This window comes from Papio anubis, chromosome 7 (assembly GCF_008728515.1).
Source record: "Papio anubis isolate 15944 chromosome 7, Panubis1.0, whole genome shotgun sequence".
Lineage (NCBI taxonomy): Eukaryota > Metazoa > Chordata > Mammalia > Primates > Cercopithecidae > Papio > Papio anubis.
The window spans coordinates 31,200,653-31,271,567 of record NC_044982.1 but is presented as its reverse complement, the minus strand read 5'-3'; the positions used below and the strand labels follow the sequence as shown (position 1 = coordinate 31,271,567).

The 70,915-nt window shown below is 48.0% G+C and overlaps 1 protein-coding gene across 5 annotated transcripts; it reads left to right on the top strand.

Moving 5' to 3' along the window:
* Nucleotides 1-23,530: 23,530 nt before the first annotated feature.
* JDP2 (Jun dimerization protein 2) lies at nt 23,531-65,554 on the top strand. 5 transcript variants are annotated; one of them, XM_031667970.1, is made up of 6 exons: nt 24,555-24,572; nt 27,955-28,175; nt 28,393-28,613; nt 34,142-34,365; nt 56,507-56,611; nt 64,389-65,547. In XM_031667970.1, exons 2-6 carry the CDS (start codon nt 28,156-28,158, stop codon nt 64,572-64,574), a joined length of 756 nt encoding a protein of 251 aa, XP_031523830.1. In that variant the 5' UTR covers nt 24,555-24,572; nt 27,955-28,155; the 3' UTR covers nt 64,575-65,547. The 5 variants fall into 5 exon arrangements, with proteins under 5 accessions (XP_003902122.2, XP_021797108.2, XP_003902124.2 ...); XM_021941416.2 differs by lacking the exon at nt 27,955-28,175 and having other exon boundaries at nt 24,321-24,572; nt 64,389-65,554; XM_003902073.5 differs by lacking the exons at nt 24,555-24,572; nt 27,955-28,175; nt 28,393-28,613 and adding an exon at nt 23,531-24,170 and having other exon boundaries at nt 64,389-65,554.
* Nucleotides 65,555-70,915: the final 5,361 nt, after the last annotated feature.

The window sequence follows — 70,915 nt, the reverse complement described above, 5'->3', positions numbered from 1 at the left end:
GATGCTCAGTGCCTGGCTCAAGGGATCCACCTTGGCCTCCCAGGGTGCTGGGATTACAGACGGAGTCACGCCATGCCTGGCCAAAAAATAAATTTCTATGTTGTTTAAGCTATAATTATTTTGAGTTTCTATCAAAATAGATAGAACTCAAGCCTGAATAATACTTTTGTCTTCTCCCACTGTCTTGTAGTCACAGCCGTGGCTCCATAAAGGGCAGGCTGTCTGGTCCAGGCAGCCTTGGCAGCAGGCTCGAGACCTGGGCAGCAGTGGCTGCACCTGGTGTTCAGTACCAGGGATGTGTGTGGAGGCAAGATGAGGTGCCCAGTGCTTGGTGGTGTGGTGGCTCCTTACCGAGCTAGTTCTGCCAGGTGATTTTGTGATTTTGGGTACTGATTTTGGCTGCATGGCCTCAAACCCTGGTCCTCCAGTCCACCTGATGATTTTGTGAATTATCCAACATCCTGTTAATAAATTCCCATTCTGCTTACATCTGCCAGGAGTTGGTCAGTAACCTAGTCTTTAGCCCTTGTCAAAATACTTTTAACAATAAGATTTTACCAAGATAGTTGGTTTTGCCATTAGATTAGTCCATGGAATAATCTCAAGCTCAACATGAGGCATGAATTCGCTCTCTGACGATGCTGTTGATGGGGGGCAAAACTGTCTTTTGGAACATGCAGGTTCTGGCATAGGGCTATGTGCCATATACGAGCTGAATCCATGATATTTTGGGGAATACCAACAACCAAAATTAAATACAAATTTAATTAAATGAATAAAAAATTAAATTAGAAGTACATTCAAGGGTACAGCACTTCACTTGTTCAGAGGTGGTTTATACGGCAACCCCAGCTATTTGGAACACTGCCAGGAACTAGAAAATGAGCAAAATCAATACAACCTCCAAAACCAATGAACAGACAAACAACAATTCTCAAAGCAGAAACAAACAAAAAACACTATTCACAGCCAAAATAAATGCACAGGATTCTCTCCCCAGGATTTTATGTACTGATTCACAGGTGAGCCATCTTGATCCTCCTTCAGAGCCTGTTTACTCTTTGCATAGACAAAGTTCGAGGAACAGTTTGATGAGGAACGCCCCATTCCATAAAGCAGATTTGAATGTGGAGGGGAGAGGGGAAAGGCTGCCGACTGACAGTCTACCAGGAATTAGAAGAGATGGGTAAGTTAACTTGTTTTAAAACTCACAGAGACAAAGCAGCCAGGGAGAGCCTAAAGGCCAGAACCACTGGATGCACAACAGTATTGAGTTTGTGTTTCAGCCCAATACATGAATAGGAAAGGGTCATGAAAATCCCAAAGGCCATGAAAAGTGAGAAAAGTAAACTACAGGACATTATCCAGTGCTGGTGAGCATGTGGAGCAATGAACAGTTCCCAATCACCGGTAGAAGAATAATCACTTGAGAAACTGGTTTGGCAGCACCTTGAGAGCTGAGCATGTATGGAGTCCTTGGATCCGAGTTTCATTCCTAAATGTGCAGAGAAACTTGTGCAATGGTCACAGGAGACATGTACCAGAAAATTCATGGCAGCACCGTTTGTAAATAGCAATTAAAACCCTCAGCTATCCACCAAACAGGAGAACAAATGGATGCATTGTGGTATGCTCTACAATGGGATATAATACAGCAGGAAAATGAACACACCAAAGCGCAACACACACAGCAACATGGGTGAATCTAGGAAATACAACGCTCGCCGGGCATGGTGGCTCGCGCTCAGATCCCAGGATTTCAGGAGGTGAAGCAGGAGGATTGTCTGAGCCTGTGAGTTGAGATGAGCCTGAGCAACATGATAAGACCCTGCCCCTGGCTAAATAATTTGGGTTGTTAGCTGAGCATGGCGGTGTGAGCCTGTGGTTCCAGCTACTGGGAATCAGAGGCAGGAAGATCACCTGAACTCCAGGAGGCTCAGCTGCAGTGAGCTGTGATTGCCACTGCACTTCTAGCCTGGGTGATGAGTAAGATCCAGTCTCGAAAACAAATAAATAAAAGAAAATTAAAACACAATGTTCAGCAAAAAGGAACTAATCACAAGAAAATACAAAATAGCATTTGATTTACATAAAAATTCAAGAACAGGCAAACAAATTATATTGTTTGGGGCTACATTCATGTGTGGTAAAAGAGAAGCAAGGGACATAATGTATGGTTTGCTGGAGGTGGTTACTCTAATGAGAAGGAGAGCTCCATCGGTACTATTGTGATATTCTTTTTTCTTCACTGGAGCATGGGTCTAAGCGGGTATTTTATTTATATTATTTATACTGTACATCCATGTTTTTGTCTCATGTATGAGATATATTTCACCAACTTTTAAAAGAAGGAGAAAAACCAAGAGTCAAGTTCTGTTTAATGTACTCCATTTAAGAAAAGCAAAAATAGTGTTTAATAACATTAGGAAATCTTTTTTACCAAAACAATAATCAGAAAACCGGCCTTGGCACTTGGAGGGCTAAGTTTCAGTTTCTGAAAGTTTATTTAAATGTGACTGTGTCTCAGCTGCTTTCTTCATACAGTGGAGATACTAGAACCTGGAGTTCCCATCTCTTTTCAAACAAATTTCCCAAATTCTGAAAAAAGAGAGAGGAGCCCTTATGGAAGTCTTCGCGGGAAAGGACACGAGACCTTCACCAGCCAACTCCAAGTCTGCACTTTGGCCTCCCTCCCTCTATTGCTTCCCCATTGGAGTCACCTGAGAGTTGATTTGAAATGCAGATTCTCAGGCCCTACCCTGATCTGCTGCTGAATCAGAACGTAACACACTGAGATCCCTAGCTCCCACCCATTCTTTAATGTTGCTTATCACAGAATACCTGAAACTTGTTAATTTATGAAGAAAAAGACATTTGTTTTACAGGCATGAAGGCTGAGAAGTCTAAGGTCAAGGGGCTGCATCTGGTGAGGACCTTCTTGCTATTGGGGACTCTCTGCAGAGTCCTAAGGCAGCACAAGCGCATCACATGGCAGGCTGGAGTGTGCTACTTAGGCCTTTCTTCCCTTCTCTCTCTTTTTAAGACAGGATCTCATTTTGTTCCCCAGGGCTGGTCTTGAATTCTTGCCTGAAGTAGTCCTCCTCCCACCTCAGCCTCCCGGCAGCTAGGGTTTATGATGCTTGCCACTGTGCCTGGCTTTTTCCTTCTCTTATAAAGCCACCAGTCCCCATTCTCATGATAACCTACTAATCTGCTACAACCCATTATCCATCAAGTTATGAATAAATTAATACATTCATGTGAGGGCAGGTTCACTACCCACCCCACTCTTAAAAGGCCCCACCTTTCAATACTGCCACACGGGAGTTTTGAGGGACAAGCATTCAAACCTAGCATACTTCTGGAATGCACACTGAAGTGTGAGAAGTATTTGCTTAAGACTAGACTATGACTTAGGACCAGATATCGTGTTCTTTTTTTTTTAAAGTAGATTAGGAAGTACAAGTGCAGTTTTATTATATTGATATATATTGTATAGTGGTGAAATCTGGGCTTTTATGTAACCATCACCCAAACAGTGTCCATTGTACCCATTAGGTAATTTCTCATCTCTTTGCCCTCCTCTCACCCTCCCATCTCACAAGTCTCTGGTGTCTATTATTCTACTTTCTATATCAATTTGTTATTATTTAGCTCCCACTTTACACGCAGGAGAACATATGGTATTTGGCTTTGTTTCTGGGTTATTTCCCTAATTAAGATAATGGCCTCTAGTTTCATCCATGTTGCTGCAAAAGACATGATTTTATTTATTTTATGGTTGGGTAGTACTCCATGGAATACCATGTACAGATACATTTTCTTTATCCAATCCCTCCTCCACTGATGGACACTTAGAATGATTCCGTCTTGCTATTGTGAATAGTGCTGCATGAACATATGAGTACAGGTGTCTTTTTTCATATAATGCCTTTTAGTTTTTCCTTTGTATATATACCAGTGGTGGGATTGCTGGACTAAATGGTAGTTCTATTTTTTAGTTTTTTCAGAAATCTCCATACTTTTTCCGTGAGGTGGTAATTTAATTTACACTACCACCAACAGCATAAAAGCATCCCCCTTTCTCTGCACCTTGGCTAATATCTGCTATTTTTAAAATAAATTAATACCATTTTAATTGGTGTGGGATGTGTCTCATTGTGACTTTAATTTGCATTTCTGTGATGATTAGTGATAAGCATTTCTTCATATGTTGTTGGCTGCCTGGGTGGCATTTTCACTCAGTTCTTTTATAATTTTTTAGGCACCAGTTCTTTTGAACAGGCCCAAAGTGGACTCTCCTTGTACTGAGATCCGTGCCGCAGGGATGCCTGCGGCACCATGGAGTTTGAATGGTATTCATTCATTCACTAATGTTAGGATGAATCCTAAAGAAATGGCTATTTTATAGGTCAAAAACAGCTGAATATTGTCAGTTTGACATGGTCTAGCTCTTTTATTATTTTGTCAAGTCTCCATTATGTGTGAGGCACGTGCCAGTACTGGAGGCGGTGAGCAAACCAGCCTAGCCCTTGCCCATTTCACCGCTATATAGTCGCAATACTCTAAAAAATTTAGCTGGCGCTGCTGATGGTTTCACACCTGTAATCCCAGCACTTTTGGGAGGTCGAAGGGCAGAGCATGAGGTCAGGAGAACCGAAACCATCCGCCAACACGGTGAAACCCCATCTCTACTAAAAATACAAAAAATTAGCCAGGTGTGGGGTGGGCTTGCAGTCCTGCTACTCGGGAGGTTGAGGCAGGAGAATGGCGTGGAACCCGATGTGAGTTTGCAGGAGCTGAGATCACGCCACTGCACCCCAGCCTGGGTGACAGAGCGAGACTAACCAAAAAAAAAAAAAAAAAAAAAAAAAAAAAAAAATCTACACAAAGAATTCCAACTGTGGTAACAGCCACAGAGTGCAGATCCCTGGTGTACAGAGTGTCCATGAGTTGACGAATGTCCGGGTGGGTGGTAGTCAGAAAAGGTCTCCCTGAGGAAGTGCCTCCAGAACTGAAATCTGAAGGGTGAGGAGTTAGCCAGACTAAAGGGGATAGGGGTGAACAGTGAAGACTCAGAGGGAGAGAAATCTAGGCAGAGGGTGCAAAAGCCTCCCACAAGCAATTACGGAAGGCAGGGACCCCGTCTGGCTGCAGGGCCTGGCCTGTGGGGCCTGGGGTCTCTCCTCTCCCTGCTGGGAGGTAGCTGAGTTTGTCCATGACAGCGACCCCATAGTGCTCCAGGCCTTTCTGCTTCTCCTGCAACCTCTGTGTTAAAGAGGCTGCTGGTGCCTTGCTCCTCCCTGGGAAGGGATTAGCAGATCATGATTTAATGGCCCTACCAAGTGGTGGGGTCGGGGGGCCTAGGGGGCTGGTCTCAAATCTAGATCTCCCCCAAATTGACTGGGATTCTTCTTCCTAGCTCAGCATCCCCTGTGACTAGCAGCTACACTGGTTTTATAAGAGTCAATCCATTTTAGCTAGAGCAGCAGTCAATAGCTTTGTGGTATGGGTGGCCATACATCATTCATATTAAAACTGGCCACTGCCATGCCTGAGACATCCTGCTGAGACAGCAAGTCCTTTGTCAGCTGCCTTCTCTTTCCTTGACCCATTTTACTCGGCAATGCTTCTGTCTTGGGAGTCCCAGGCCAGGGAGTGACTGACTGGGCAGCTGTCCTCCCTCTTCCCTGTCTCTGCCCTCTTTGGCGCCTCCTCTCGTTCTTTCTACTCTGAGTGTTCAGTGCTCTCAAGTTTTCTCAGCCTCCTCCATTGGGAGAAAGAAACACCAACAACTTATAATTGCATCCCTGCATTGGCTATTCAATTTGCTCCTCTTTCAGGCCCCTCTCTCCACCATTGTCTACTCCTGTAGCGGAACATAGTTCTGATGAACACCCCAGCCTGGGCCCCAATTGTCAGAACCAACCCTGGTCCTTGGCTAGGGGTCCACAATAGCGTTCTTGGCTGGTCCTACCTTGAGGCCTTGAGATATTGTGTCAGACTTCGTACTAACAGCCATACGAGTTAAGTGTTATGGCCCCACTTTATAGACATGAGAACTGAGGTTCCTAGTCAAGGTCACATAGGAAAGACTCAGACCCAGACCCGTTGGACTTTAAACCTGAACTATAGTCTTCTGGGTAAAGGGGTTTCTCACCATGTCCCCAAATCATTCCCTATCTGCTTCCTACTCCCACCCCTGTCTACCACCATTTCCAAGGAGTCTGAAATTCCCCTATTAAGAGATTTCTTCCTTGAGGCTAAAAGTATTTTAATTTTCAAGAACCATTAGAATGCAAAAGCCCCTGGGATATAGAATCCCCTAAACTTTTATTTTCTAACACCAGAGTGGGGAGAGTTTAGTAGGCCAGTTCGACGGGAGGACATTGAGGGGACAGGACAGACAGGGGTAGAATGAAGGTGATTCACTGAGGACCCCTTCTCCCTGGTGCTTTGATGAGCCCAAGTTTAGCTTCCCACCTGATTCCCGGGGGCCCCACGGCTGATCATTTCCAGCGAGCTATTTTGAGAGAGCGATTATCCTGAGAGTGCCTTCAACTCCGTCAAGTACAGTTTAATAAGGCTCCTGGGGAGCTGTGAGCTTCAAGTGCTGTGCGGAGTGGAAGAATGGGCAGGGCCACGTGCTCTCTTCTACCCACAGGACCCCAGCTTCTGTGGCTCTGAAAGCCAGGCACTTGGCAAGATAGGCCTGAGTAGTGGGGGGTGTGTGTGTATGTGTGTGTGTGTGGCAGGGAAGGGAGGTTCAAATCCTACCAGCAGAACTGACCCCTGGTTGTCATGGCAACCCCTCCTTGAGCCAATCTCATGTTGATCTGAGTGTTTTTGAAGACAAGCTGTAACTTCCTGGCTGACAGTGTTGATTTAGACTGGGTTGAGAGACCCTCTAGATTGAGGGACCACCCCATTTCTGGCTTTGACACTGTAGGCTTCCAGGATTCAACCCCAGGAATCAACATTTTTATTTCTAACTCGACACAGAAGCCTCTTTGCTGACCTTCAGTAATAAATTTGTCCCTTTGATATTTCCCAAGCATCAGAGATACCTGACTCAGGGCCTGAAGGCAAGTGACAAACATCCTCTGTAGGTAGGAATTTATTCCATGAATTTCCCTTCACTGTCTCTCTTCCACCCTGCCTTGATGCTGAATCCACATGGACTACCCTATTTTCCTGCATATTTTCCATGATATAGGATGCAGGAATCATAACAACAACTACGGAGTAGTTCATCAACCTGCCAGGCATTGTAATAAACACTCGACATGCCTCATTTATCCTCACTACAATCACAGAAGGTACACACAAGGACTCATTTCACACATGAGGGCACTGATGCTCATGGAAATGAAGTGGCTTGCCCAGGGTCACTGAGCTGGGCTGTGGTGGAACCTGGACTTGAGCCCAGCTTGTCTGATTGTTGGGCCTGGGCTGGAACCATGAGCATTCTGCCTTTCTGGCTGTGCAAGCAGAGCCACTCATACATGGTGAGATGGACAAACTTAGACATAGGAAATTTAAACAAGGCTCCGGGTGGTGGGGTCTTCCCCTTCACTGCCACTTCTGCATTGAATGACCTGGGAAGAAAACCAATTTGTTTAAATGTGAAGAGGCACCCCTTCCATAATTTAAGTATTTGGAATATATTTTTAAATTTTAATTAATTAATTTGGAGGCAGGGTCTTGCTCTGTTGCTCAGGCTGGAGTGCAGTTGCATGATTGTGGTCCACTGCATCCTCAACCTCCCTGGCTCAAGTGATCCTCCTGACTCAGCCTCCCAACTATCTGGGACCAAGGCATGTGCTGCCACACCCGGCTAACTTTTAAAAAGTTATTTGTAGAGATGAAGTCTTCCTGTGTTGCTGGTCTTGATCTCCTGGGTTCAAGTGATTCTCCTGCCTTGGCCTCCCAAAGTGCTGGGATTTTAGGTGTGAGCCACGAAGCCTGGTCTAAGTATGGGAATGAATATCAACCTGACACCTAAAAAGTTCACTTTTTATTTAAAAGAGGAATGTAGTGATTTCCAGTCTTTTTAGACTTGCAATGCTCTGTTGCTTTTGTTGTTATTGCTGCTTGCTTTTTCTTTTGTTTTTGTAATATCCTTTCTGTAAAAGGACAGTCATCCATGATACGAATTCAATTTAAAAAGTGTTTGCTTTAAAGTCTTCAATGAAACCCCTTAAGATAGCTGGAGATGCCTCCCAATCACAGTGATAACATCGTACCAAAAATAAGTGGTGTGGGTTACCAGGTGCTAGAGACTGAATGTTCGTTTCCCCAAATTCACATGTTGAAATCCTAACCCCCAAAGTGATGGTATTAGGAAGTGGGGCCTTTGATAGGTGACTGGCTAATGAGGGCTCCGTCCTCATGAATAAGAATAATGCCCTTTTAAAAGAGACCCCAGCCGGGGCACGGTGGCTCACGCATATAATCCCAGCACTTTGGGAGGTCGAGGTGGGCAGATCACTTGAGGTCAGGAGTTTAAGACCAGCCTGGCCAATATGGCAGAGGTTGCAGTGAGACAAGATTGCACCACTGCACTCCAGCCTGGGCGACAGAGCGAGACTCTGTCTCAAAAAAAAAAAAAAAAAAAAAAGAAAGAGAGAGACCCTGGATGGAGAGCTCTCTCCTTCCTCCACCGTGTGAGGATACAGGGAGAAGATGGCCAACTACGAGCCAGGAAATGGGCTCTCACCAGACACCAAATCTATTGGCACCTTGATCTTGGACTTCCCAGCCTCCAGAATGATGAGAAATACATTTCTGTTGTTAATAAGCCACTGAGTCCATCATATTGTTATGGCAGCCCGAACCGACTAACATACCAGGTGTGTCCACTTTGTGAAAATTCATTGAGCTGTACATTTGAGATTTGTATGCTTTTTGGTTCATATATTATACTTCAATTTGAAAATTGACTTAAATATTTAAAAAAATAAAAGAATGAGGGCTTTCTCTCAATGGTTGCAAATTAGAATGCAGGGGCCGGTGTTCCTGATCTCTGCTTTTTGGTGGAGCAGATGGGCACTGATCCTGGCCCTCATGTCGAGTTCTCAGGGTCCCTGTAGAATGATCTGGTGCTCCCTGCCATTTGCCGCTCAGGGGTTCACAATGTAAGGTTTGCACAGGGTTGAGTGTAAAGACCTCAGTGTGTGTGCATGTGCAGGAGAGAGGCCAGCCAGCAACTCTAACAGTGGTTGGGTTGTTTTTATTTGTATCTTGGCTCCAACAGAAACTGGGTGTGTAACCCTGGATGAGTTCCTTAACCATTCTGAACTCCAGTTTCCTCATTTGCAGAGTGAGGTTGATAACAAGGTCATATCAAAGAATTGCAGGAGAAGGGATTAACTAGGATGACATGTGTAAAAGGCTTAGCTCAGGACCTGGGATGCAGCAAACATGAAAATGATGTATGGAATCAGAATGCCTAGAGACGGACTCTGGTATCCAGTTTTTAACAAGGTCCATAGGTGATGCTGGTGCACAGCAAGGTTAAGAATTACACTAGTCTGGGTGCAGTGGTGCACGCCTGTAATCCCAGCACTTTGGGAGGCCGAAGTGGGCAGATCACTTGAGGTCAGCCGTTCAAGACCAGCCTGGCCAATATGGTGAGACCCTCTCTCTACTAAAAACACATAAATTAGCCAGGTGTGGTGGTGGGTGCCTGTAATCCCAGCTACTCGGGAGGCTGAGGCATGAGAATCACTTGAACCGAGAAGGTGGAGGTTGCAGTGAGCCAAGATCATGCCACAACACTCCAGCCTGGGCGATAGAGTGAGATTCAGTCTCAAAAACAACAACAACAACAACAACAACAAAAACACAAAACCAAATTACACTGACCTGGCCTCTGCCCCCACCATCGCACCGTGGAACATCTAGAATGTTAATTCTCTTCTCTCCTCTCACTGGTTAGAGCAGAGGTCAGAAGGGCCAGATGTTTGGAAAGGGAACATAGATGGCAGAGGAAGGTCATTCCTTCCTTCCTTCCTCCCCCACACGCTCACTGAATGTGTGCCAGGCACTGTGTGGGGGAAGGACAGACAGATGGCCAGGTGTGACTTCTATATCCAGGCACTAACTGCTTGCCAAGGAAATGGCCCCATCACATGCACTGTGCTGAAAGGCCATAGAACTCCTGGGCGTTGGCATCAGCTTTACCTCTGTGTTTCTGAGGCTTATTTTTCACATATGTAAAATGAGGGAAATGGATTGGATTGTTCTGCAGTCCTCGCATCCATGATATTCTATGACTTCCATAAGCACGCCCCTAAAAACACTGTACTGTAAAACTCAATGATCAGAAAATAAACAACTCAGTTAAAAAATGGGCAAAAGGCCTGAAGCTCACCAAAGAAGGTATATAGATGGCAAATAAGCATATAAAAAGATGCCCAACATCATATGCCATCAGGGAAATGATAATTAAGATAACATTGAGATACTATTACACACCTATTAGAATGGTCAAAATACAGAACACTGACAGCATCAAATGCTGGTAAGGACATGGAGCAACACGAACTCACCATTCATTGCTGGTGGGAATGCGAGATGATATAGTCACTTACTTTGGAAGATGATTTGGCAAGTTTTTGCAAAATTAAACCTATGATACAGCAGTTGTGCTCCTTGGTATTTACCCAAAGGAACTGAAAACTTAGATCCACACAAAAACCTGCACACAGATGCTTATAGCAGCTTTCTTTACAATTACCAAAAACTCACAAGCAACCAAGATGTCCTTTAGTAGGTGAGTACATAAACAAACTGTGGTACATCCAGACAATGAACCACAGTTCTTTAGTGCTAAGAAATAGCATTCTTTAGTGCTAAGAAATAAATGAGGTATCAAGCCATGAAAAGACATAGAGGGGAGGCCAAGGCGGGGGGATCACGAGGTCAGGAGATCGAGACCATCTTGGCTAACATGGTGAAACTCCATCTCTACTAAAAAATACAAAAAATTAGCTGGGCATGGTGGTGGGCACCTGTAGTCCCAGTTACTTGGGAGGCTGAGGGAGGAGAATGGCATGAACCCGGGAGGCGGAGTTTGCAGTGAGCTGAGATCACGCCACTGCACTCCAGCCTGGGTGACAGAGCGAGACTCCATCTTAAAAAAAAAAAAAAAGACATAGAGGAGCTGTAAATGCATATTACTAAGTGACAAAAGCCAGTTTGTAAAGGCTACAAACTGTATAATTCCAACTGCGTGACATTCTAGAAAAGGCAGTAAAAGGAGAAGTAAAAAGATCAGTGGTTGCCACCATTAGGAGAAAGGAAGGGATGAACTGGCAGAGAACAGAGGATTGTTTTTTGGCAATGAAACTATTCTGTATGATGCTACAGTGGTGGATACATGTCATTATACATTTGCCCAAACCCATAATGAACCCTAATGAAACTGTGAGCTTTGAGTGATGATGTGTTCATGTGGGTTCATCTATTGTAACAAATGCACCACTGTGGTGGGGGATGTTGGTAATGGGAAGACAGGGGTATGTGGGAAATCTCTGTACCTTCCACTCAATTTTGACTTAAAATTGCTCTAAGAAACAATGTCAAATTAAAATACAACAAACAAGCAACAAAAAAATGCTGTATTACGTTCAATCAAGAGCACAGGCTTTGGGGCTACACTTTCTGGGTTTGAGTCCTGGTTCTGACTTCCATCTAGCTGTGACCATCAACAAGTTAGCTAAACATTCTGTGCCTCAGTTTCCTCATCTGTAAAATAGGGATAATAATATTGCCTGCATTGCAAGTTTCTATGAAGATTACGTGAATTAATAAATCTAAAGCATGTAGCATAGTGCTAAGTGGTCAACCAGTATTAGCTACTATTTAACAAGTGAACCTTTTTAAGAGCTGATTTCAATAGACTGTCACTACCTTTTGGACAGAGTAATCCCTTGCACTCAGGATGGACAGTCAGACACCAGACAGGACTAATTATCTCTGCTGTGTTGGGGTGGAAGACGTTTTTCAGAGTCAGAACTTTCAAATCTACCCATGTTCTGAGGCTTGGAGAAAATACCTCTTGATGGGCCTATGACAACAGACTAGGCAGGAAAAACAGTGATATACCCATGTCTTATTTGACTGAGTGCCTTGGTAGAGATCCCAATTCCTCTTCTTCTCTTAACCAGTCAAGCATTGTGCCACTTCTGATGTCACTCTGGGGAAGAAAGCTCAGTGCTAGATTAGGCCAAAATGGGTGTTCAGTCTTCAGGGGATCATATCATCAGGGAGTCACCTTCCCAGGGGCACCACTGCCTCTGAGAGATTAGTTGAGAACCCTTGATGAACTCTGATCTTCCGTTGCTTACTTTAAATGCATCTAATATTGATGGAACATTTTCCCAAATAGCTCTAATGCCATAATTGTGTTTGAGATTTATACATATGCATATCAATACAAGTAGTTTGCATGGTGATTTAGGATTTCTTTTTAAAGGACACATACTTTCTAGGCCTCAAGAACCTAAATTGAGATATGCTGTTTTCAGATAAAGAAAGAACCAGGTGTTAATGTAATTAAAGCAGGTATTACAGTCAACCTTGACCCAAAAGACCAAGAAGTCATCCTTGAATTAAGATTCATTTGGCCACAGCCTATAAAAACCCAAGGAGTGGCCGGGCACAGCAGCTCACACTTGTAATGCCAACACTTTGGGAGGCCGAGGTAGGTGGACCACCTGAGGTCAGGTGTTCAAGACCAGCTTGGCCAACATGGTGAAACCCATCTCTACCAAGAAGTACAAAACTTAGCTGGGCATGGTGGCATGTGACTGTGGTCCCAGCTACTCGGGAGGCTGAGGTGGGAGAACCCCTTGAACCTGGGAGGTGGAGGTTGCTGTGAGCCGAGATCGTGCTACTGCACTCCAGCCTGGGCAACAGAGTGAGATCCTGTCTCAAAACAAAACAAAACAACAAAACCCCAAGGAATGGATGTCCCCAAAAGGCAACTGCAAAGACGTCCTCTGATAGAAGGTCTAGTGGTATCATCTCACTTTCCACTGATAATAGTAACCCTTTCTTCTTGGAGAGGCCTAGTCCCAAAGGAGAAACCTCCAAGAACCAGAAACTAAGTTTTTACACGTGGACCTCAAAGAAGAAGTCTTTCTTCTTTGCTTTGCTTTATTCTTTTGGAAACCCTGTGAAAAAGGTAAGGAAGGGATTACCAACCAGTTAAGCAACACTGGGAAATGCCTTTATTCAGTCCCTACCCAACCACATGCAGCCCTGGGGTTAGGCGCATCCATGTTTGACTTCATTTAGTCCTGACAGTGACCCTACACAGTAGGAACCACTACCTTCCCTTTACCAAAGGGGGAGTCTCAGAGAAGAAGCAGTGGCCCTGGGATTTAAATCTAGCATTCTTTCCACCACCCCAGGCTGCCTATGTCATATGACTTTTATGGGTCTCATTTTCCTAGATGGAAAATTAAGGGTCCTGGTTAACACAGTGAAAAAAAAAAAAAAAAAAAGAAAATTAGGGTGTTGGAATATGGAATGTCTAAGGCCAATGTTCATTCAAACTCCATGATTCTACAAATATTATTCTCTGCCATTAAAAAAATGGAATTGAAGCATAGAAATGATCTTTGTTTATAGAGTCACAAAAGAAGTCAGGTGTAGGTGAGTCCTGCTTACCCTATTTATGCCTAGTGTTCCATTATTGGAACACTAAGCTTATGGGAGTTATTTCTATTCTACTGCTCAAGGTCATCGCCAAGGTCTAATTTTTCACACAAAAAATGGCAACTTCTGGCATAAATGGGTTAAAACCAGGTCTCTGGGCTCCCTTCTCATTGAGCAATGGACAGTTGGGGAGGCTCCTGGTATTAGAGACAACACATCCTTCAGTGTCTTTGTTTATTTAGCATCCAGGCAGTCTTACTGCCAGCAGCTTGTCCCTTGAAAAAAGTTTCAGCCTCTCCTCCTAGGCAAGCAGCAGCCTGAAACTCCGAGCCAAGCTGGGTTTTAGGAGCCACAGTTGGGCATCTTGCTGGGGGAGGGCCAAACCATAGCATCCAAGAGCTGCCTTCCTGAGCCCTTACTACGTGGTAAGCACTGTTCCAAGTGGGCAGGAACTCATTCAACCTTCATGACACGCCTATGGATTGGGTATTATCATGCACACTCCATTTTAATGATGATGAAATTGAGCATGGAGAGGTTAAGTAACTTGCCCAAGGCCACACAGCTAGTAAGCTTCGGAGACACGATGCACACAGAAGCAGTCTAGTCCCAGAGTCTATACTCCTTACCACTGCCTTGTACGATACATTAGTCTTGAAAGTCCAGACATGTGAAAACCGTGTAAATGGCCTGAGACACCAACAGGGCCAATGGGTCTGGAAGAACTATGGCTGGGCAGTGGAGTCTGAAGAGATCTCCTCTAGCTCTGAAACTCTGACCTGTGGGAAGAAAGAAAGGTAGAACAAACTTCTTTGCCCCAAAACAAGTTACTAACTTTTTAAAGTTTATTTTTTGTGGAGACAGAGTCTTGCTGTGTTGCCTAGGTCAGTCTCCAACTCCTGACCCCAAAAGATCCTCCCACCTTGACTTCCAAAAGTGCTGGAGTTACAGGTGTGAGCCACTGTGCCAGGCCATGTAGGAAGAGCTTTTAAAAGGGTACCTGCCCCTGTGCCAGTGGAGTGGGATAGTCCCAGGGCACCAAGCTGATTTGATTAAGAGTTTCTGACAAATGGAGGAAGGCTGGTTCCAATGGTTTTTATTTATTTATTTTTAACTATTATTTTTTAATTTATCCTTTCAAGTTTCCAATGATCTAATGGTTTTTCTACCTGTCTCTTAACACCCCTCAAAACTCCCTTTTATGTTCATAATTATTGAGTTAATTCACTAGTTATTCATCCACCTAAGGACTGGGCCAGTCTTCCTCATCATTTCATGATGCTGTGAGCCCTGCACATAGAAATAATCAAATATTTATTGAATGAATGAATGAATGATTGAAGGAAGGAATGAATAAAAATCCAACTCTGTGGTCTGAAATACACTCTCAGAGCTCTTGGGGAAGGATCGTACAGGGGAGGGCACAAACATAACAAGCTGGCATTTGAGGAAGTATTTGAAAGGAAAGGCAGGCTTTAAAAAGGAGGAAGGAGAGGATTAGGGAGGTGTATTTAAGAGATAGAGAAACGCCAGCGGGAGGAGGCGGGTGGGGGAATTGTGGGCACAAAACCTGAAAGGAAGCCTGTGAACCTGGCCAGGGCTACCAAAGAAGCCCTTGTCCCAAGGTCCCCCTCCAGAGGCCTTCTGACCTCCCTCAGCGCCCACCTCCCACCCCCAAACACCCCTGAGGCCAGCGCAGAGGTGTCTCCTCTTACAGGAGTGCATTCTAATTGCAAAATCGTATCCTCGTTTTTCAAGGAGAGCCGATTCCTCCAGTTCCAAGTGTGGGGGCCTTTTCTGGTCTATGGGGACCTATTCTGGTCTCTAGGGGTGAGTTTCCAGGAGCCCAGGTACTGAGCAGGCTGAGCTGCTCTCTAGAAGGTACACTTTGGCTGACTTAGGGCAGTGTGCTGAGACATGCAGGTGTCAAAACCTGGCCCGGATTGCCTGGAGCTGGAAGAGCCTTCCAAGAAGTGAAAATCCCACCCCTCCCCCGCCTAGGCCTACACAACAGCCCAGTCATAGGGGCCCCCTTGGCTCCTCCCCACACCGCTCTCTACCACACCACCAAATTGTTGAGTGTAAGAGGAAACGCTACCTCCCGCAGAAAACCTAAGGGGACTTTTTTTCCCCTTCAATAAACATTTGCTGAAATAACTTTTTATTGGTGGTTGTTTTAAAATGCATAGCAGAAAAAGAGTCCTGAGAATTATTTCCACCATAACTTTTGTTCAGTGAGATCTGTGTCATCAGTGGGGACCTCAATTTCCTCACCTGTAAAATACGGCCTCTTCCTCGCTTTAATATTCTACAAGTTTGTGCTGCATAAGGTGTAACTGTTAATTACATCTCTGCTCAACAAGCATCTGTTCAACAAGTATTCTTTAAGTGCCAAGAGCCCAGACCGCTTTCAACATTATCAGGGCTACAAAAGAAATTATTTCCTTACATTTTTATTTAAATAAATGTAATCACATATTTGGCATATCGAGTGTCAAACATAAGCTCAGCACATGGTAGGTGCTATAGGAGTTTAAAATTTTTTAAGATACTGTCCCTACTGATAACTTCAAGCATGTTGGAATGATAATGCATATGTGAAATAAGGAGAAAAATTTTAAATGGCATATGAGTAGATGTTAGAAGGGAAATGCTAGTTAAGGTCAGAAGAGGGAGAAATCACTGTGGGTATGACCCATCTGTGAAGGTGTCATAGTAGGGAGCTTGAGTTGACTGAACAATAATGTTGATGGTTATGATGGTGATGGTGGTGGTGGTGATGAACACAGCCAAATGTATTGCGCTTGTGGCAGATACTGATATGGTGTTTCATAAGATCATATTTAATCTTCATATAGACCCTCTAATGTAGGCACCATTATTGTCCTCATTTAACTGTTGAGGAAACTGAGGCCCAAACTTTTTTTTTTTTTTTGAGATGGAGTTTTGCTCTTATTGCCCAGGCTGGAGTGCAAAGGCGCGATCTTGTCCCACTGCAACCTTCGCCTCCTGGATTCAAGCTATTCTCCCGCCTCAGCCTCCCGAGTACCTGGGATTACAGGTGCCCACCACCATGTCTGGCTAATTTTTTTGGTATTTTTAATAGAGATGGGGTTTCAGCATGTTGGTCAGGCAGGTCTCAAATTCCTGACCTCAGGTAATCCACCCACCCTGGCCTCCAGAAGTTCTGGGATTACAGGTATGAGCCACCACACCCAGCCCCAAATATTTTATGGAAGAATCTAACCAACTATACACCTTCTGGGAGTGGGAGGCGGGGATGAAGAAGAAAGAAAAAAGTGGAGAAGGGTCTTTGGTTTTCCTAGAAGCAGCACTGTGTGAGTGCTAAGTGAAAATATCTTTGTAGTATAATATCTAATGCCTATATTTTCAGATTAAACCCTCTCTTAAAAAGAACTTGAGGCCTCTTTAGACTGTACATTTTTATAGCTATAATGTACTCTTTCAGATCTGAGCAAATACAACAAACTCATCTCAGATCTTATCTCTGACAACCTGGTTTGACTTTCATGATAGTTGGGAAGCCTGTGTTAAAGGACAGGGGATTTGAGGAGACTTGCAGATTTTGCGATTGTGCCTTTCTTTCTTGATCTTCTGGGACACCTTTTGTCTCCTAACTCCTTTACCTCCTAAGACTGAGTTCTAGACTAGCTTCTGTTTGTTTGTTTGTTTGTTTATTTATTTATTTACTTAAAGGACAAGGTCTTGCTTTGTAGCCCAGGCTGGAGTGCAGTGGTGCAATCATAGCTCACTGCAGCCTCAAACTCGTGGGCTCAGATGATCTTCCTGTCTCAGCTTCCCAAGTTGCTGCAACTACAGGTGTGTGCCACCACACTTGGCTTTTTTTTTTTTGAGACAGGGTCTCACTCTGTCATCCAGTCTGTAGTGCAGTGATACAATCTTGGTTCACTGTAACCTCTGCCTCCTGGGTTCAAGTGATTCACCCACCTCAGCCTCCCCAGAAGCTGGGACTACAGGTGTGCGGCATCATGCCCAGCTAATTTTTGTATTTTTTGGTAGAGCCAGGGTTTCACTATGTTGGCTAACCTAGTCTCAAACTCCTGACTTCAGGTGATGCACTTGCCTAGGCCTCCCAAAGTGCTGGAATTACAGGCGTGAGCCAGCGCTCCCAACCACGATGGGCTATTTTATTTTTATTTTTGTAGAAATGGAATCTCGCTATCTTGCCCAGGCATGCCTCGATTTCCTGGCCTCAAGTGATTCTCCCACTGTGGCCTCTCAAAGTGCTGGGGTTACAGGCGTGACCCACTGGCCTCACTCATTCATTCATTTATTAACTCAAGATTTCTATGTTAATCACCTATGATTTAAAATTTAATATGACTAAAACATCATCTTTCATCTAAAAAAGTTTGATCAGGATTTACGATCCTGGTGTCAACTTCAGGAACCCCCTATAGATGGATGACCTGCACAATGACATCCTCAACCTGGGTCTTTTATCCTCTCTCCATGTGTTTTCAGGACATATTTTAAAACATAATACTCTGGAAGCAGAATGCATATGCATCAGGTTTTCCCTAAATCACTCATGTCCTCATTTCCCCATTTTTTTAATGAATATTATTCATCTTCTTGGGCCTCTAGTCTGTCATCATTTATGGGCAGGGATGATCTCTTCGTTTCTGCTTGGCCTCCTCAAATAGGGTGGCACGTGGTGCATGGCTCATAGCAAACTTCAAGATTGTCTGACTAAGTCATTTAAATGACTAACTGAATTCTGAGCGGTGAGAAGGCATTCAGTACAGTTCTGTATTTAGTCTCGCAGAGGTTGGGTGGCATGTGATAGATGAGGCAAGAATAGCAAACCGATAAAATTCCACGGTGTCAGTTCAGCACTCCTTTATAAGCTTGACTTTGGGTCATTTTATTCATGTATTCTTCAGCATTCTTTTATTGAGCATTGTCAGAAAACTTGAGTCAAACTACCATAGCAAGAAAGAGAAAGGGGCTATATTAACTCCAATACTGTGAAGTTCAAAGACCAATTCAGCATGTTTTCATGGCGTATTAGAGATTCAGGAACTCAAATGATAATCTCATGCCTATTTCTCTTTTTCCATGTCTTGGCTCCTTTTTTTCTTTTTTTTTTTTTTGAGACAGATTCTTGCTCTGTCGTCCAGGCTGGAGTGCTGTAGTGCAGTGGCACGATCTCGGCTCATTGCAAGCTCCGTCTCCCAGGTTCACGCCATTCTCCTGCCTCAGCCTCCCGAGTAGCTGGGACTACAGGTGCCCACCACTACGCCCAGCTAATTTTTTGTATTTTTTAGTAGAGATGGGGTTTCACTGTCTTAGCCAGGATGGTCTCCATCTCCTGACCCCCTGACCCACCCGCCTCGGCCTCCCAGAGTGCTGGTAATATAGGCGTGAGCCACCGCGCCCGGCCAGGTTCTCTTTTACTCTCTGTGTTGGTTTCTTTCTCAGGCAGACTTTTGTCACATGACAGAAAAAATGGCCATCCACAGCCACAAACTACCTTCATACACTGGTGTTTTAAAGGAAAGGAACCCATCTCTTCTTTGGTATTTAGATGTCAAATCTCAAGAAACACTCTAATTGGCCCTGTTTGAGTCATGTGCTCATCCCTGAACCAATCACTATGGCTTTGGATGTGGACTGCTCTAATTGGCCAATTCAGGTCGCACCCCTCACATCTGGATGGGGGCAATGAGGCCCCTCCAGGGCCACAGGGAAGAGGGAGAGAAGTGGTTCTCCAAAGAAAGGAATGCTGAGAACAACATACATCCACTATACTCCTCCTCTCCCTAATCTACCTGCCCCAGCTTTTTTTTTTTTTTTAAATAGAGATGGGGGTCTCACTGTATTGCCTGGGTTGCTTTTGAACTCCTGAGCTCAAACAATCCTCCTGCCTCAGCCTCCCAAAGTGCTAGGGTTACAGGTATAAGCCACCATACCTGGCCTTTTTTTGTTTGTTTTTTGGAGACAGGGTGGTCTCACTGTCACCTAGGTTGGAGTGCTGTGGAGTGGTCACAGCTCACTGTAACTTCAGACCTTCAGACTCCTGGGCTCAAGCCATCCTCCTGCCTCAGCTTCCCAAATAACTGGACTATAGGCACATGTCACCATGCCCCGTTGTTGTTGTTGTTTTTTAAATTTTTTTTTTTTTTTTTTTTGTAGAGACAGGGTGTTGCTATGTTTCCTAGGGTGGCTTCCTACCTTGGCCAGCTAAAGTGCTAGACACAAGTATGAGCCACTACACTCAGCCTGCTCCAGCATTTTAACCAGAGAAGTTACCATTTCTTCATCCTCCCAAAACTGTATTGTGTTAGAAGATTAAAGAGAAGACACTAGGCTTTTCCAAGAGATGGTTGCATTTGTATGGATGCTGATTTATTCTTAAATCTTTAGACATATTTTATAACATTCTCATTGGTGGTCATTGGAAGAGAAGCCTTCCCATTCCTAGCTCACAAGTTTTCTTCTCAAATATTTTAGCCTTGAATATTTATATAGACACATCTCTATGTATGTATATTCATATATATGTAAATGTTTCAAAATGTTAAATTAGACATCCCCCCACCCCCCTTACCAAGTCACTACCACTCCAGGGAAGAGCTTGGGAGGCTTGTTTCTCCTGGTGGGTGTTTGATTGATTGAGGGAAGAGCAACAGGAAGAAATCACCATAAACAGGTTTATGTAATTTGCAGACTACAATAACAGCTAGTTTCAACTTCACGTTTGATTTCATGATACCATCCTGCTTTTCATTGTAAGAATTCTGCACGGCATAAGTTTTTGTTTCAAGCAGAGCAAAACATTTGCTTTTGAAAACTGTGTGATAACTCCATGGATCACCAGGGACATCTGAAAAACTGATATTGAGATTGACTTTATCCATACCAGGCTTGCAAAATCAAACGCTCCCAAGGGCTAGGCAGGTTGGGTGGAGACTGTGTCAAACTGGGTGTTTAAGTCCCATTTCAAGGGGCAGCTTCCAGTGGACTTCAGCCTATTGTTGCCATAAGGAAGTGCATGCCATGGAAGATATTAATTGTTTACTATTTTCTGGTTCCTTTCTCCTCCGTGGTCCATGGGAGGACTGAGCTTCCTTGCATCTTTGAAATTAAGAATGGCCATGTGACTTGCTTTGGCCAATGAAACATAAGCTAAAGTGATGTATGTCACTCCAGGAGGAAATATTTCACTGCTAGTGCTCGGCCCTCTCTACTTCTTTTTCTCTGCCCTGGTGGCCATGAATGCACTTGTTGATATGAAGGTATCAATACTGAGGCATCCCTGGAGAATCACTTCAATCCACAGTTGTCTTGTGTGAGTGGGAAGTAGCCTTTCTTTTGTTAAGCCAATGAGTTTGGGGGGATATTTGTTACTGCAGCAAAACCTAGCTTATCTTGACTATTACATATGCCCAATGTTGCCTGACTTTGATATTTTTAAAAGAGAAGTTTGAAATCTAGATTTTTTATATGAAATCTTTGCTATATTAAAACTTTTTTTCTACAATTATTTTTTTGAGATGGGGGTCTTACTATGTTGCCTAGGCTAGACTTGAACTCCTGGGCTCAAATGATCCTTCTGCTTCAGTCTCCTGAGTAGCTGGTACTACAGGTGAGCACCACCATGCCTGTCTTTTAAAAAAACAAATTTAAGGTTGAAGCCAGAAAAGCTAGATTTTCAGCCCTGCCAGCTACGGGTATGCAATTTTGGTCTATAGAATTTGAGTAGAGACTGGAGCAGCAATCCTGTCTGAACTCCTACAGTGCTTATAGCCTGTGTTGCATCATTAGCTCTTAGCTACTCTTGGTCTTGCTATTCATTAGCTTGTAAATCATTTTTCCTAATTAGACGGGACGTAGGAACAGGTGAGAAATCATGTCTTAAAGTTTGTGTACCTTGAGGGTGCACAGATTTTCAGTAAATACTAGGATAAAGACTAGTTGACTGGCTGATTACTCAGAACTATCACTTTCTGCTTTGATTTTGGAGGAGCAGGTCTGGGGAATTCATTATTTTACCTCACCATTTCAGTTTTCCCCTCTTTGCAAAGAGCTTGGGATTCATCAATGTCCATTAAACTTTAAAATGAAATAGTCCACATAAGTCAGAGATGCAAACCCACTGTATTAATTAGGACTTTTCTAATTGCAAGTAATAGGAAACCCAAATTCAAACTGCCTTGGATAAGACATAATTTACTGATTCCTATAGCTAAAACCTGCAGAGGTCAGGATAATGTCAGGCATGACTGAATTCAGGAACTCAGGCAATGTCATTGGAACTTGATCTGTCTTTCCCTCCGTGGCTTGGCTCTACTCTTCCTCCCATTAGCTTCACTCTCAGTAGATCACTTTCATGTGGTGGCTTCTGGCAGCTTCTCTTTCCAGCAGATCCACAAAATTCCCAGTCTTATGAGATTTACTTGGGATACATGAGGATCTCTCAATCAGCCCATTGGCTAGGGCTGGGTGTGTTAATCAGGACTTTTCTAGTTCTGATAGGAAATTTAAATTCAAACTGCCTTAGGCTGAGTCACTTGTCTGTCCCTAAGAGCCAGCGGTAGATCAGCTCCATCCAGCATCCAATGTCTGCATAAAGGACCCAGTTTATGCCTCTCCCTCTAGCCACTCCCAGAGGCAGTGACTATGTAGAGGGGCCTAGTAGGGAGTATGTGACCAGAAGGGAGGCCTTGAAGCTGTGTTCTTATAGCATCCTATATGAAATTGAAAAACTCCATATCAAATAACAGAGAAGACCTAATGGAGATTATAGGTAGGTAGAGGGGACTAAAGACCTCCCAAGTCACCCCTTGGTGCCACCCCTGTAACATATTTAATTTGTGGGGGAAGCAAAGGCCCAGTAGGACTGCTGGTGGCCCAGCCACAGTCCAAAACAGGCCCTAGAGAGGACGAGCTCTAACCACACACCCTAATTATTAGTCCCTGCATACAGATCAGTTTATTTTATCCAGAGCCCCAGCCGAAGACACATCAAGTAGTATTGCCTCTGTTCTATGTTTTGTTCCATATAAACATCCAGACACAGGTCTCATGGGAGAAACATCATAAGGCAGTTTCACAGTCCCTGGCTTTGATCTTTACGCTGTAGTAAAGGTGTCATTGGCCTTTCTAGGGCGGAGAGTCATGCTCTTCCACAAGAGTATCAAATTACTGCTCATTTTCCAATGTACAGTCTTTCAGGGTCTTGCTTTCCGCTTACCTGCCCACACCAATGCTGTGAGGGAGACGGCTAAGGGCGAAGGTGAAAATGGTCAGGCAATGTCATTGGGACTTGGTCTGTCTCTCCTTCTATTAGCCCAATTCTTTTATCCAGAAAGATTTCACTGCACTGGGGAAATAAGGAGAATAAAGTCTCATGCACTCACTCACATGGGAGAGACGTGCATGTTCGGGTTTGATCAATTGCACGCATCTGTCTCAAGTCTTGTTGTTTCTTTCACTCTGAGCATCTGCACTCCAAGAAGGCATGAACTTTTTTCTTTCACTTCCTTTCTTCTATGGGTGATGACCTGACATCACTCTCAGAAGGAGGCCGAAAGTCGCTGAGTATAAAACTCATCACTCCTATCTGGCTTAGGCAGAAGGTAGGGGGCTCGATGGGTACCCAGGAGCATTGGAGGTAGGAGATGCCACCTAGGGAATCCCGTTCTACCTGAGGGCTCTGTGTCTCTGCCTTTGTAGACTGCAGGGCACCATGGATGTCACCTTCCCTCTGGAGTCCCCTTCACCATTTTCTCTCTAGGAGGATGGAAGGTGGGAGTGGGGTTGGCTATTGAAGCTGTAACCGGGAAGAAGGCCACTTGGGGTCTGCTGAGGGCTGGCTCTGCTCACTGCTGTGTCCGGAGTGGAAAGGAGAAGCCCGCTGGAGCAGGGCACAAGCCCAAGGGTCAAACTGTGCCAGCAGCAGAGCAAGCCGCGGTCTCAGGCTGCAGCCCTAGCGGAGGGCAGGCTGGTGCAGCGAGCCGCCTCGGGGCCTAAGGGCGCTGGCGGGGGCCGGTGGGTAGGGGTAGGAGTCCCCAGATGCCTTCATCTCAGCCCATCCTTCTCCACCGAAAAATAAAGCAGGCTGGCGAGATCGCCTCCTCACCCGCTCAGTCCTGAAGTGTCCAAGGATGAAACTGTGCTGAAATTGTCCCTGTCTCTCTCAGTTTGGGGGGAAGCGCCGGGATTGAGGTACATGGTTAACACAGGCTGTGCGTGAAGGGGCTTTTGACTTGTCCCCCAGTCCCGGCCTCTCGCTTCTCTCTCCCAGCGCTGCGGCTGCCTGGCGGGCACAAGCCGAGCGGCGGTGCGCGGGGGGTGCGCTTACATAACCGCTCGCCGCGTCCTGCTTTCTCGCGCGCTCCTGCACCATGGGGTGGCGGAGCCGGGGGACTGGATGGAACCCGGGCCGCCCCCGCGGGGACAGGAGCGCAAGCGGCAGCGGGAGGAGGGCGCCCAAGGCGGCGGGGGAGGTTAAGGTCAGTGGGTGTGAAGCGCCGGCTCCACACCCCTCCTCCTCGGTCCCCTCCTTCCCTTCCTCTCCGTCCCCCTCTGACGTCTGGAGCTGGCAGCTCGGCCGGTTCCGCATTCCCGACCCCTCCCCGCCGCCCAGGGGCCGCTACATAGCCGGGGCTGATGCAACCCGTCCCGCCGCCCGCCACAGCCTGCGGGAGGGACGCTCGGCGGCCGCGACGGGGGGCGCTGGCGGCAGCGGACGCTGCAGCGGCGGCGGGGCTGGCGCCGCGGCGGCTCCCGGGCCGGGACAGGCCTGGGCACCGGGCGGAGCTCCGCGGCCGGGCGGCAGCGGCGCGGAGCGGGCACGGCGCCTGTAGCCGGGCCCCGGCCCTGGGGGCGCCGCCTCCGCCCGCAGCTTCTGCACGGTGGGTGCGAGGGCGCGCGCCGGGGGCGCTGGGCCGGGCCGGGCCGCGGGCGGGCGGGCGCGGCGCGGGCACTCTGGGCCCGGCCGCCCCGCGCGGGCGGAGCGCGAGGAGCCACAGCCCAGCCCCGCGGGGAGGCTCCCGCAGCCCAGGGACCCCGAGCTTTCCCTGCGCCGGGCGCTGCAGCCGGGCCCCTCCCGCGAGGCGCCCGGCAGCCCCAGGCTTCCTTTTGGTTCCCGCCCCGGGACGGGAGGCTCCGTCCGCTCCCTGGGCAGCCGGGGCGCTCCCTCCTTCTCCCTCCCGCGCTCTCCTCCCGTGTCCGTTTGCAGGGAGGTGCTCTCCTCGGGCGGCGGGGAAGGCGGGGTGAGTGGGGAGAAAACTGCCCGCGGGCTGTGCGGTTGGAGATGGAGGGTGAAGGGCCAGGGAGGTGCGGGGTTGGGGTGGGAGTTCGACTGTGGAGGGATGACAAGGACCTGCTGGCAGGGAGGAAGCGCGACTCCCGGAGGACCCGGACCTGGAGGAGAGTATTGAGAAGGGCTCTGGATTTCCATCCAATGAAGGCACCTTCTCTCATGGCCATTGCTTTGGAGCTCTGGGCTGGGAAAGGATCTAGGGGTGGCCGGGGTCCCCTTTGGGCTCTCCTGTCTCCCACGCCAGGTTATATAAGGAGGCAAGCAGGCTCCTGTAGGTAACCAGCCTCTCCCTTGCCCAGCCCAGCTTAGAAGGCTCTCCTCTGCTCCTCCCCTCAAAGGAGGTTGTCGAGGGGTAGGGGTGCAGTTGGGGGTGGGAGAGTGTGGGGGTGGAGTGGGCCTTCCACCTGGACCCCTGGACCTTGGGATGGCAGAGCCAGGCTTTGCCTGGGTCAGTGGGAGGAGCAGGGAAGATGAGGAGGCTGGGGAAGATGGGGAGGTCCTGGCTCTTTTGCAGGGATGGAAAGGCTGGTGGAAGGAGAAATCAACCGACCCCCTTGGGTCATCTCCAGTTGCAAGATGTCCTGGCCCTTGCCTAGGGTGCTGCCCTCCCTATTGGAATCCAGGGCATGGGGCTATGGCCCGACCACGTGTGCTTAGGGCAAATGTGCTCAGGTCTGTATCTCAGAAAGGGCTTGCAGCCTGCTTAGGCGTGTGTACCCAGGCTTAAATCTTGGTGGTCTCTCCCTAGGGTCTTAATTTGAGGAGCATCAGGAATTGGGAAGCTTTGAACCATGTTTGGGTGTACCCAAACGTCCTTTAAGCCCTTGATAGGAACTGCGTTCACATATCTCCCTTCCCCCCAACCTTCCTTCCCTGAGGGTTTTTAAAAAACACTTCCCATTGCTTTTACCTTTCCAGCAAATCTGGCTGCAGCTTGGATGGATGGCTTATCTTCCTTTGCAGGTTTCTAGGGGAGAGTTTAACCAGGTATCAGGTGTGAGCATGGCTCTGATTTTATATAAACCTGAGGATCCAGGCAGAGAAGCAAAATCTATTCTCATACCTCTGGGTGGTTAAGGTTTTGCCTTGTTTAGAGCAGGGAGGATGGATTTCTCAAAGACTCTTCTGTTCCCTTCTACTTTGGCTTTGGTTCAGAGCTGCAGGCAGCTCCAGAATCTTCCTGAAGAGCTGGGTGCTGTGCGATTTGAAGGGCTGCAGGGAGTCATGGGTGTGTAGACCTCCGCCTTTTCTCCTAGGTTGGCTGCAGTCACCTTCAAGGAGATGTGTTGCAAGGTGGTGATAATGCCCCATAGAAAGGGTTTGGATAAGGGTCTCCCCACTCACCTACTGCCTAACTTTTGCAGCTATTACCAGGGAATGCTCCTCCTGACTGCCTGGGTTTGTTGTCATCTCCCTACCTGTTTGCAGGATGTGTGGGCAGCTTTTCCAACCTGCAGAATCCCTGGCAGGAATAGGCTCTCTGGGCCTCGTTTGTAGTGGGGCTACTGGTGTTGCAATGGGTTGTCTCTCTCGAGTGTCTGTTTCCATCTCCCCTCTGGAAAGAAAGGGGCCAATGCCGACTCTAGGCCGGCCTGCTCTGTATTCATTCAGCCCCAGCTCAACTTGAGCAATCAGAGCCAGGGTTGAGGGCAAGCAACATTCTTTTCTGCCTTTCTGCTGCAGGATGCAGTTTGCTTTTTTTCCATGCGAATGAATTATGTTTGAAACCGAAATGGGAGGAAGAGAAAAATGGAGTGAGTGTGTATGGGTATGTGTGTGTGCATACCTATATAGGCAGGGGAGGGCAGCAGGCACATTATTTTTCCATTTTCCTTTAATTAAGGCTCTGTGGAGGTGTGTTTGAAAACAGAGGGTCTCCTATGCCTTTGAGGAGGGTGAGAACACTGTTTTGGCTGCATCCCGGGCCATATGCAGTGTATGGTGGCCAATGAAACCGGGCCTGGCTCGTTCTGTTGCTTGTCTTGGCAGTCGGTTCCGTGGCTTGTATTACCAACTCTGGAACTTAGGGACTGCCAAGCTCCATGTGCCTGTGTATGTGTGTGTGCGTGTGCATGTGTGTGCACACGCGTTCTTGTGTGTGTGTGTGTGTGTGGTTTGGCCTCTCGAAACTCAGCAGAGACAAATGCCTTAGTGACCCAGTCTTGGAATTTTCAGCCTGTGTTTCTTTGCATATTGCTGGCTGTGGGAGGCCTGGCCAGAGCCCACCATTCTTAGTTGTTGTTGTTTTTTAGTCTATTTTCTTGCTGCAGCCCACGGGATTTGGTTGCGGAGCTCCATTTGCAAAGCTTCAGCTGGCCAATGGCATTTTTAAAAAAGAGACCAGGGCGGTTATCACACCTTGTGTGTGTGTCTGTGTTAGGTGTGGTACTGTTAACCCCTGCCAGCCACCAAGGACCAGAACTGGCGTGAAGCCGAAGGGGGAATAGAAAGCTCATCCAGTAGCTGTACGCTCCCAGCTTCCTCTTGCTGCCTGGGTTAAAGATTCCTGGCAGAGATAACTTCATATGTATTTACTGAGCACCTACATTAGGCAGAGCACAAAGCTGTGTTATAGGCAAGGCCCTGGAAGCATTTCTCTGGTCTCCAGGGAAAACCAGGAGTTTCCTGGGGGTTGGTTCCAGGTTCTCCTATGGCTGGGATGGCTGTGCAGGGATCACGGCTGCCAGTGTTCAGTGGCTTCCCTTGAACCCAGCTACCCCTCCTTGTCTTCTTAGGAAGCAGTGCAGGGATGGAGTAGATTAAACGGCACAGGAGATGCTGGCTGTCTGCCTCGGGGCAGGAATGGAAACTAGTTCTTGATGGCACCTTGTTGCCAGTGTCTGTGCAGCCGTGTTCTGGCCTGCAGGGTGGAGGAGACCTTAGAGGAAACCGAGGCCAAGGGCAGGTGCTGGGCCCCATTTCTGCACCTTCTACCCAGCCCTGACCTGGCACCCTTTGTTTCTGTTCTTCAGTCAACTGCCAGGATGCAAGATGGTCCTGCCCCCTTGGGATTTAGAGCTGGAAAGTGGGAGAGCAGAGAATCCTCTGGGGAAAATCCTCTTCATGGCTGCAGGAAAGAGAGACTAGTCCAGAAGGGACCCTGAGGGGTCATCTGGCACTGGTGCCCCTCCAGGAAGGAAGGCCCTGGTGGCCACACTGACTTCACACTTACTATGTGCAGGCACTGTTCCAGGTACTTTCCAAGTATTAACTAATTTAATCCTCTTGACAGTTATACAGGGCAAATAACATTGTTATTCTTACTTTACAGCTGAGGAAAGAGAGGCACAGAGAGGTTAGGGAACTTGCCCAAGGGCACACAGCCAGTAAGGGACAGATCTAGGATTCACACTCAGGTGATCTGGCTCCCAAACCGCCACTCTTAACCCCACCTTCTTCTTGGCCTGCAGAGCTGGGGACAGCCATCTGAAGAGAGCCTTTTGCTGCTCGCCTGCACTCTCAGTCTTGGAGCCCTGCCCCCATCATCTTGCTTCTCACCTTCTGGATCTCCTTGACTTTTGGAAGCTGCGTGACCTACGTCATTCAGATTCCAAGAGAGAGGTCATCCTGGGTGACTCCTTAGCTCCAAGAAGAGGCTTTGTGGTTGATTCTCCAAGATTAATGGTAGCAGGTACTATGCGCCGTGACCACTGGCCTGGCACCTTTCTGACCTTCTCTGTGGACTCCTGCCCTCTGCATCCTGCTCTCTCCTGGGAATCTTCCCAGGCTTTAGCTCCCAAGATCTCCCACTTCTCTTGTTGAGTCTCAGTCGCCATTGCCCATGCCCTGCCCTCAACTGTAAACTCCCTCCCTCCTTGACTTGTCACTCTCACCTCCACGTTCTCTCAGCACCAAGCCTTGAGCCTTAGGCCATCTGCACCCATGTGCATACCCATTCTTATTCCTCATGGCAGCCCAAGCCAGCTGCTGGCCTGGAGGGGAGCTTACCTTCTCAAAGAGGCCCAGGAGTTTTATAGCCTCCTTGAAACCTTTGTTTCTATGGACAGAAAGTTCATGATGCAGATGCTAAGTTTCTCTTAACCTCTTTTTATTTACCTGTCTTTGCCATTCTGGATGAAAATGCTGATTTTAGGGCACTTTCTAACAAGAATGACCCTTATAAATTTGACTCATAAAACAAGACTGTTATTTATTTATAGACACTTCCATTAAAAAAGATGGTGGCTCACGCCTATAATCCCAGCACTTTGGGAGGCCGAGGCGGGCAGATCACCTGAGGTTGGGAGTTCAAGACCAGCCTGACCAACATGGAGAAACCCTGTCTCTACTAAAAAATTAGCCAGGCGTGGTGGTGCAAGCCTGTAATCCCAGCTACTTGAGGCTGAGGCAGGAGAATCACTTGAACCCGAGAGGTGGAGGTTGTGGTGAGCCGAGATCATGCCATTGCACTCCAGCCTGGGCAACAAGAATGAAACTCTGTCTCAAAAAAAAAAAAGAAAAAAAAAAAAAAGATTTAAGGCGTTAGGTTTGTGCAAAAGTAATCGCAATTTTTGCCATTATGCTCAATGGCAAAAACCGTGATTACTTTTGCACCAACCTAATATCTTACAGATTTACATACAAAAAAATGAGAGAAGAAAACCAGAGGAAAAAGCTTAATAAGTTACCTTTAACTTTTCTTTTGGCTGAAATGATACTTCATGTTAGTATCTCCCAGGAGGCTCTATTTTCTAGACTTGAAATGTTTTGTGGCTTTTCTTCTGCTTGTACAAGGCAGTGCCCTAACTGTGTGCCCACAGGCCACTGAGGAAGAGTAGAGAGTACAGCTATCAGACCTTTTTTTTTTTTTTCAAGTTCTTTCCTCTTAGATCCATCTGGTCCCCATTTTCTTCAAGCTGGCTTTCGGGGAGCTGCATCATAATCTTAGGATCAACAACAGCTTAGGGTTCACTGTGACCTTCTGAACCTCATCTATCTGATTCATGCCTTGCTAGTCAGTCGCCATCTTGGATGTGTGCTTCACCCAGCTTTCCTTCACTGGCTGACTTCCAACTTATTCCTGGTCAGTGTCCCGCATTGCCAAAGTCTTCTTGGATTCTAGGCCTCTATTTTGAGGCACAAGCCCCATTTTCCAGTGTTGGTGTTCTGCCAATGTATAGAGCTTGCTCCTTATTTATGCCCCCTAGTTACTCATGGAGACACCGAGGATGTTTATCTGCCTTTCAGACCTCCTGGGCCCTGAAGGGAAAAAACTCTGGGTTCTTCTCCTGAAGCTTTTAGTGCGTAGTTCTTCTTTTCCTACTAAATTGTTTCCGTATGGAACAACCAGTGTGGGAGATGATTTCACCTCTTGTCATCTTTCCTAAGTCTTCCTTGAAGTGGGTAAGTCCCTTCTGGATGTTATTGGTTCCTTGCCGCTGCCACCTCCACTGCCCCCTCCCCCTTTTTATAGATCCTTAAATCACATCAAATTGTTTTATTTTTCAAATCACTAAAGTTGCCTTTCTGCCTTAGATCGTCAGCCAGCTCTTTGCAGTTAATGAGGATCCAATTATGAAAGGCAGCTGCTCAGCTCCTCCATCTTCTGTGCCCCCCTACCAGAGATGTTTAGGATGACTTCCGGCTGGTGAATGTCAGCTGCTGTGGTTGTCTCCTAGGAATGGCATGGCTGAGGGCTTTGTGGTTTGTATCTGAGCAGTTAGGGGGCTCTTTTGTAGGGGGCGGAAAGATAGGGGACTTTTGCTTCTACAAAGGAAAGACTAGTGCCTTGTCTCCTGGGTGAGGCTTGTCACTGGGATGGATTCACAGGGGAACAGGAATGGCAAAATTTAGGGGCCCCCGCTCCCAGAGGGTGGCCGCCCCTTCAGGGGGTTCCACAGTAGCAGAAAATTCGTTATATTTGGGGATCATTCGTTAGTGTCTCATTTCTACCATCTGTGTGAGAATAAACAGAAGTTGCAAACAGCCTATCATTCCCGGAACAGAATGGGGTCTGGCTTCCATCTCCCAGAGATGGAAGGTTTAGGCACGGAAATACACAGAAGCCTCTGGAGTGTTTTTCTTGGGGTCTACTGTGGGAATGAATAACTTGGAGGTGAAATTACAGCCTGATAATGAGCATCTAAGCTTCCAGAGACGGATTCTTACCCCATTTGCTGAATTTTGCTCTGCTGTGAATTTGCTGTCATTTGTTCATTCATTTATTTACTTAGTTCTTACTTCAACAAGTATTATTGATGACCTTTTCTGCGCCAGAAATGATGCTAAGCACTGGGGTCACCTGGGCGACAACCAGCCGTGACTGCTGCTTACCACCTGGAATCACCGCGCTGCTGGCCACATGGCCACATGGTTTGTTCCTGGCACAGTTTTGCTACAAGGAATAGGTCTTCCTGCTGGCTCCTTCCCTGTTCTCCTTAGAGGAGGCCAGGGGAGACATGCAGCTCATCTACAGTGCCCCGGAGCAGCCTCCTACGTGGCAGGCTGCGGCCCTCTCTGCATTGCAGGTTCCATTCCAGAGGGCTGAGAGAAGGCTCTCTTACTGCACTAGGCTCCAGTCCAGTTCAGAGTTTGGGGGATCAGAGGACATTGAACACCCACATGCGAGAGGTCTCAGGGGCTATTTCTATGTCTGGGCTGCCACGCAGGCTACCATGGAGTTATTCAGGGAACTTCCTAAACCTGGATCTCCATGGGGGGTGGAGGGTCCTCTGTGCATGACAATGACCCTCTACTATGGGCTGGTGTCTGAAAGCCCATCATGAGAAAGTCATTCCTTCTGCTGAAGGCATCGTTACCTATTGGACCCCAGGAAGGGAAACAAAAAAGGCAGAGTGAGAAAGCTTTGGTCTAAAACCCTGGGACCAGGAGTCGAGCCGTGGCTCCAATCCTCTGCAGCTGTGTGACCTTGGGGAGGCCATTTAGCCTCTCTGAGCTTTAGTTTCCTCCTGTCAAAATGAGGATGTGGTTTAGATGAGCACAGGGCCTCCTTCAGCTCTAAGACTGTAATTCAATGTGATTGAGTCTCACACCTTTTTCCGATGGCCCAGGGACACTGGGTGAAGGAAGTAGAGAAAGGATGTGAGTGGGAAGGGGTGCTAAGAGGACCAGATGTGGGAGGTACAGTAGATAGAGCACAGATAGAGGAGCCTGAGGATACCAAAGAAAAACTCTGGGTCAAGCCAGGGAGCTATGGGCAGAGGCTTTATGACCGATGCGGCAGGTATACTGAGGATGAAACGGCAGGTCCACTTCCCGTTCCCAGGCACCTTGCTTTAGACACCTTGCTTTAGACAAAGGGATGGCCAGTGGAAACCTTTGTGCTTGAGGATACAAATTACTCACATACTTTTCCTCTTAGAGAAATAGAACTTATTGGGAAATAGACTCTGGACTTGGACAGGGAACCAAATTTCACCTTCGAAAGTGAAATGGAGATGGAGAATATGACTTGCACTTGTGGCCAAAACAGGTTCATGAATGCCCCTCTCTGGAATGATCTAGACCTGGGAAGTGGAATGGGGACAGGTGGTTATCAAGGGTCACCCTCCAAGGCCACTCCTGTAGGAGACAGAGAGCCCAAGAACGTGTGGCCATCTGAGTAGATTAACTGCCCACCAGAGCAGCCTTGTCCAATGGACATCAGATCTTCCCTCTTCTGCCAAATACATCTCTCTCCATGGGAAGAGACAGGTAAAGATGGAAGGATAGGCCAAAGATTTTCCCTCAGGAGTGCTAAGCCAGTGAGGATTTTGATTTTATGGCCCTAGGCAGAAAGGTGAGAAGAGGGAGAAATGATTTCCTTTCCAGGACTAGAATCTAAGAGCAGTTTCATACTAACATGCTACTTATAAGGCTGCTCCAAAGCTAAGACTGCACATCTGACCTCCATATTCCTAGGGCCTGCTGGCTCATAGTAGGTGGTCAGTAACTGGATGGATGGGTGGGTAGGAGGAGCCCTTCAAGGGACTGGCTTTATTGGCAGACCAGCTTTCTTCACTGCCATCTGTGCCTTGAAATGACCGTTTCTTCCCCATGAGCTTCCCCCAGTAAAGGGAAGAATTCCCTTGGTGTTGACCTGTCTAATTTACATCCTTCTTCCATGTCTGAATCTGTCTTCCCTCGTACACCTTTTTGGTCTGGTACAGCTGGAATATGTGTTTGCTCTGAGAATGAAGAGACCATGGAGGTAGCCAGGTGTGGTGGCTCACGCCTATGATCCCAGCACTTTGGGAGGCTGAGGTGGGTAGATCACTTGAGGCCAGGAGTTCAAGACCAGCCTGGCTAACATGAGGAAATCCTGTTTCTACTAAAAATACAAAAATTAGCTGGGTGTGGTGGCACGTGCCTATAATTTCAGCTACTCGGGAGGCTGAGGCAGGAGAATTGCTTGAACCTGGGAGGCAGAGGTTGCAGTGAGCCGAGATCGTGCCACTGCACTCCAGCCTGGGCAAAAAAAAAAAAAAAAAAAAAGGGGGGAGGGCATGAGGGCATGGAGGAGTTTTCTGGTACTGGGTTTCACACGGAAAGCACATGCTAATTAATTCCACCTGCTTTGCCTCAGTCCCTTCCTCATAGATATCACACATACTCACCTTTAACTTAGCTTTGCTTCATCTCCTATTCACGGTGTCTTAACAAGTATGCAGAATAGGATGTGTGATTGGAGGGGAGGCACCATGCCAGACCAAAAATAGCTTCCTCTGAAACAGGTGTGAAGGTGCTTGAGGTTCCGCCGTTATAATTCACTCTCTTCAGAGACTGTATGCTGCCATTGAAATCCCAGCTCCACCAGTTTTAACTGTGTACAACCTTGAGCAAATTATCGTTCTAAGCTTGGCTACTTCCTCTGTGTAATGACCTCTGATCCAGCCTAATGGGACTGACTACAGGATTACTGTGGGGCCTGGCACAGAGCAAAGGCTGAATACATGTTGCCTATGACTGGGTCAAGCATTGCCTTCAAAATAAAAAAGGCAGACACTCCTGGCAGTGCCAAGGGTGACCTTGGTGTGAGTTAATTGAGCAACTTTTCCTCTGTAACAGGAAGGACTTTACGGCAGGAAGAGCAGCTGGGTGGGAAAGGGATTCAGGGGAACAGTGGTGAAAGAAGCGACAGTCCTGGCAAGACGAGGGGCTTGAGCCCTCCTGGAGCCCCTGACCTGGCTGACTGTCCTGCTCTTTTCCTGCCCACTCCAGGCTGGCCTGCCGCTCCTCCTGCTATGATGCCTGGGCAGATCCCGGACCCTTCGGTGACCGCAGGCTCCCTGCCAGGGCTTGGCCCCCTGACCGGACTCCCCAGCTCGGCCCTGACTGTGGAGGAGCTGAAATACGCTGACATCCGCAACCTCGGGGCCATGATTGCACCCTTGCACTTCCTGGAGGTGAAACTGGGCAAGAGGCCCCAGCCCGTGAAAAGTGAGGTGAGCAAGTCTTTTACCCCTGGCAGATTCCAGGTCTGGCCCTAAACCCACCATGGGACCTTAACCTTGCTAGTCAAAGTGGAGTCTGAGGACCGGTAGCATCCACACCACCCTGGGGTTATCAGAAATGCGGAATCCCAGGCCTCGCTCCAGGCTTCTGAATCAGAATCTGCATCTTAACAAGATCCCCCAGGGATTCGTTGCCGTGTTAACACTGGAGAAGCACTGGGCCAGGGGAGGATATTTAACCTGTCTCTGGTTCTCCGAGGGGCAGGGGAAGAGTGATAATAATAACAGTAATGAACAGCAATATCTCGGCCATCTCTCTGGGGTGGTGGGTGGATCAGGGGAGATAATGGGAATGGGAATGTGTACATGTTTTGAAAAGTAGACAAGAGAATGCCAATATTAGGTTATCTTTTAAAATTATCATTAGTCACATCATGACCTCCACCCCTCTTGGCCCTTTCTGCAACTGAACCAGGGAACTTGGAGGAAGAGTAGTGCGGTCTCCCTTCCCAAGCAGCTGCCAGAGCTGGGCATGGCCTCAGTCAGCCAGCAGTGTCCGCCTTAGATGGCACTTGCCCAGGACCCACACGTGGAGCACCCACATGTGGCATTTGCAAGGGACCCCTCCTCAGGTCCGTTGTACCTGCAGCTCTCATGAGCCCTATTCTCAGGGCACTGGTGAGCAGCAGCAGTCCCCAGCATGGCCGAGGATCTATGCAGGGCATGCCCCCGGCCACTTGCCCAGGGCTGGCCGTTTGTCTGAAGGCCTCCCCCAGCAAGGTTCCCAGCAGTGCCGTTTCTTCAGAGGCCTGCCAGAGTAGCTGCCCCCTGGAAAGGAGGAGCCTGTGGTGGGAGGTGGGGAAGAGGCTGGGATGGGGAGGGCACAGGAAGCGGCTGAGCAGCTGGGAATAGCAGCTGTGCTTGGAGGGAGGGTTCACAGGCAAAGGTGAGCCTGGGGGGAGCTCGGGGGGCTGAAGTGCTGGAAGTGCTAGAGAGAGAGGGCTTTCTGCATGGAGAAGGGTGTCTGGGTAACCGCAGGGGAGAGCTGGGGATATTAGGCAACTATTTCTCAGCTCCCCTTCTCCTGACAGGTATCTAAAAACTGCAGAGGACTGTTGGGGGCTTGGCCGTGGTGGCAAACTGGCCATTTGCAGGCTGGACCTGGCTCTCAGATGTATTTTGTTTGGCCAGCTCAGTGTTTTAAAAGAAACGCGAACCCACATTTCACTTGAAAATTTTGATTAAAAAATTGGAAGATCTCGTCATACACTGCCCTGTTCTGGCATGGCAATGGTTCAGTGGGGGTGGACGGAGGTACTTTACTGTTTCCTCTTTCCAGTAGGCCACAGGCCCCTGCACCTCCCTGTTATTCTTGATCCTACTTATATTGTTGGTTTTGCTTTTGCTACTACCATCTGTCTTCATTTACCTCTACTGCCTGGACCCTGTTAGCCGTTTGTGCTCAAGACACGTGGATGAGGTCCATCATAGGTGCCAACTAAAGACTGTGGATTACAAGATGTGAGTTGACTGTGATTATATTCTTCTGAATTGATCTTGAAAGCCAATGTGTTGTTGGAGCACTTCCCAGCTTATTTAGTGTTCCGTCTTCACAATGCAGGGTCCTTGTCTTTTGGCCCTCTGCTCCTCACCTTCCCAGGTCTGTAACTTGAGAGCATCTGTTTCTGGGTCATTCCACAGTAAAATTGCCATTTGGAGCCAGTAGCTGAGCAGTTTCATGGGCACTAAGGCTGTGCATGGGGTTGATGAGGAGCCAGGTGTCTTGGGCAGAGGTGGCCAAGCTGAGATTCGCCTGGGGGGCTGAGTTACCACCTCTCTCCTCTGCAAAAGGCACTGGAGGAACTCTTCCCTTTTTTTTTTTTTTTTTGGAAAAGCCACTTTTATTTGGGTTGGGTATTTTTACATTTTACACCACCCCCAAATTGGTGGCATCTGCCCTGTACCCAACAGTGACATGCTGTCCTCACAGGCACCCACAGACGTGCACCATCCAGGCCGTGAAAATAACAAGCCGTTTTTAGGGCATATTTGCATGTCCTCTCCCTCGCTGTCAGACTGCAGTGTTGTGGGGGCGAAGAGGCAGATGGAGCTGCGAGATTGTACCGATGTAGAGGGATGCCAGCCCTGCACTGTGAACCCACCTCCAAATGCCTCCTAGGTCAGATCCCCAGGGGCTGGGAGAGCTAATTCTTAGAGTAACTAAAACCTAAAAGGGGGTGGGGAAAGAAACTTGCAACTGAAGAATCTATGGTCTAAAGATTTATTTGCATATGGCAAACTGCCTTGAGTGGATTTTCATATTGGCATTTTAGACTAGTAAAAATTTCTTGAATAATAATCAGATACTAGCTCATTAAGCATTTAATATGTCCCAGGACCTGCACAAAGTATTTAACATGCATGACTTCATTCATTCCTTATTCAGTCCTGGAGTCCAGGTTACCCCCATATTAGAGAAGAGTTTGAGGTCTAGGGAGGGGGTTCAGTCACTCAGGGTCACACTGCTGGGAAGTGATAGCACTGGGGCCCGGTGTGCCGCCATTACAGCCGGGTGTCACTTGTGCTGAGCTAAGTCCTAGGCATGGTACTAGGTCTCTTTGTAAAGTACCTCATTTACGCTGCACAAGTACCCTCTGAAGTAATTAGTGTTGTTATTGTTGTTGTTATATCCACATTACAGATGAGGTCAACAAGGCTGAGGCAGGTCCAAGGTCAGTAGCTGGGAAATGAGCTCAGGCAGTCTGTCTTGAGCCCACATGCTGTGCGGCCTCCCATGCCTCTATACCCCTCCCAGACTTCTAACCAGAGCTCTGTTGAGCTGGGGAGGTTGGATGAACCTGGCCCCGGAATGTTCGATCATTTTGATGACATTGCCCGGTGAGTGCTGAGCCCTGCAGTTCTGCAGCCTCATTGTCTCCTAGTCCCCAGAGAGAGAGAGAGAGAGAGAGAATGGGAGAGAGAGAGAGAGCCAGCTGAGCCGCCGTGCAGGCAGCTCTGTCAGAGTTGGTTCTTGGGCTGTTCGCCTTGCAGAGGCCAGCAGTCTCCTGGGCTGTATCCAAACAAACAGAGCAATTCAGTAAAAGAAAATGGGAGGAATTAAGTTCAACGACAGGTTTTGTGAATTATAAAATACTTTGTGCTCATGTCGTTATTATTACATAGTCAACACATGACGTTAAACTGTTTTGGTGCCAACTGCTTCCCTGCAGTCCGTTTGTTCAAGCCATATTTGTTAAGCATCTACTATGTGCTGAGCACTGCACCAGGCGCTGGGAACCGAACTGCAGATAAAAGAGTCAAAGCCTTGCATCTCTCGGCGCTATATATTGCAGTGAGGGCATCCAAAAGTAAGCAAATTAATACACAATATATAAGGTGAGTTCGTGGTCAGCACCATGAAGAAAAATTAAGCAGACCAAGGACGTGGCAGTGGCAAGACTGCTCATTTTGATGATTGGCCAGGGACTCTGGGAACGTCATTTCCTGGGTTGTGGAATTTTTAAAGCTGTTGCTTCTTTCTCCTTTCTTTTTTAGTATTCCCTTTCAGGACAGCTTTGCTCTCTGGCTTTCTCCAGAGCTTTCCTTCCTTGACTTTTCCTCTGTAGCCCCTCACAGCTGGACTCCTCCACCAACCAGTCCCTATTGGCCTGAAGATCTTGGCCCTTCCCAGGTCATCTCCCAGGGAGCTGTGGCTGTGGTGGTCACACCCTGCCTCTAGGTCTGGAATGCATTTTCAGTTGGGAGGGGAGGGAGGCCCGAAGCCCCACCCTTGCACACACACATACACACACCAGACACTTTCTAATCAACCTGCTAGACAGGACCCCTCACCCTCTGGCCACCTCTCCGTGCTCTAGAGGGAACTCAAGAGTTCAAGGGAGGCTAAACTGGATGACCTTTCAGGAAAGAGACTGCACACTGGCATTCCAGGGGCAGGCGTCGGCCTGCAGATGAATCTTGTTCACAGGGTGGTTTGCTTTTTCTTTCTTTTTTAACAAAATCACAGTGTGGTTTTCTTTTTTAAAAAATTGAATGAATTGCCATATTTAAAAGCCAGGAAATGTGGACTTTCTGGCTTCTTTTAAAAAACCAGAATATCTAGCCACTTGAAGCCACACCCTTAGACGCAACAAGAGGTTGGAGCTGAGGAGCAGATGCCTGCTGTATTTGTGTACAGCCTTGAGTTCACCGCAGTCCCCACTACTCACTGATGTCTTACCCCCAGCCCACTTCACACGGTCTGTGTTGCCAACCTGATTTTGAGTCTGTGTCTCATATTTATGTCCCACGGACCTTGCTTGTTGGTTTGAACATTATGAGCTGTGTCAACTTGGCAAGTCACTTAAACTTTCTATTCCTTCATCGCTTTACTTCCCAGTTCTTATCTTCAGCCATTGTTCATTAGATTTTGCTATTTCTGAATTTCATTGACTTCAGGCAGAAAAAAAGAAAATACAACAAAAATCAAACCAATCATTCCAAAATGTGACTGGTCATCAAAACACTTTGGGAAATTTCTTAAAAAATATAAATTTCCAGACCCCACCCCAGGCCCATGGAATCGGAATCTCCGAGGGTAGAGGCCTGGGAAGCTATATAGCTAGTAGGCTCAGAGATGACTCAGCTACTTTTGGAAATGTGACTCTAAGTGGTTTCTTCCTGTCCTCAGGCTCTTCTGATCCTTATTAGGGAGCTTTCTGAGGGTGTCACCCTGAGGAATCGGTGTGTATGTATCATCATGGACTGCCCTTTCCAACACAGGGCAGCTTCCTGTGTGTATTCCACACAGGGACTGGATCCGTGTCCTCATCATTTTCAGAGATGGAGAGGAGACTTAACTGTCTGTGACTTTCACATTGGTGACTTCCTGTCTTCTCCAGGGCCCCTGGAGAACATTGAGAGTGTTTTCCCCTTTGGATGAAGTGTGAATAGGAATCCATGGACCGTAGAGCGGCCTTGGAAGCCGTGTTCACTCAGCCCCAGGTGGTCTTCCCAGACTTTGTTCATAACAGAGACCAAGACGTGCATCCATGTTTAGCCTGAGCAGAAAAAGTTGCCCCAAACCAGCTGATGTGCTGGGTAAATGTTGGCCTAAGCACGCTTGTGTTTTTAGTGATTTGAAACGTAAAGGCAGCCCACTGACATTTTTTAGCAAGCTTTGCATAATTGGTTTTTAATTGTGGCTTTTGGAATAGCATTGGCCTTCTTCCCCCTGACTCAGATGCTTTTTTTGTCTCATACTTGTTTGGCAGAGAGGTCCAATCTGTCCTCTCTTGGAACAGAATCTCCCAACTCATCTTTGAAATCTGTAATTTCCACTTTAGTTCCGTTACTTTGTTAGCACATTTTCAAAAGCTGTTAGCTTAAAAAAAAATTTAAAGTTGAGGGAGAATGAGTGATAGTTAAAGGCAGCTATGAGTGTGTTTAACATTGGCCTCTGTGGTGTTGAGTCTTATTTGATACCATATCCAGAGCATTCACAAGGGTTCTGAGGCTTTTATTTAAAATCAGAAGTTGGTCACACCCACTGTTATCCTAGCACAGGGTCCCTTAGAGAGGTGGTGGTGAGGATGTGGCTGGATCTCTATGTCCTTAGCAGAAATCAGACACCTCTGAAAAGCTCAGGAAGCCTTACGGCTTCTTAGGTTTTCTATTAATATCTTAAAGTGAGGATGATAATAATACCTACCTCTTAGTGTTGTTATGATTTTTTTTTTTTTTTTTTTTTTGAGACAGGTTCTCACTCTGTTGCCCAGGCTGGAGTGCAGTGGCACGATCTTGACTCACTACAGCCTTGACCTCCTGAGCTCAAGCAATCCTCCCACCTCAGCCCCCCGAGTAGCTGGGACTGCAGGCACATGTCACCAGGCCTGGCTAATTTTTGTATTTTTTGTAGAGATGGGGGTTTCGCCATGTTGCCCAGGCTGTTTGTGGACTCCTGGGCTCAAGCGATCCTCCCATCTCGGCCTCCCAAAGTGCTGGGATTACAGGTGTGAGTCACCAAGCCCTGCTGTTGCTATGATAATGAAATGAACTAATGCTGCTAAAGGTTTCACATGATGCCTGGCACTTACTAAGACACACATGTCAGGTAGGCTTGTGACTCACTTTTCAAATGTGTTGATCATGCAAGGTAGTTTTTATAATTGAATCAAAAACCTGTTTCTTGGGCTTGTATTGACCTGAGGGTATTTTGCCCTCGGAAATGGTGGGTGGTCTGAGGTGTTGTGGGAGCAGGGCACATCCAGGCTTCCTAACCAGAGGGGCTGCTTCTGGGGCCTGGGAAGTGCTCTGGGCTTGGGTACAAGTTCTGGGTTCAAAGTCTGGCTCTCTCACTCATTCCTAGCATAACCTTGGAAAAGTTAGCTCGTTTCCTCATCTGTAACAGGAGGAAATCCAAACTGCCCTTTCCGAAGTAGTGCAGCTTCCTGCACATACTCCACATGGCGACTGGATCCACGTCCTCATGATAGAGCTTCACCATGAAGATTAAGTGAGGTGCTGTGTGAAAGATGACCTTGACTGTAGTGCAGTATGTCCGTAAATTACCTTTGTTAGAGACTGATTCCATGTGTAGTGAACTACCTATTCTGACAGCACTGGGCTTTCTAAAGTGTTAGCCTATGACCTGGGTTTCAGGGAAGCAAGCAGACTTTCCCGTTTCTGGTTGTTTATGCAGTTTAGATGCGGCTGGAGTTTTAGTTATCATCACAAACCATAAATGAGAAGGCTCTTCAAGCCTCTGTTTTCCCCTAAGCTGCCTTCTGTGACCCCTTATCTTGTTTCCTGTGGTGTTAATGTCATCGTTGGATTCCCATCAACCATCAGTTTTTTTAGCAGCCTTAAGATGGGCTGTCAACCCTTCTGTCAATCCTGCCATCTTACTTTGATGTTTCCAGGTCCACTGGCAACGTGGACTCAGAGTTGGGAAAGTGAGTCCTCTCCTGGGGGAGGCTCATCTGACTGAACAACTGTGAAGCCATTTAAATCTTTCTTCCTTCTACTGTGCCCAAAAGGCACAAGGCAACCTGGCCTGAGGTTGGAGCATGGAGATCTAGAGGAACTTACGGATGGATTCAGGCAGGATGTGAAAGTGCTGGGAGTGAGGGCCTGGGCCTTCTCTGGGTTTAGCCACCCCTCGAGGTTGTGTACAACCTGCCGTGTGCTGGGGCTCATTGACTGTGCTCTGCTCTGTGACTGCAGGGTCCCCTTGCACTGAGCATAGTGCATGTGTATGCTCTGACAAACTTCTCTGTGGTTTGCCTCTGTAGTCCTCCCTACACCCTACCAACTCCCCCAACCCCCGCAAATAAAAACCCTTGCCTTTTTGGAGGCAATGTAGCAAAGCAGGACCGCTGCACTGGAATGGTTTGGCTCTGGAGAGTTCACTAGATGTTTGAAATTCAATTTCATCCCTTGTAAAATTAGGGGGAACAGACCCCTACCTAGTACCTAGTACCATATACATAAATTATCTCAAAATGGATCAAAGAACTAAATTTAAGAGTGAAAACTAGAAAACTCTTAGAAGACAACAGCCATAAATCTTTGCGACCTTGGATTAGGTAGTGGTTTCTTAGATTTTACGCCAAAAATAAAAGCAACAAAATAAAAAATAAATTGGACATCATCAAAATTAAAAACTTTGGTACTTCAAAGGACACAAAGTAAAAAGACAATCCACAGAATGAGAGAAAATTTTTGCAAATCATAGATCTAATAAGGGACTTGTATCTAGAATATATAAATAATGATTATATGTCAATAATAAGACAAATACCCAGTAGAAAAATGGGCAAAGGATCTCAATATTCATTTCTCCAAAGAAAATATATAAATGGTGAATAAGCACATGAAAAAATGCTCAACATCATAGCCATCAAGGAAATACAAGTCAAAACCATGATGAGATACTATTTTGCACCCACTGGGATGACTATAATGGAAAAAGAGAGATAATAACAGATATCAGTGAGAATGTGGAGAAGCTGTCGTCATGAATTGATTGTGGGAATGTAAAATGATGCAGCCACTTTGGAAAACAGTCTGGCAGTTCCTCAAAGGGCTAAACAGAGTTCCCATGCGATCCAGCAATTTCACTCCTACATATATACCCAACAGGAAGGAAAACATGTCCACACAAAAACATACCTGAGCGTTTATAGTGGCATTATTCGCAATAGCTCCAAAGTGGAAGCAGTTTGAATGTCCATCAATTGGTACATGAATAAATAAAACATGGTCTATCTATACAATGGATTATTATTTGCGTAAAAGAAGCCAGCCACAAGAGACCACATACTGTGTGGTTCCATTTAGATGAAATGTCCAGAACAGGCAAATTCATAGAGACAGGAAGTAGAGCCAGTTGCCTAGGGGTGGGGAGATGGGAGGAGTGGGGAGTGATGCCCAAGGGATATGAGGTTTCTTTTGGGGGTGGCGAAAATGTTATCAAATTGATTTTTGTGATGGTTGCACAACTCTGGATATAATACAAGTTGGTGAATTGTGCACTTTAATGGACAAATTGTATGTGTGAGTTTGATCCCAATAAAGCTCTTTTAAAAATGGAGAAGAAGAATATCTGCCTTACAGGGTTGTGGGGAGGCTGAAAAGGAATAATGTATGCAAATCCTCCAGTGTGTAGCAATGTTCCAGAATTAGTTGCTAGGGTTATTAAAATCCCCTTTTAGACCAGTGGCAGTGAAGAAGCCTTTTTTCCTTTTTATTGCTAGTATCTATCCAGGAGCAAGGAGAACAATCTGATAGGATTTAATATAGAACTAGGGAAGATATATGGTATAGAACAGCAGTTTCTAACTCTGACTACTGATTAGAATTCCCCGGAAAGTCTTTCAAAAATATTGATCCTGATTCAGTTGGTCTGAGTGGGGCTGGCAGGTGTTCTAACCTGTAGCCATTAGCTGAAAACTCTGGTAATTCAGGTAAGAAACCAGCCCAGGTCTTTGAAGGAGCGAGGACATCTGTGTTCAGGTCAGAAGTCATACACAAGCAATGCACTTTATAGTTGCAAACTTCTTTTGTAGACATCATCTCTGATCTGTTCCAATAACCCTATGAGGTAGTGTTATTGGTAGCATGAGTTGTTAGGGAGCTGAGTCTCAGAAGATTAAATCACTTGCCAGGGTCTTATTTTTAAAGCATAATTTTATCTATTATTTTAAAAAGACAAGATCCACACACATGCTCATACCTATTAGTTATCAGATCTAACACCTTAGAGAGCACTGCCAAGGTGACAGCTGGTGCCAGGTTAATCTATTTTACATAGACTTCCGAACAAAGCTCTTCCTGCTACTTCGCATTAACTGATGAGCATCTTGAGAGTGGAAAGCAAGCTGATGAGGCATTATCTATTATCTATCTATCTTTTCTTTTTTTTTTTTTGAGATAGAGTCTCACTGTCACCCAGGCTGGAGTGCAGTGGTGTGATCTCGGCTCACTGCACTCCAGCCTGGGGTTCAAGTGATTCTCCTGCCTCAGCCTCCTGAATAGCTGGGATTACAGGTGTGCGCCATCATGCCTCACTACTTTTTGTATTTTTAGTAGAGACGGGGTTTTGCCATGTTGCCCAGGCTGGTCTCGAACACCTGAGCTCAAAGTGATCCGCCCGCCTTGGCCTCCCAAAGTGCTGAGATTACAGGCGTGAGCCACTGCGCCCAGCCTATCTATCTATCTAGCTAGCTAGCTAGCTATTACCTACCTACCATCTGTAACTAACTACTAATCTGAATGTGCAAGAAAAACAAAAGACAGGAATAATTTGGATACAAGATGATCAGAAACCTGCAAATATCCCAGATAACCTCTGAGTTAAAGGTTTTGCACCAGCCAAAACACATCTTTTTGTTCTCATTGAATGACTATAATAAGGATATGATGCAATTGTAAGCCCTTAAGTAAGCCCATAAGTAAAATATATACTGCCTTAACCTGTTGAGTATTTTGTGGTATCATTTGAACAAGATGTTTCTGTTACTGAAACCAATGGATGCTACTTAAAGTGGGGTCAGCATCTGGGAGCCTGTTAGAAGTGCAGATTCTTGGGTCTTAACCTAAACATACTGAAGCACACTCTCTAAAGGGTGGGGCCCAGAAATTCGTGATGCAATAAGCCCCCCAGGGCATTCTGATGCTCTCTGCACATGCAGAGCATGTCTACATGGTCGCCCCGTCCAGCTCTGACTGGCAGAGATTCTGAGAATAAAGGATCTAAAACCACATTTTTCTCAACACCTATCTCAAGCTTCCTAGATGGATCCACTTGCCATTGAATACTCATTAATGCTTATGGTCCCCTGAATCTGTGTAAGGCAGGGGTTGCCTTCTGAGTCAGCAAACACCTTAGCGTTTCCAAACCAGTTATTTCCATGTCTTGAGATGCTCAACATCGCCGTGTCCGTGCCCTAAGGGACTTCCCAATTAATTAAGCTGCCAAGCTTCTCAATAGGCTGGTTCCTTCATTGTTTTAGAAGAGAGAATCAGAGAAGCTGTTCTCATGCCAAAGGAGCCCTCATTTGCTGCCGCTGACCCAGAGTTCTTAGCAGTTCTGGTCTGATAACTGAGTATCCACTCCGTAGCCCTGGCAATGGGGAGCTCTGTGTCCCACTCCATCTGCCTCAGTGTGGCAAAGCCCTTCCATACCTCCTCTCTGCACCTAAATTGCATCCATCTCCTTAAATAAATCACTCTTGGTAAAACCCCTCTTCCATCCTCCGGGCCAGATATTCCTGGTTGTGAACTGTGTGGCCCTCTCACCTCGGTGGGGTTTATATTAGCTGGTGTTCAGCATTCTTGATGGAGAGTTTGCCTTTGCTGGGAGATTTGTCTGTTATCTGTACCTTGTGCTTGAAAAGATTGGCTGAAATGCACGTTTTAGCCACACACCCTGCATACAGATTAAATGGGACTGCCTTGGTAGAGAATAATTAAGCCAAGGACCTTGTTTTTCACCTTCATGATGAAAGACAAATGACTTTCAAAGGCTTTAATAAGATGGCACTTGAAATGTTCTCCTACTTTGGCCAGCTCGGGACTTTCAGAACAGCCTTGTTCATAAATATTCTGTGCAACGACTGCATTTTCATTTAATTGTAGATAGAGTCATTTTGCAGGAGCTCTTGTCTCCATTTTTGACCCAGTGTAATCAAGGCATATTACACCATTTGTTGTTGTTAAAGAGTCGGTTTCAGCTGTATTATTAACTCTTTGAGAAGAAGACAGATTTTTCCCTACCAGATGCATTCTGCTTCTCACCAGTCTTTTGGGGGTGGTGAGGGTCTTGTGGGGGCCACCATTTCTTTCCTTTTCTTATCTTTTGAAGTGACTGTCAATTGGACAAGAAAACAGATTGATTGCCTAGTGGGAAACGAGACCCCACTAAATCATAAATATGAAATGGGCCTGAAATAGACATATTTCAGCAAAAGACATCCTTCCCCAAATAGCTCTTCTCCAGCAAAAGGATTTCCTAGCAATCATCATCTCTTTTCCTCTTCAGTGTTAGGTTTTCTGTCTGTGCCAAGGTGATTTTTCCTGCGTCTCCTGGACTCGTTCTCACTTTTGTAGTAACAGTGTTTGCTCTTTCCTTAGCAAAACCGGCTGTAAATGGGTGTCACCCTGCCTAGCTGGCTTTCTCAGGCTTTGTTCCAAACACAATGCTGTCTTTTCTTAGCTGTGGAAATGGGACTGTTCTCCACTGGTTTTTGAGAGAATGGCCTTTTCCTATTCTGTTCATATAAACCAGCCTCACACCTCGGCGGCCTATTGTTTTTGGGGATCTGTTAATGCAGAAGAAGGTTTTTACTATGGACAAGGGAAGTTGGGAGGGCCGTGATCAGAGACATGCTGCATCTTGCTGAGATGTGAGGAGACCGAGGAGTCAGTTTGGAAGGATCCACCCATGGGCTCTGATGCCCCACAAAGATTGTAGGGTGTCAGGCTTTCAGTTCATACAGAGGGTGTCCCCTGCCTCTTCCCAGAAAGCAGCAGCCTTCCAGTTGGTCCTGTCACTGTCTGACCCAGGACCTGGGCACACTCATTTCCCTTCTCTGGCCTTGAGTTCCTGACCTGAGGTTGCAGCCAGGATCCAGGGTCTCTGGGTCTTCTCAGTTGCAGAATCTAAGGCTGGAGCTTAGTTTGCAGCCCTGCTCCCCACCGTTTCCTGTAGATGCTGTGCACACGGAGCAATGGCTTATCCACCCGCGCCCCCAGCCATGGGAGCCGAGTGACTCATGTTGGCAGGTGGAGCCATTGCCTCTGCCAGCTCTTGTTCAGAGCCTTCACCTGGTGGTTGGCTGAGCTGATTTGAGTGAGCACAGCGTCCAGTGTGTGGGTTTGTTCACAGGTGAATGTGCTTGATTACATCCTGGTGTTGGGGGCAGCTGAAGTGAAGTGGAAAGAGCCCTGGGCTTGGAGTCAGGAGTTCTGGGTTCTTGCCCAGGTCACCAGCTCTGTGGATCAGGCCTCCCTTCCTCCCTAACCATGCAAGGTGCTGAGCACACAAAAAGTCAGTAAGATGCAGACTTTGCCCTTGTGGAACTCCCAGTTTAATGGAGGAGTCAGAAACAGAGAATAGAATATAATACAGTAGGGGCCAGGATACGCTCAGAGCAGAGGGACACTTCCTCAGCCTACAGGGCATGAAAATCAGGGAGGGCTTCCTGTGGGAGGTGATGCTCCAGCTGCATGTACAGGAGACATGAGAAGTAAGCTAAGGGGACAGAAGGGCAAAGGCATGCAGGCCAGGGAAGCGTACGGTATGTAGCACCTCAGTGTTTCAGGAGCATAGAGCGGAACCCTGGGATCGACAGGTGGTAAGAACACAGCAGGTGGGGCCAAGTCTCAGCAACCTCATTTGACATAGGAGCTTGGGCCTCATCCCGAGGGTAAGGTGGACAGTAACTGGGTCAGATTTGCATTTTAGAAAGATTCCTTCCGATGGCTGGGGTGGAGGATGGTTGTGCAGGATCTGGAGGCCTCCTGGGGGCCTGGGGCAGTGGTCCAGGAGACAGAGTGGGCCTGGAAAGTGACAGTAGGGGCGGATGGGGGGAGCAAATCTGAGGAAGATTTAAAATCTAGAATTGGATGGCTGGTGTGATCAAAATTGGAGATAACAAGAGGGATGGGGTTATGGCGAAGCTGGTAGTGAACCCTCAGGGACATCCACATTGAGCGTCTGGTCCAGCAGGCACTTGGATATTTGGGTCTGCAAATCCAGATTTGGTTGGCATTAGTGTATGGGTGGTGGCTGAAACCATTGGGCAAATGAAAACGGAGACCCACAGGCCATGCATATCGAGTGAGGAGAGTAGCAGGCCAAGGATGGGACCTGGAAAACAGCCCCGAAGGGATGGGAAGAAGCAGGAGACTGGAAAGGCAAGGTCAGAGGATGGGCAGGTGTCGGGGAGCGGGTCCAGGGCATGGAAAATTCAGGAAAGAGGGATGATGCACAGTCAGGCAGAGCCTCCCAGGAGGATGGACTGAGCAGTGTCCTGTGGGCTGGTCTGTGAAGATCCAATCCCTGTCTTCAACAGCAAGCCATTTCCTTCTCTGGGACTCAGTTTCCTCATCTGTAAAATCTAGGGATTAGCCTTGGTGCTTCCAAGAGCCCCTGGCACTAAGAGTCTGTAAAAGCAGAAACTTCTCTTTTCTTTTTCTTGAGACAGAGTCTCGCTCTGTTGCCCGGGCTGGAGTGCAGTGGCACAATCATGGCTCACTGCGGTCTCAACATCCTGGGCTCAAGCAATCCTCCAGCCTCAGCCTCCTGAGTGGCTGGGACTACCGGTGTACACCACTGTGCCCAGCTAAGAAACTTCTTATAAGAAGTTAGGGGGCACCCTTCCTACATCCCACCCCTTCTCCCCTCAAGCAGGCCTACGCTGCCCTTGAAGGCTGGATGAATAAAAACCCAGAGAAGTCAGAGCTGGAAAGGACTTTGCAGAGATTTTAGTCCAGCCCCCCGTGTGGAAGGTAGCCTGATGGAATGGAGTCAATCCCTGTCTTTTCCCAGCTCGGCAGCCTCGGGCAGACACTCCACCTCGCTGAGCCTCAGTTTTCTCACTTGTAAAATAAGGCCTCTGAGACCCACCTTGCAGGTGTGTTTGAAGGTTAGTGAGAACTGGGAGCTACTTGTGCTTATTAAAGATGAGCCCCAGGACCTGAGAGCTGACCTGATTGACTCGAGGTCACAGAGTAGGGCACTGTGGTGACCAGAGCCCAGGCTCCTGAGGACAAGTGCGCTAGGGTCAGCCGCCTGCCAGAGGTCATGAACCCGCAGCCGTGGGCCAGTGCAGCCCGCAGATGTGTTTTGTTTGGCTCATGCGGTGTTCCTTTCAAAATGGAATTTGTTGCTGACATTCCAAATTGGGAGATTTTACTTTAAAAATTTATATATTTTTGAAAACTTGGAAGAATTAGCAGCACTGAGCCTGCATCCCACTGGGGTAGTGTCCCCTCCCATGGCAGGAGGGGTGGGCACCGCCCCATCCAGCCCTCCTCCCTCACTAATGGTGAGTTGCTTGCTTGACCCCTGAGGTGATGTGAGTTTGCAACCCCAGCCTTAGACTGACCATTTGTCTTGAATTTTCTCCTAAAGCCCTGCCCGCTGTTCACTGAAACAGCTCAGTATTTCACAGCTGAGGTCCAGACCTTGGCCACTGAGTAAGAAGGCCTGGCAAGAGATGATGGGAGAGACAGGAGGGCAGAGAGTTTCCAACAGCTCAGCCCCATGGGGGATGCTGGGAGGGCCTGGCCCCTGCAGGCTGCTGGGGGTCAGCAAGGGAGTTGGCTGAGAGCCCCTGGGGTTTCCTCATTCCTCCCTCCTGGGGTGGGAGGAGGCTGTGGGCCTAGCTGGCTGGGCAGGCCACGGTCTTGGGTCTTGTCCCTGAACTGCCCTACTTTGTTGATGGGGGGTGGGGGAGTGGGGAAGGACCGCAGCCCCTGGCTCAGTGCAGCCCTGTTTATGTGGGGGAATGTCTGGTATGTTTGGTATTTGGGTGTTTACTTCCCAGGGTGCTCATGGGTCCCTGGTGTTGAAATGTGGCTCCTCCATACAGGGGGGCCCTGGCGGGCCCGGCTGGCTGTGCGTGGCTCAAGGCTAGATTTGGAGGCTGCGGGGCTGTTACTCCAGGCCTGCTCACTGACAGCTCAGCACGCCCAGAACCCCCCACCCTGCTCCTCCCTCTCCGCAGGTCTCCTTTCTGTGCCGCATTCTGCCCGGAGGCAGGCCAGTGTGCCGCTGCTGCAATAGCACCGCCTCCGCCTTGCCTGGGAAGGCAGGCAGGGAAGCTGGCATCACGGAACTCTTCCTGTGCTCCTGGCTCTGGGCTGGAACCCAGTCCCCATCACTACCATGTGTGGCAGGGCTCAGTACCTTCCTGTACCAGTGAGGAATGGAGGCTCAGAGAGGCCAAGTAACTTGCCCAGGAGCACACAGCTGGTCTACAGCAGAGCTTGTGGAGGAACTCAGGTCTTAAAGACCACCCCCCAGCCCCACCAACCAAAGCTCACACTGTCAACTCTGACGCCTCAAGTCTCAGATTAGCCTGGTTCTCTCTGCCCAGGCAACAATTCTTAGTATGAGACGGAGCCCTTCGGACCTGTGCTACTCTGGTTAGTGCTAGGGTTTTTTGGTTTTTCTTTTTTCTCTATTTTCACTTATTACTTCCTTTCTTTGTCCATGTGAGAGTTTATTTTCAGTGCCTTGGGTTGAGAATGTCATTTCTCTTTCTCATTCTGTCTCTTTGTGGGTCCTGCAAGCTATATTTTTGAAAACGCTTATGAAAAGTCAGAATTCAGAATCACATCTGGGCTGCTGTTTGTCACTGCGGAAATGCCACGCCACCTGCAGACCGGGCGTGAGAAACACAGAAATGGGTGAAGGTTAGGCCAGAGAGGAGCTGGTGACGTCCCTTCCTTTAAACCGTGGAGCTTGAATGTTACACCTTCATGTAAACTGTGCAATAACGTTTTTTAAAACATGTTAAAAGCTTCTAACTCTAAGGGCAGTGACCACGCTTAGACCACCCACCCCTTGAAGAGCGGGATGTGCTCGGGCCCTGGGGCCCAAAGACCTGGATTCGAATCCTGAGCTGTCACTGAGCATCTGCGCAGCTTTGAAATTCGTAGTTTCCTCATCTGCAAAAGCAGGGAAGCTGATAGAGCCGTGCTGGGTGACTTACTGGGACGGCAAATTAAATGTAGTTAATTTAGTTAATAAACACCCATTCTGTGCCATGCTCAGCTCTGGTGGCTGAGTGATAGTGGTGAAGGTGATGATAGACTGAGATATTTATATAGATTAACTATGAATAGATTAACTAAGGTTTTCATGGGAAACTGACAGTGGGCAGGCAAACATGCATGTGAAAAAGGTAAGTGCTATTAGTGAATGCACCTTGAAGGAAATACACAGGGAGATGGTAACAGGACAGGGCTTTCAGTTTAGGGTGGTCAGTAAAGAAGTCAAGAAGTGGCAGCAGAAGGAGCAGCAAGTGCAAACCCAGGGGACAGGGAAGAACTTGTCGTTTTGAGGGAGAGGAAGGAGGCCTGTTGTTGGAGTTGAGGGGTAGAGGAGGGCGATGTAGTGGAAGGTTAGAGAGGCAGGAGGGGCCAGTTTTCTCGGTTCTGTGGGTCACATGTGATGGAAGCTGTTGGAGGGTTGTAAGCAGAGGAGCTGACTTGTGTTTTAGCCAGGAATAGCCCTTAGGAGCCATTGCAGTCTTACAGGGCAGAGGCGACGAGGGCTTGGACCAGGCTGGAGGCAGCAGGGATGGAGAATGTGGTGGACACCTTAGAGATGTATTTTGCAGGTGGAATCATTACAACCTGCTAAATGGCCTGTTTGAGTCCTTAACTGGCTCCAGGGCAAACTTGTCTGGGCACACAAATCTGCGTGCGCACGTACTGCATGCAGACCCTGATTCAGTAGGTCCCGGTGGCCTTCAAGACTGCATTTCTAACAAGTGCTCAGGTGAGGCTGATGGTGCTGTCGGTCAGCCACATTCCACAGTGCCTGACTCCTGGCAAACGTCCAGGAAGTGCTCGCTGTGGGGATGACCACGGGCCCTGTAGGAATCTCCCAAGTGCTGCTGTCATTGACTCCTGCCTGCAGGCCCTGACTGGGGCCAGGACTGGGGGTGGACTTATGTCAATCACAGAGATAGATTCATACACGGAACAGTCCTCTTTGCCCATCAGGTCCATTCCCGTTTTACCCTGCTCTGTGCCCCAGGTGGCCCATATCAATGGACGACATTACCCAGGAGTCCTTCCACTCTGGCTTCTGGTTGAACTTGGCCATTAAGAGGCTCCATCCCCCTTTCCCTCTCTTTGCCTGTTTCTTTGTCTCTCTGACCCCCTCTTGGAGCTGCGTGGTTGTCTCTCTCTTGCCACGTGGTCTGTGGTCTCTGCTCACCCTAAACTTCAAAGCCCGATGTTCCTCCTCTCCAGGCCTGTGACTGAAGTTGGTTGCCCGGCCCTGCATGACCCCTCAGTCCAGCACTCAGCATCTCCCAGACCAATTTAAAATTCCAGGACAGTGAGTACAGCTCGGCTCAGCCGCTCATGCCTCGTCCTGTCAGCTGTGGCAGAGACTTGAGAACAGGCTGTCTGAGGAGAGGTCTGGGTGAGGCGGGGCTGCTCCACACGAGGACCCTCATGGTCCTAAGTCCCCAGGTCTCTCCATCCAATGTGAAGTGTGGCGCAGCAGCACCCCTCACTGCCGGGATCCAGATGACCTTGCCCTTGGGCCTTCCTGGGAAACTGCGGGAAAACAGAGCCAATGCTAAGTTTGCGAACAGGGAAAAGCATGCTGCCCTCCCACCCCCAGCCCGCATCTCATGGTTCTTTAAATGTATTGAGCTGCCTCCTCCTCAAACATCCTGGTTCTTCCAGCTGTATCTGCAGAAACAAATCATTGTCAGCCAGTTTGGGGTTCCGGTTTCAGATGTCAGAGCCGCGTGTGGTACAAATACTCTCTACCGTCTTTCTCCCACACATGGGCAAATGCTTTAGAGAATTCAAGAAGCACCAGGAAGAAGGAGGCAGCAGCCCTGACTCTGGGGACGAAGGAGTCCCAGGGAGGGCTGGGGAGAGTCTCCAAGTTAGCTGTGAGGCATGAAGGCAGAGGGGCTCTGCCAAACGCCTGTCTCATTTCTGGTAGGACCTTAACAGATGTTTTCTACATCTCTGGGCAGCTCTTAAATAGCAGCGTGAGGATTTAGGGGTGATGCAGCACAGTTTCAATGGGGAAGGTGTGAGGATGGGAGTTTGGGAACATCTTGCCTCATTGGGAGATACCAGCCAAGGTTGGGGGAATGCGTGCAGGAAAGGCCTAGGGCTGGGCTTGGAAGCTGGTGGTGGCTGTGGAACTGGGGGCTCTAGGCCTCAGCACATACCCTACATTTTTTCCTGGCCTGCTTAGGACTCATGCAGACTTGCCATAGCTATCAGGGGCCTGTGCCCCCAAATCTACTCTGCCTTCAGCCAGTGTGCTTCTAGGGAAGGCAGGCCCCAGTCTCCAAGCTTTGCTGGCCTACTATAAACAGAGAGAAGAGGCCACCCCAGCAGAGAAAGCTCCCGTGAGTGCTGGGGAAAAGGCCATGTAGATCCAAACACGGGTAATAAGTCACTTTGTAATGAAAGAACCCAAGCCTGTAGCATCTCTCTCCGGAATCCTGAATTCCAGTCATTCATCTGAGTGACATTTGTTGAGCCCCTCCTGAGTGCCATGCGCTGTACCAGGTGCCAGGGATGCTCAGGTCCCGTCCTCCAGGCTAGCAGGGAAAACAGGCACCCACACAAACCAAGGCTTGTGGTAGGATGCGATGGAGACCCCTACAGTACTGTAGCAGCGCCAAAAAAGCAGCAGATTCTTTTTCTTTTTTAACTTTTATTTTAGGTTCAGGGGTACATGTGCAGATATGTTATATAGGTAAATTCGTGTCACAAGGGTTTGTTGTACAGATTATTTCATCACCCAGGTTCTAAGCCTAGTAGCCAATAGTTATTTTTTCTGACCCTCTCCCTCCTCCCAACTTCCACCCTCAAATAGGCCCCAGTGTGTGTTGTTCCCCCTTTGTGTCCATGTGTTGTCATCATTTAGCTCCCACTTATCAGTGAGAACATGCAGTATTTGGTTTTCTGTTCCTGTAGTAGTGTGCTAAGGATAATAACCTGAGCTCCATACATAGTCCCACAAAAGACATGATCCTGTTCCTTTTTATGGCTGCATAATATTCCATGGTATATATGTACCACATTTTCTTTATCCAATCTGTCATTGAGCATTCAGGTTGATTCCGTGTCTTTGCTATTGTGAATAGTGCTGCAATGAACATACACCTGCATGTGTCTTTATGGTAGAACGATTTCTATTCCTTTGGGTATATAGTCAGGAATGGGATTGCTGGGTTGAATGGTAGTTCTGTTTTTAGCTAAAAGCAGCTGATTCTATCTGGGGAGTCAAAGGACCCTTCCTGGAGGAGGTGATGTTTACTCTCGAGGTTGAGTAAGAGTTTAACCAAGTGGGAAAGGAAGGATATCTCACTCAAGGCTGAGAGGGCGTGGCTGCCTTGGAGAAGGGTGAGACATTTGGAGTAGAGGGTGATGCAGGAGGGGATGAATGTGACTGGAGCGGGGAGGAGGAGCGGCCCCTGACCTGGGCCTCAGCCTGGCCCAGTTGATCTCTTAAACTTTCTTCCAGCTCTGAATCTCTTTGCATTGCTGCTAAAGCAGCTTCCGTCTGCTTCTGACTTTCTGTGGAATAAGGCCATGTGCAGGGCGGGGGTAGGGAGTGAAGCCTTGGAGGACAGAGGTTGGTTGCTCAGGGGAGGACACAAGGTCCTGCAGTACCCAGGCTGCACACATCACCTTGGCAGTTTGTGGGCAAACCCTCCTGGCCGAAGGGAGATTGCACTGCCAGCCACTTCCTCCAGTTCCTTCCCTCTGCCTGTCGTCACGGTTACCTTGGCCTTGTTGGGGGTGAGGTTAAGGTTGGGCGGAATCAATTTCAGCCAGGTTTCTATTTTCCCAGATACAGGTCAGCCAGAGGAGCTGTCACTTCTGGTTCAGTTTCAAAGAAGGCCAAGGGACTGGGAGGTGCTTGGGTGTGGCGGTGTTGACGAGGCGCCTCTGCAGCTGACTCCCAGGTGGGGTGGGAGTCGGGCAGGGAGAAGCTCAGAGGTGGTGAGGAGGCAGAAAGGGGGCTGCCCTGCCAAGGCCTGTGCTGATGGCCATGGTGCTGGTCTCGGGCCCAGGCACTCTGTCCTGAGCCCCCAGAGCATGCTGGGAGTGTGCAGAGAAAGGCTGTTTATTTTCCTGGCCTATAGCCCTTTGGGCTGAGACCTTGTTCCAGGCCTTGGGCTGCCAGAGTCACCCCCCGCACCCTTCTCCCTGGCTGGAGAAGTGAGAGAGTTGGCAAGCCCAGGGCAATCCAACGGCTTCTCTAATGGCCTATGACTCTGGGCTGTCCCCAGCCCAGCTGGTCCTGGGTGTCCTTCAGATTTTCCTGGTAGGTAATGGACAGCAAGAGGTGCCACATCAAGTGCTTCTGATGGACTGGGGCTGTAAGGGCTGGTGGTCAGGAGCAGGATGGTTGAAACCACAGAAATCTGAGTTTGAATCCTGACTCTGCTGTTTTCTAGTTGTATGGCCTTGGGCAAATTGAACTATTGAGCCTCAGTCTCACCATCTGTAAAATGGTACAGTAATAGTAACTTCCTCATAAGACTTTGATGGTGTGGATTAAATGATATGTGTTTAAAGCATTTAGCAAAGTAGGCAACAAATGGCACCACTTGTTATTATTACTAATGGAACAATAACAACAGCAACTTTGATTCGAAGTCTGTGCTAGTGGGCAGTGAGTCTCCTTCTCCCCATTCGAGGGGTCCTGTTTCATGCATAGTGAATTTCTTAACATGTCCTGAGGAAGAAGCAAGCCTGGAGACTCAGGAGGCCCCTTGCTTGTGCCCCAGGGTCCTTCAGCTCTTCCACAGGTGGGCATCATAGGCTGGGGAGACTGTTAGTGACAAGAGGAAATGGATCCCAGCATTTGGAAGGACCAAGAAAGGAATATTGGGTATGGAGGGGCAGGGAAGATCTTAAATCCCAACAGAAGGTAAGTGGAGAAGACAAAGATAGTCAAGGAGGTGGGAAGGGGTGGCAGTGGAATGTAGAACCTGTGTCCATGCCCAAGGCGTTTTTAAAGGAAGTGCTTGGGAACGACTGGCCTGGAAAATTGTACCCAGAGGGCTTGGGCTGGGCAAAAGAAAAGGCCGTCACCGCCCGTTGGGTGCCACCTCTATGTGAGTAGACTTGCCAGGCTCCTGGCCTCCTGAACTCCTCATCTGGCTTTAATCCTTTTCTCTGCTTTTGCATATTCTTCCCCCAGGATGCCCACCTGTGGGAGAGCTGAGGGACCCTGGGGACAGAAGCAAGGGGCCTCCTAAGTCTCTGGGCTTGCTTCTCCCTCAGGACATCTGAACCCAGATATCTGTCTTAGTCCATTTTGTGTTGCTATTACAGAATACCACCAACTGAGTAATTTATAAATAAAAGAAATTTATTTCTCACAGTTCTGGAGGTTGTGAAGTCCAACAGCAAGGTGCTGGTGTCTTGTGAGGGCCTTCTTGCTGCATCATCCTAGGGCAGAAGGTGGGAAAGCAAGAGAGTACAAGAGAGCAAGAAAGGACCAAATTTCCTTTTATAACAAACCCCCTTTTCTAATAACAACATTAATCCATTCATTAATATTGTTACTAATCACCTCTTAAAGGTGTCACCTCTCAACACTGTTGCATTGGGGATTAAGTTTCTAACACTTGAAGTTTGGGAGACACATTCAAACCATAGCAGAATCCCTGCCCTTTTTGGCCTCTGACTCCTCCCTGGGATGCTCTAAGAGGATCCTTGGACTGGCTGGGAGATACTTCCAATGCTCCAGGCAGTGGGCTGGCAGAAGTGATCACTTGTTCACTGCCAAGACATGGGTTAGAAAGGCGAAGTTGTCCCTCTGTCTGTGTGTCAGGAGAGAAGCTGTATTCCAAGCCTGCCTCAATGTCTAATCAGTGGCTCTGTGCCCTCACAGCTAGATGAGGAAGAGGAGCGAAGGAAAAGGCGCCGGGAGAAGAACAAAGTCGCAGCAGCCCGATGCCGGAACAAGAAGAAGGAGCGCACGGAGTTTCTGCAGCGGGTGAGCTGACTGGGTGGGTGGGGAGGTCTGCCATTCCTTGGAGTGAGCTTATGTACTATGGACCAGGACAGGCCATCAGATGTCTCTGTAGTCAATGAGCATCTGCTGGCAGCTGCCAAAGCAGCCTTGACCCCTCTGCTCTTTGCTACCTCCTGTTTCCTCTCCCATCTCTGAACTAAGACAACTAAGGGCAGCCTTCAGCAGTTCCTGCCCACACAACCCCTGGAAGCCCAAGAAGGAAGGAGGAGCCAAGTTCCCCTCCACTGAGGATAGACCGTTGGTGCTGATTGACCCAGATCGTCCAGGACTGCCACTCTCTATTTTGGTTCCCTGGTGGCTACCAAAGTTGTCTAGGGTGGGTGCCAGTGAAGCTAGGTAGTAACATCCTGCATGCAGGCACTGGACACAGCCTCTGGCCTGGCTACCTATGCAGAGAGAAAAGCTCCTTCCCTTAGCTGCAGGTGGCTTGTCCAGCCCTGCATGCCATCTGGCTAGCCCCTCAGCTCCACTGACGGTGACCTCCAAGCTCTTTGATGCTGCCTCTGGGAATCAGAGGTCAGCTCTGCATGCAGAGGTCAGCCAGGGGTTGCTTTTCCTCCTGGCCCTACCTGCCCTTTCATTTGGAATGTGCCAAGCAGGATGTTTGTTCTTTTTCTCCCGAGTCCTGCCTCTTAGAGGTTCCCTGCATCTCAGAAATGGTGGCTGGCAGTGAGGGAACATGACCAGAAAGCTAATCAGTCCAGGCCAGGAGTCTCTGGTCTTTCCACCCCTAATTATTGTTTCACTGCTGAATAATAATAATGATAATGTATAATAATAACAGAATGGGGCAGGTCCTATTCTGTAAATACACAGTAATTAACAATAGTTGCCACTATTTGTAAAGTTGAGTGCTGTGCTAAATGCTGTATGTACATCATCTCATTTTATTGGGATAATAACCATATGAAGTAGGTAACTTCATTAATCTCTTTCTACAGATAAGGAAACTAAGGAAGTGTGGGGGCTAAGTAATTTGTCCACATTTCTGCTATATTGGCATTCATTCATTCATTCATTCATTTGCTCTTTTGTTCATTAATTGATTCAACAGGTATTTTTAAGCATGTACTAAATGTGCATTCCTGTGTTGGGTACGTTCGGGGCACACAGGAAGGAGCAGACACAGTCCTCCTGTGGGAGCTGGAGAGACAAGGCTAGATTGGCCTGGTGTTCTTGGACTCTGGAGGGTCTGTGGGGATCTTCTCATACTTGCAACAAGCAGAGAGCTATTCTGTGGTCCTGGGTGTAGACGGCATGGGGCCATGTATCTACCTCCAGGCTGTGAGTGTCCAGGGCAGGGAATGGTTACTGTAGACAGGAGTTAGACTCCTGGATCTGGGAGCCCGTTGGAAGAGAGGGTGCTACAACATTGGGCTGGGAATCTTCAGGAAGTTTCTAAGACACGAGCCTTCAAGATGGATGAAGTGTCACATACCTCATTTCCAGCACCGAGTGCCTGCCATGAGCAGAGCTGGATGAGAAACAGCAGGGACTAGAGAAGCTTCGCGTGAGATCCCTGCCTTCAAGAGCTTGTCAGCCAATTGCCAGGCAAGATACGCCTGAGCGGACAGCATGTTAGTGACACACCAGTGCAATAAAGAGTTGGTGCCCAAGGAACGGCTCTCACTGCCCTTCACATTCCAATAACACTAGCTGAGCACCTACGGTGTGCCAGGCATTTCCCATGTTTTATTTAATCCTTATAACATTCCAGTGAGATAATATTATTTATCCCCGTTTTAGAGACTGACCTGTAGCTCAGAGAGGTCAAGTTACTTGGCCAAGTTCACACTGCTAGCGAGTGGTGGGCTTGGATTTATTCATGCTTTGCTGATCCACTCATCCATTTAGTAGGTGTGTAGTGAGTGCCTGGGACACAGAGGGCAGGCAGGCGGTGTCGGCAGTGGGATGGGAGGCAGGAAACAAGGAATAGTGACGTGTGCCGAGCGTTGTGTCTGGCAAGCCCAGTGAGCTGTGAGAACACACAGCAAGGGCCCTGTCCTGGTCTAGGCTAAGGAAAGGCTGCTTCCATTCAGACATAAAAGAGGAGTAGGAGCAGCGAGATGGAGGCCCTAGGGGGTTATGAGGAATGGAAGGGCTCAAGCAAAGGCAAAAGGTGCTGTTTAAGGATGTGTTTAAGGCATTGGAAAGGATGCCAGCTGGAGTTTAGAGTACCAAGCGGTGGGCTGGAGAGGCAGGCAGGGCCCAGATCCCTCATAATAGGGTGATGCTAGATGCTGGGTTGCCTGAGGCATGCCCAGTCTGTGTCTGTTGTCCTGGCCTAATAATTAGTAGCCGCTTCCTTCACTCTCACAAGTGCTGCGCTAGGATGATGAATTATATGGTCATGGAGAGCCACTGAAGGGCTGCAGGAAGGGAGACGCATACCTTCAAAAGATCCCTCTGGCGGCAACGTGGGGCACAGATTGAGGTAGAAGGATCAGTTTTGGAAGTGTCGTGTTGTTCCAGTGAGAGAGAAGCGTGTGGCCTTGGGGTCTGGGAGGAGATTTGGGCAGCATTGTCTGGGCCCAAGCCTAGCCCTCCACTCACCCCTGTGTTCTCCTCCTCCTCCCCAGCCTTGGAAGCAGAGGTTGGGTGTGAAGTTTAAGGCATGAATGCAGGCGGCTGTGTTGACAGTCAGTGCCTGCAGACCTGGGGGATTCTCTTGTAGTTTATTTTTAATAGGTAAAATACAAGGCTCAGAGATACATATATTAACTGTTAATAAATATTAATTATTTTTTAAGTAAGGGTATATATACAGTTGGAACACATATCTACAGGCGGCCTTTCATAGCCAAGCATTCTGCATCTGTGATTTGACAAACAGCAGATCAAAAATATTCAGAAAAAAAAGCATCTGTACTGAACACATGCAGACTTTTTTCCTTGTCATTATTACCTAAACAACACAGCATAGCAGCTATTTACATAGCATTTACATCGTATTAGTCATTATAAGTAACCTAGAGATGATTTAAAGTATATGGGAGATATGTATAGGCGATATCCAAATAACATTCCGTTTTATATAAGGAACTTGAGCATCCTCGGATTTTGGTATCCTCGGGGAGTCCTGGGACCAATTGCCCACGGCTACTGAGAGACAACTGTATATATATATTATAGGTAAAAAATCACCATTCCACCCTTGACCCCTGGACACCCAGATCTACACCTGCAAGATTCTTACTGCATCTCAGAGTTTGCCTGCCTAGACTAGTCCAGCCCTGAACCTGGGGGAAGGGGCAGGCCTTGGGAGGGGTCAGGGCCACACCCCACAGGCCCTGGGGCTACCTCAGTACCTCCTCCGTCTGCAGTCAGGAGCAGTGGCCCTGAGGCAGAAGCCTTGTATAATGGTGGCAGCTTCTCTCACAATGCTGTCCTAACCCAGGTTCTTTAGATGTTAGTAGCAATAATGCTATCTCACATTCCTCTGGTGCCCTCTGGTCTTCACAGCCACTCTCTCCTTGATGGTCACAGTGGCCCTGGGAGGAGGAAATGCAGGCCCATCCATTGATGAAGTTCAAGGTCACACAGTGGCCGAGTCAGGACCAGAACCTGGGGCTTCCTCTGTGCCCCACACAATATTCAGGTTGCCCAGACTCAAAAGAAATTAGGAAACTCGTTCGCAGAAGCATAGCTAGCAAGTAGCAGAGTCAGGATTTTAATCCAGACAGGTCTTTCAGGCTCAAAGGGCATATCAGGCTGCTTCTCAGCTCTTACAGAAAGTTAGTGGAATTCTATTTTATGTGCCTTAGAATAGCTTTTTAAAAATATAGATTCAGACGATCTTTTGTTGTTGCTATTGCTGTTTTTGAGACAGAGTCTCACTTTGTCACCCAGGCTGGAGTTCAGTGGCACAGTCATAGCTCACCGCAGCCTTGTACTCCCAGGCTCAAGTGATCCTCCCACCTCAGCCTCCTGAGTAGCTGGGACTACAGGCACACCACCACGCCTGGCTAATTTTCTGTTTTTTGTAGAGACGAGGTTTCCGTGTGTTGCCGAGGCTGGTCTTGAACTCCTGGACACAAGTGATCCTCCCACCTCGGCCTCCCAAAGTGCTGGGATTACAGGCGTGAGCCACCATGCCCAGCCAATTTAAACAATCTTAATGCTTAAAGTCCCCTGGGCCAATCATCATATTTTCTGGGAGGAAACTGAGGCCCAGAGAGAGGAAGTGACGTGGCCAAGGTCACACAGCCAGGATTAAAAGCCAGGACACACAGCCCTTCACCTTGTATTCTTTCTACTGCCTTTGCTGACCACAGTGTAGGAGGCAGAACCTTAACATGTACTAATTCTATTCTAAAATAACAAATGGTTTCATTTTCTCTGGGGCAATAAATATCTAACAGAAGGCAAAACAATAAACAAAAATGCAGCCGGAGGTGCATGCTTCATAATTAATGCGAGAAAGATCTTCGCTTAGTTCCTTCATTAATTAGGAAAACAAATTAGGTAATTGCTGTTATAAAGTCACAAACCATTTCTACAATCATGGTTTTTAAAAAAAGATTCTTCTGAACTCAACTTATACTTACACAATAAATAAATATGTAGAGCCAACTAATAACTCTTTGAGTGTGGAAGGCAGTAGAACTAAAAGGCAGTTAGTTACATCCTGGCCGGGCACGGTGGCTCATGCCTGTAATCCCAGCACTTTGGGAGGCCGAGGCAGGCAGATCACTTGAGGCCAGGAGTTCGAGACCAGCCTGGCCAACACAGTGAAGCCCTGTCTCTACTAAATATATAAAAATTAGCCGGGCGTGGAGGCACATGCCTGTAATCCTAGCTACTTGGGTGGCTGAGGCACGAGAATTGCTTGAACCTTGGAGGCAGAGGTTGCAGTGAGCCAAGATTGTGCCACTGTACTCCAGCCTGGGTGACAGAGCCAGACTCCGTCTCAAAAGAAAAAAAAGCAGTTAGTTACATTCTGACAGCCAGTCAGAATTTGGGATATTCCATGATGTACCCTAACATTTAAAACCCGCAGAATATAATGTTCTTTGTATGATAGCTGCATGAGTGAAGCAAGTTACCCTACACTGCACTCATCTTTTTGTGTGATACAGACGCTCCCATAGAGTTGGTTTGACACGTGGTAATTTCTAGGAGGCAGATCTATGTGTGCAGTGCTATTGAATTCTGCTTGTCAGAGGCTTCCCCTTGCATGTCCAGTTTTAACTTCAAACTCACTGTACCCAAAACAAACTCCTCCTTTTCCTTCCCGCCACTTTCCAGAACAGCTCCCCTCTCAGGCTCCATTCCTCAGACCCTCCATCGGGTTCATAGTCAGCTCTCTGCCCTATCTCCTTCCTTCTCCAAATCCTGCCAGTCACCAAGATCTGCTGATTTTTATTTGAGACATCTTCCTTCTTTCCCTGTCTTTCTTCTTTATGCTATTCTCTTGCTTATAAGTTACAGTAAGCCTCTCTGTTTGGTTTACAAAGTGCTTTTCCCTGTGAGTTCATCTAATCCCCAAGAGCCTCACCTGGCTGCAAAAGAAATAACTGAGGCTCAGAGAAGTTAAGAAACTTGCTTCTAGACTCAGATTCTCAACCCACAAGCTTTCCAGAGCTACGGGCTGGCTCTCAACCCACCTTCTCAGCTTTCTACCCTACTATGTCCTAAAGCGAGCTGTGGTCACAGTGGAATAGTTTTCCCTTCTAAACCCATCCTAAGCTTTCCCATGCCTGGGTCTTTGTTCACTCAGGGTTCTCCACCCGCAAGTCCCTCCTTCCCCTTCTCAACCCAGCCTGAGTCAACCCATCTTTCATGCGCAAGGTCAGACCCGCTCTTTAGCCCTCTCTAAGGTCTTCTGAACCCTGGGTGGCTGATGGTCACACAGCAAGCTCTGCCTTGTTGCACAGATTGCTGCTTCCGCTTACGGTGGAAACGCCACAAGGGCCAGTTGGGGACTCATGGCCCTTGGATTCCCCGGGGCATTCACTGTACATAGCAGGGCCTCAGCAAACACTCACGGATGGGTGGGTTACCCTGACACTCCTTGAATCGGAGGCTCAGGAGAGTTTGAAGATGGAGCTAAGTCCTTGGGCTGGGGAGACCGTGATGGTCAGTGGGTTTGTAAGAAGTTCCCAAGGTCACCAGAGAGTCACCAGTGAGCAGGGGGCTGACATTGGCACCTAACTGCCCCAGCCTGAGGGCTCACAGGCTTCCATGGATTCACATGGGGTCTCTCCTGGCACTCCGAGATGCGCCTCTCTGGGAATTCTCAGAACAGAGGACCAGGCCAGCTTCCCAGTCACGTCCCAGCCTGTGGAACCAAAAACCACCAGAGCTGGTTTTTAATATTTTCCCTGAGCATTTTTTTTTCCTTTAGTGAGGCTGTTTTCTCTCAGCGTCTAGTCACGAGGCCTGCCCGTCTCAGCAGTTCTGAGTTCCCGGGCACTCATGCTGCCGCCTCCGAGATGAGCACAAGGAACAGTTCGGTCAGACCGGCTGTGGGAGGAAGACGGCACCCTTGGAGGGAGAGGGTTGGGCCCACCGAGGGTTCTGGGGACCCCCTGGGGAGGCCGCTCCACCTGTGCCCTGCCAGGAGGACCGGCAGGCTTATGGGCTCACAGACCCTCTGGTTGTCACATACGCAGTTGCAACTACTGCTTGCTCTTTGATACAGGTTGCTCAATCTCTGCACTATCGCCATTTTGGACTAAATACTCCTGGGGCTGGCCTGTGCATTGAAGGGTGTTTAGAGCATCCCTGGCGTCTACCTGCTAGATGCTGGTAGCACAGCTCCCCCTGAGTTGTGATAATCAAAAATGTCTGCAGACATTGCCAAATGTCTCCTAGGAGGCACAATCAGTCCTAGTTGAGAACCACTGGTCTGAAACTTTGCTGGTCCTCAAATAAATGTCAACTCTCAAAGTTTTTAGACATAATCCAAGAAAAATTATTCGGATGCTGTTTTACTGTTCAACTCCCCAAGCCTTGAATGGATATGCCCATCTCCCATCTACACTATGGACATGTAATCCTCGCCACCTCCCGAATCAAATCGTCAACCTTCCTTTCTTCCCCTGGAACCTCTCCAGCTGAGCTGGAAGTTCCCTGGAAATCTCACTCGAGGTCTATTGGAAACCTCATTTGGGATCCAGCAGGATGACTGCTGATTCCCTGTCTGTGGGGAAAGCTTCCAGATTATAGGGATAAGGAAGAGGCTATTGAAATAATTACAGACTAATAGCTAGGAAGCACATGTTTTAGAAGGAATAACATGACCACACTGCACTCACTCATCCCACCGGCCAAGGTATCTCCCACCTGTGTCTGTCACACATCAAAGCACATTGCCATTACACCGCCATCTGTGTCCCCCTTCAGGGACCCCCATGCTTGCTCCATAGACGTTCTCTAGGTCCACCTGGCCTCCTTTCTTTGCCCACCCTTTCTTTCTTGTGCAAAGGCCCTGAGGCAACAGAGTATTTGGCATATTTGAGCGATAGCAAGGCGGTCACTGAAGCTGGGGTGGATCGAGGGAGGGAAGAGAGGTGGGACGTGAGCCTGGCTGGCCCTAGAATATAACCCGAATGTAACGCCAGTGTCACCGCTGTGGCGGGCACTGCCTGCAGAAAGTCAGTTAGCCAGGGGCTCAGTAGCAGGGTCTGTGCTTCCTCCTGCAGAAGACAGGCCAATGCCAGCCCAGCATGCCCTGTGCCTAACCACAGAGCCAGTCCTCGTGAAACTCACAGCATGCTTCTGTGTTTGCACACAGGAATCGGAGCGGCTGGAACTCATGAACGCAGAGCTGAAGACCCAGATCGAGGAGCTGAAGCAGGAGCGGCAGCAGCTCATCCTGATGCTGAACCGACACCGCCCCACCTGCATTGTCCGGACCGACAGTGTCAAGACCCCTGAGTCAGAAGGCAACCCGCTGCTCGAGCAGCTCGAGAAGAAGTGACCATGGGCTGGGAGGAGGTGGAGGAGGAGGAAGAGGAGGAGGACAAGTGACGAAGAGGGAGGAGGAGGGGGGCCCCAGATGGCCCTTCCTTTGGTGCATGAAAAACTGTACAATGAGGTTCAGCACAGCCAGCATCAGCCGAGCTTTTTTGTGAAACTCAGATCAGCCACCCAGGGGGAAGAGCGGGCTGAGGAAACCCAGAGGGACCAAGCGCTGAGACCAAAGTTGACCCTCGGGTAGGGCTGTCCTGCCTGGGGCCCCACTTGAAGGAGGCAGGACAGAGGCACCGAGGCCAGGGAGACGCCCAGTGAGGCAGCCCTGGGCCCTCCTCCGGCCTCTTCACCAGGGCACCCACCCGAGGAACCTCCGAACAGCCAGGAAAAGCCATGAGTTGCAACCAAAATGAGGCTGAGGACAGAACTCAGAATGAAACTGCAACCCACCTGCCCCCAGCCCTGCCCCTCACCCTGATGCGAAGCTGGAGAGGGGCGTGCTGCAGGGCCCTGATGCCCCCACCCACCTCGGTCCAGCGCGGCCCTGCCTAGGAGGCGGCAGCCGGGCGCACCCTCGCCAGCCCTGCTGGAGTTTGCTGTGGGCACTGAGGCGCGGGCGCCCTTCCAAAGCACATACTCACCGAATGTTTACAGACTGGCTGTCCTGGCAGGGCTTTCAACTGCACATGTTTTTTATACTTTCCTTTTTTTTTTTTTTTTAATATTTTTTACAAAAAAAAGATTTTATACAAGCAATATATATATGGATTTCTATAATCACTCGATGTGATACAGTATAAATATGCTATGGTTTGTTTGTTATGAACAGATAGCCACCAGTTACGGCCGTTGTGTGTAACTCCTAAGTACTGTAGTCTCTGGGTGTCGGGGGTGGCCAGGGCGGGGGCGGGGTGCATTTCCATCCTTGTAAACCCTTCATAGTACTCAGTCCTGTATCGCTCAGTAAACATTGCTCTTACGTACACAGCCGCCTTGCGTGGTGTCTGCCTGGGGAATGGGTGCAAGGCCCTCTCAGGGTCAGAGACTGTTTGGCACCTCTGCTGTAGGCCCTTTTGCTCTCACGACAGCTCTCCTATTTCACAGATGAGGAAGCTAAGGCTCAGAGACATTAAGCCACCTGCAGTTACTATTCTGAGAGCAGTCCGTGTGTTCACTCACTCTGCAGGTGTTTTCTGAGGGCCTGTTTTGTGTGCCAGGCCCTGAGAATTCACTGGAGGATGAAACAGACCTGAGTCTTGCCCTCTTGGGGCCTTCAGTAAGGAGTGAATCCTGTGCTTGCTCCACACATTGTCTCATTTCGTCTTCATGGCAGCCTTGCCAGGGAGCAACACTTGTCCCCAGCTCACAGATGGCGAATTAGAAGCCCAGGGATATTAAACTCGCAGCCACCATTTGTTGAAGACTTATTTTGTGACAAGCAGACATAGTCTCTTCCCTTCTCACAACAGCATAAAATAGGCATGATTCTTGCCGTTTTACAGACGATTTAACCGAGGCTCAGGGAAGGTAAGCGACTTATCCAAGGTCACCCAGCTAGCAAGGGACAGAGCTGGTGTTTGAACTCTACCTCCAGAGGCCTGTGACTCTCCTCCTGTCACCAACCCACTATGATTGTCCTCGTGGTTTCTGGGAAGGCTGGATGGAGTTTCAGGTTGTCCCATGATCACAGAGTGAACCAGCTACTCTGGTCAATGTGTGCCTGACCCGGGGAAGGGTGTGGACGGCTTCCTCACCCCCTCACCCCCACAGCTGAATCCCTGCCACCCAGAGCCGGAGCAGCTCAGTGGCATTCACTCAGTGCCTGCTGTGTAGCTGGCACTCGGCAGTTCTCAAGGCATGCGTGAGGAAGGCGGGAGAGGTGTTTTTAGCTCCCTTGTATACTGAAGCTTGCAAAGGCTACAGTTTACCCAACTAAACTTGACTCCTGCATTCTAATCATGTGCTCTTTCTCCTCCATTGCTGGACTTAGGATAACTAGTTGCTGGTGATGACTCGTGTCAAGAACAGCAGTGAACCTGGGTTGCTTCCCAAATCGTGGACGAGGCCTTCTGGGATGGGCAGAAGTGGAGAATGGTGATTAACACACCTGTGGTCCCTCCCTCGCTCACTCCTCAGTTTCTCTCCACTCAACACACTTGTCGTGGACTCCCCTGCACCCCGCCCTAGAAACAGGACCTGGTCCCCTCACTGTCAGCTGTGGCAGAGGGTTGTGGCAGCGGGTTGCCTTCTGACTCGGGGGTCTTGATGCTGTTGGTCCGGACGATGCAGGTGAGGCAGTTCTGTGTCAAGAACCCCTTGTGCTGTAATCCTTTGATATTTTTCAAGCCATGAGAAAAATGAAGTGGACTTACCAGGGTCCCTCCAGTGACCTAGTGGATGTTCTTGCAGGACTGCCACGTGCCACTGGCTGTGGTGCCCCTGGTCCTGTGCTTGGCCACCAGGAGCTGGCATCTCCAAAATACAGCCTCCTTAGCCTATTTGACAGCAGGTGCGCTGTCTTTCAAAGTCACCACACCAGTGACTTGTGCTGTGCGGAGCCTTCCTCACCAGGACCACTGGCCATTCCTGTGGCCAGAAGTCACAATTATAGGCTTCATTGCAAGAGCCAGCATTTGAGTTTGTTCTGGGCACCTGCCACTGTGCATGTGTGACCTCAGCTGCTTTGTGCAGCCTGGCTGGGAGGTAGGTACTAGCATCCCAACATTACAGATGAGAAAACTGAGGCACACAGAAGAGGTAACTTGCCCAAGGTCACAGGTGTTAGGTGGCAGAGCCAAGATGTTATTGCCAGTCTGACTTCAGGTGCATAAAACCTGAGGCTGAGCCTCCCCATGAGAGGAAAAATGTGTTTGTGGTGTGACCTCAGTTGCCAGGGAGCTTGTGCAGGAAGCCGGGAGATGGCACAGACCCGCCCGTGCTCACAGCGCATATCAAGCATTCCCAACCCTCAGGCAAACCATCTCCAAGGGTGTGTACAGAAAACACACCTTAAAGGCAAACGGGTTCATGATGTAATCTATTGACTAGCTGTGAGCCTCATTTTTCTTATCTGTGAAGTGGGAACAGTAATAATCCAAGTCTTTCTATGGAGTTATCAGGATCAAAAGAGGAATGGATATACGAAGTGTTTTGTGAAATAAACTCCCCTAAAATGGTAATTATTTTGTCCTCTGTTAGCGTGGATAGTTGTTGATATTTACAAAGTACAGTTATTTAAATATGTTTTATTCTCTAAAGATGGGCTGCCAAGTTTGTGTTCTGACCCTGTACGTGGTCCCTATGGTGTAACGAATGCCTGAGATCCCAGACTCCTGGATCTGTTCAGCTCCTGACTGGTCACAACTAGCCATGCTGGATGCATCATCCCCTCCCTGGGCCTCAATGTGCCCTCCTGCCAGGTGGTCATAAATAAGACCTGTGCCACCTCTGCCCAGGGTTCCTATGAGAATCAATCGAGTTGATGAATGCAACCATGGCCTGAGAAAGACAAGACACTTTAGCCATCAGATGGGCAGAAACAAGTATGTGTTGGTAAGAATATGGAGTAAAGGTTGGGAGGCTGAGGTGGGTGGATCACAGGGTCAGGAGATCGAAACCACCCTGGCTAACACAGTGAAACCCTGTCTCTACTAATAATACAAAAAATTAGCCGGGTGTGGTGGCACGCGCCTGTAGTCCCAGGTACTCGGGAGGCTGAGGCAGGAGAATCACTTGAACCCGGGAGGTGGAGGTTGCAGTGAGCCGAGATTGCGCCACTGCACTCCAGCCTGGGCGACAGAGCTAGACTCCATCTAAAAAAAAAATATATATATATATATATACACACACACACACACACACACACACACACACACACAAAAGGATTAAAGGAAATTTACATATCCTGCCAGTGAGAAACTGTGCAAAGCAATTTGGAAATAACCAGTAACACTAAAGCTAAACACATCCTTTGACCTAGCAGTTTTCCTCCCTAATCTTGGAAGGAACTCTGGCACAGGGGCAAAAGGAAATGTGCGAGAATGTTCACTGATGCTTTGTTTGTATTTTAAAAAAAAGTTGACAACAACCAAATGACATAAGAACAAATAAATTGTGGTATTTTCCTAAAATTGAATATTACTCAACAGGTAAAAAGAATGAACCAGAGTTGTATGTATCAATGTGGATAAATCTCAGAAACCTACTGTTGAGATGGAGGGTAGGGGAGTGAACTGCACAAGGATACCACTAATGTCATATTTCTAACTAAATGTATACGTGGATACTTTGTTGTTTATGGCTACACACAGATCTGGGTATAAAAGCCTGCACAAGAATGCTGTCAATATCACAATCAGTCATAGGGAGTGCTCTTGGGAGGGTCGGGGAGAGGAGGGAACTAGGGATCATAGCAAGGGTAAGTAGGACGCTGGATTTCAACTTCAACTCTACACATAACATTTCATTTGTTTTTTAAAAATCCCCATCAAATGTAGAATGACATTAGGATTTTTCAGAGGTGGGTGATGTGTGCACAGATGAGGGCTGTCTTCTCCACACTCCTCTGTATGCTTGATATATTTTGCAATAAAAGAGAACAAGCCACAATACAAATAGGAGGTTTTGTTTTTATTATTTCCTTAGCAAATGCAGGAAAATAAAAACAAATCTGAAATTACAATGGAATTGCAGCATATGCTCTTTGAATTTATGCAAATTTAATTATATGCCTGAAGAGAGAGAGAGACAATTCAAAGGGTGGAAAGAGGTTAGCTGGTTGAGCCCTGGGGGAGGGTGCCCGGGGGGTGAGGACACCTTAAGGTTCGTCTGGACAATAGACTTCTTCCTTACCTGCTGACTTTTCAATCTAAGCCCTACTCGAAAGCCAACTGTACTGCGCCTGTAAGAGGAGCTGTGGACTGGACGGTGAGCAAAGGGGAAGCCTTTGAAGACAGAACCCAGTTTTGACAGGTATGTTCATTTTCTATTGCTGCCATAATAAACTATCACAGATTTAATCCCTTAAAACAACACAAATTTTGTCTTACAGTTCTGGATGTCCAAAGCCCAAAATGCTTCTTACTGGGCTAGAATCAAGGTGTCGGCAGGACTGCGTTCCTTTTGGAGGCTCTTGGGGAAAATCCACTTTCTTGCTTTTTCCAGGTTTTGGAGGCTGCCCGCATTCTACCTTCAAAGCCACCAATGGCCACACATCTTTCTCACCCACTGCTATGACACTGACTCCCTGCCTCCCTCTTCCCTCCCTCCTCCATCTTTTTTTGTTTGTTTGTGTTTTGAGACAGTTTTTTGCTCGTGTTGCCCAGGCTGGAGGACAATGGCACGATCTCAGCTCACTGCAAACTCCGCCTCCCGGGTTCAAGGGATTCTCCTGCCTCAGCCTCCCGAGTAGCTGGGATTACAGGTGCCCATCATCACGCACAGCTAATTCTTTGTATTTTTAGTAGAGATGGGGTTTCACTATGTTGGCCAGACTGGTCTCGAACTCCTGACCTCAGGTGATCCACCCGCCTCGACCTCCCAAAGTGCTGGGATTATAGGCATGAGCCACTGCGCCCAACCTTCCCTATGCCATCTTTTAAGGGCCATTGTGACCACATTGAGCCCACCCCGCTAATCCAGATAATCTCCTTATTTTAATGTGTGCTCATTAGCAACCCTAATTCCACCTGCAACCTTAATTCCCCCTGACCACGTAACATATTCATAGGTTACAGGGATTAGAAGGTGGACATCTTTGAGAGGAGATTATTCTGCTCGCCACAGTGGGATATTCAGAATTGAAGGTTCTTAACTATTAGGTTGGTGCAAACGTAATTGTGGTTTTTGCCATTAGTTTTTAAAGCCAAAACAGCACGTCCGCCTACCCACCGGGTGAGGACGGTGACTCTCCTACTGCCTCCCACACACATTGTGTAATCCATGGGAGCTTTTGATCTCCCTTGACATTCCACACAGAACTCTGCCCCTGCTAGCGCGGTGCATTGTGCTAATCAGACCCACAGGGCAGCAGCTGCAAGCGCCCAGAGGCCCTAGTGGCACACGAGCACGAGATGCGGGCAAGGAGGCCTCATGAGGGTTCTGGGCCTGCCACGCTGAGGATGTTTACTTTTAATGGCAAAAACCGCAATTACGTTTGCACCAACCTAATATGACCCTTCTCACTACTAGGCAAGATAGACTATTTCCCATGTAAGTGCCATGAGGATGGAGTCCCTGTGTGGTGTATCCCTAGTGCTCGTCACAGTGGTTGGCACATAGCAGAAGGTCAACACACACTATCCACAGACATACAATCTACAGACTTACACACAAACTCACAGATATGTG

What these genes read in the sequence shown, in the direction of transcription:
- JDP2 (XM_021941416.2), top strand. Translation starts at nt 24,328, where the DNA reads ATGCAACCCGTCCCGCCGCCCGCCACAGCCTGCGGGAGGGACGCTCGG. An exon ending in CCCAGCCCGTGAAAAGTGAG is followed by an intron (nt 34,366 to 56,506) that starts GTGAGCAAGTCT and finishes GTGCCCTCACAG; the next exon opens with CTAGATGAGGAAGAGGAGCG. An exon ending in GCACGGAGTTTCTGCAGCGG is followed by an intron (nt 56,612 to 64,388) that starts GTGAGCTGACTG and finishes GTTTGCACACAG; the next exon opens with GAATCGGAGCGGCTGGAACT.